Source organism: Opisthocomus hoazin, chromosome 6, assembly GCF_030867145.1.
Source record: "Opisthocomus hoazin isolate bOpiHoa1 chromosome 6, bOpiHoa1.hap1, whole genome shotgun sequence".
NCBI classification, from domain to species: Eukaryota; Metazoa; Chordata; class Aves; order Opisthocomiformes; family Opisthocomidae; genus Opisthocomus; species Opisthocomus hoazin.
Window position 1 is genome coordinate 53,634,854 of NC_134419.1, and position 70,771 is coordinate 53,705,624.

General features: G+C 51.7%; 1 protein-coding gene across 2 annotated transcripts; it reads left to right on the top strand.

Annotated features, from left to right (window-relative positions):
• Positions 1-351: 351 nt before the first annotated feature.
• Positions 352-13,188, top strand: LOC142361623 (phosphorylated adapter RNA export protein). Of its 2 annotated transcripts, none has more exons than XM_075423141.1 (5): positions 352-508; positions 2,376-2,995; positions 5,770-5,890; positions 7,804-7,887; positions 9,604-13,188. In XM_075423141.1, the coding sequence occupies exons 1-5, from the start codon at positions 404-406 to the stop codon at positions 9,871-9,873; spliced, it is 1,200 nt and encodes a 399-aa protein (XP_075279256.1). In that variant the 5' UTR covers positions 352-403; the 3' UTR covers positions 9,874-13,188. The 2 variants fall into 2 exon arrangements, with proteins under 2 accessions (XP_075279256.1, XP_075279257.1); XM_075423142.1 differs by lacking the exon at positions 9,604-13,188 and adding an exon at positions 8,574-9,543.
• The last annotated feature ends 57,583 nt before the right edge of the window (positions 13,189-70,771 follow it).

Below are 70,771 nucleotides of genomic sequence, written 5' to 3' on the forward strand. Positions count from 1 at the left end.
GCAGCCGCACGCCGCGGTCGCTGCCCAGGGCACTGCGCGGCCCCGCGGCCCCCGAGGCGACGACTGCGCTCGGCCCTGCCAGCCACCCCGGCCACACAGCAAAGCCGACGGAGACGGATTTTATCTCAGCTCCGTCCCTCGGGCAGCACAGGCCATCTTCAGCACGGCAGCCACAAGACAATGCGCAGGGAGGGCGGAACACTGCCGCCAGGCCGCCGCCCGCCCCGCCGCCGCAAGATGGCGGCTGCGCGCCGCGCACTTCCCCTTCGCTCCCGCTCGCCAGCGCTCCCGGCACGCACCGCGCGCGCCGTCGCAGTCACCCGCTCTCCCTATTGGCTGGCGGGGGGCGGCGGCGCGCGGCAGCTGCGTCCGTCCGCCCGCCGCCCCCCGCGGCGTCGGCGAGATGGCGCTGGAGGCGCGGGGGATGGAGGGCGACGTGGAGGACGGCGAGCTCTCCGGCTCGGACTCCGACATGCCCGGCGCCGGCTCCCCCGGCGGCCCGCGGCAGGTGAGGGAGGGGAGGTGGCAGGCGGCGAGGCCGGGCTCCAGCCGCAGCCGCGCACCGAGAGGGCCGCGGGGGCCCCGTCGCCGCCCGCAGGGCCCCGCTGGCGGCCGGAGGGCCCGGTGGGGAGCGATGGCGGCCGAGTCGGGGCGGTGCGCGGCGCCTGCGGGAGCGGGTCCCGGCGAGGGCCGGGCGGCCGGGCCGGGGGGCCCTTCCCCGGCGGTGGCTCCGTGCCCCGGGCCCGGCTTGTTCCTCCGGTGCGCGTTCGCCTGGCAAGGCCGCGGGCGGGGCGGGGCGGGGGAGGCTTTTGTTGCCGCCGGGCCCTGGGCTTGGTGCGCGGATGGGAGCGCTCGCCGGTGCCGCGCGCGGCCGTGGGAGGGAGCCCTTGTGGGAGCGAGGGAAGGCGGCAGGTGGCGACGGCCGCTTCCCCGCTGCTTCCAGCGGCTCGGGGCCCGCGCGCTGCCGTGGAGGGGTGGTTCGGTTCCCGCTGGCGTGCGGGGCGCGGTGTGCGAGGCCTTTGCGGCGCGGGGTGGGTAGGAAAAGGTTTCGAAATGAGGTGGTTCAGTGTATGGCGCTGTAGGTGTGAGGATTTGTGGGGTTTTTTAGTTATTTTGATTTATCTGCAATATAGTTCTGGGATGTGTAGGACAAAATAAATTACGGCAGACATGGGAGGTTTTTTTCGTAATTCATGGAGTTGTTAATGTTTAGCATTATGGAGTACATTTTAAATTAAAAATTTGTACTTCATAATGCAGTAAAATAAGTTGAAGATTTCCGTTTTCTGTTTGCTAATAGGAGGAAGAAAAAATGGTGCCATAACCATTGGTGGTGAAAGCAGTGAGGTTAAAGAAAGGATTCTTATTTCACTTGAAACTGAAGGAAGAGATCTTATTTTTAAAGGTCACAGGATAACACAACGTAACGATAGCAAATTAGTGGGGGAAAAGCTGGAATTATGAGTATAGAAAATGCTTACCGCAGATCAGCACAGACAGCATGGCCAAAAGTTTCCAGCAATTGGGAGGGAGAATTCTGGGTTAGGTTACCCGTGGTGCTTTTGTAGATTATGTACAACTGAGCAGGTTTGGCTTTCATGTTTTAGTTTATCTGTCAGGTGCATGGGAAACAGTATTTCTTGAATATTTTTATATCAGTGGGACTTTTTTTTGTAAGACATGTTGAAGCCTTTAGGGTTTTTGTCCTAATTAATGAGAAGCCATAGTAAGTCTGTGATGTCTTCTGGGTTTAAAGCTGCTCATGCGCTGTCCCGATTGAACCAGAATCACAATACACTGTTAGCTTTTCAAAGTTTGAGCTGCATCCAAGTTTTGTGCCTTTGGTTTTTGGGGTTTTTCATCATTTTTTTTTCTCAGTTGAGTCTCTGGGAACACTACTGTGGTTGCAAACCACTAGTCTTGACCCCTTTTAGACTCTGGAGAGAATATTAGTTTCTGTGCTGTTAGAAAAACCTCCTGGTAAGTTGCCATGGTGTTTTGTTTTTTTTTAATCTTTCTTAGAACTGCTGTGCATGTTGTGTCTTTGTCCGATTTGGGAATTTTAATAGCTTTTCTGGTCTGGTAATAATGGTAATTTCATTCAGCAAAGGTTGTGTTAAGTATATTAGGGACTCATGTCACTATGTGTTTTCTATAGCAGCCGTGCTGCCTTTCATGTACAAGCATTCAAAATACAGAAGTTGCATAGCATGCTCCTGTCAACTGCAGTCCAAAAGATGCTCGTGGAGGACTGCCCAAACTGTCACATGAGTCCAAATTAAGTTTACTAGCTAATCAAATCTCTGGCTTAACTTCATAGCTCTTTTAGTTTACAGGAGTGATTAAATTAATGGACATTTATTTCTTCATTTCAGAAATCACATGATGGCAATGATTCCGGCAGACCATTCCAGAGCAGCATTTCATCGTGTGCACCGAGTGTTACTTACCGGACAACCAAAAGTGTGGATTCAAGTGATGAAAGCTTTTCTGAATCTGATGATGACAGCTGTTTGTGGGAACGAAAACGGCAGAAATGTTTCAACTTTCCTCCTGCTAAATCTGAGCCTTTTCAGCTTAGCCAGAACCACCAAAACCAAAATGCTCTAGGTGGCAAGAAGGTCAACAACATTTGGGGTGTGGTGCTCCAGGAGCAGAATCAGGATGCAGTGGCTACTGAACTTGGGATTCTAGGTATGGATGGTAGTATTGACAGAAGCAGGCAGTCTGAGACTTACAATTATTTGTTGGCTAAAAAGCTGATGAAGGAAGCTCAGCAAAAGGAGGCAGAGACTTTAGATAAAGAACTGGATGAATACATGCATGATGACAAGAAAACATTGCCAGTGGAAGAGGAAAATGGGCAAGGTTTTCTCAAACGGAAGCGGCCTGTGAAAGATAGACTGGGTGAAAGACAAGAAATGAAATATAAAGGAAGGTATGACATAACAGAAGAAGATTCAGAGGAAAAAGTGGCAGATGAGATTGCTTATCGGTAAGTTTAATAACGCCGTATCTTCACTTCCTTAAGTATTGGTAAACTGCTGATGGAGTAGTAGTTTTCCCCCTCTTGGGGGCAAAAAGCTTTCTTTTTTCTAAATATGTAAGATGTCTTACCAGATTACAAAAAGTGTGAGTGCCTTGTGTGTATTTCCAAAATCCTGGGATTAAAATGCAGCATAGGTCTGGTACCTTGTAGAAGCATCCAATAGTACTGTTCTATTTTTTTTTTTTTTTTTTTAAGATCCACCAAATAGTTTGTTATTTGAGAACAGTGGCAAGGAAAAACATTGTTTCTCATGATACAGATTTAGTAGTGACATTTTTAGGAAATACCCCATGAGTAAAGATGTGTGTTTGGAGTTGGACACCAGTGAACACCTGCAGTGGTCACCATGAAAATCTGGCTAAATTATAAACATTTGGAACTGTAGATGACTGGGACTGTGTACTGTTTTGGAGAACACAGCTTCTGAAATACATGTTCTTTACGTGGAACGTGCTTGTCTGAACAAAATGTTTTGCTGTTGTAGTAATGAAGGGCTGCACCAGGATTAGACACCAGAACTGAAATCAAGCTGTGCCTCTTCTCTGTTGTGAAACTGAGCTGCAGTTCTGTGCTAGTTCATGGAAGCCAGTGTTGGGGTTACCAAGCTCCAGCTGTATGCACACTTGCCACAATCCAATTCTTTTTCACAGTCCTGCTATTTAATTGTTGTACACTGAGCTGAGTCAGGAAACTTAACTGTCCAAAAGCCTGTTGCTTTTTTGAAAGAGTTAGTTTGGAGACAGATTTGTTTCCTTAACCAATTTGCTGTACAGTTTCCTTTGAGCTGGCACTGGCAGCACTGGTGGTGTGAGAGAGGGCACATGACTGCAGTTGTTCTTCGTTAGATTGACTTAAACTGCCACACAATCCTTTTTCAGTGGTTCAAGGGAAGAAAATGATGTTAAACAGGGGAAAAGCAGTTACAAGATTTACTGACCATAAGTTTGATGTTTAGGTGAAACCTGGGTTTATTGATCATTGTTGATTTCTTACATGTGATACGTAGTATTGCCAGATGTTGAAATACAGCAATTAGACCATTACTGAATTATTGATGCTGTTACCAGTTCTCAGTAGCTTCTGTTTTATGAATTTGATGAGTTTGAGTATGTCTCTTGTAATAAACTCTTCTTTGTTGCATTGAGCTTCATCAAAATAGGGCAGAAGCCTCTTTTTTTTCTAATTGTTTATAGCAGCAGTGGCACTGAATAGCATCAGTAGGATTGTGTTTATACACACCACGGCACTGTTGCTTGATCTGTGCTGTACCATCTGTGCCTGGATTCCTAACCTTTTGTTGTGGTGGCCCGCACAGTGAACTGAAATCAAAGGGGTTTTCTGACTATCTTTTGCAATTTTTTGCCCTTTATCTTGTTTTCCAGTTGCAGTGCACAGCTGCTTGTTTAAAGCATGCATACAGAAGGGTTGCGCAGGGCCAGAATGAGCACTGGGTGGGGATTTCACTGTTTAAGCTGCTGCTGCTACTAACAGAAGGTCTATTTCACCAGCTCTCTAAGAACTCCTGGTTATCTTAAAGTTCTCTGCATCTCTGAGAAACGCTTCCATCTCTTCCAATAATTCATAATTTAGAACTCAATCCTATAAATATTTAAGAAAGCATTTACGTGCTGGTGCCTGATCATTCATTGAACTCGGTGAGATTAAACACAAAGTGTAAAGTTAAGTGGGTTGGGTAATCCTTTTTGTGATTAGGACAATTGTCACTGAAATGTGAGTTTTAACATTTAATTTCAGGTAGCTTCAATCATACGGTTGAAGCTAGGCTGGCTGTTCACATCTGTGGTCAGTTACCATCTGTTATGCAGTCATTGTAATGTTTGCAACTTTATAGCATAGTAATGTCAGTTGAAGCAATTAGGCTAGACAGTCTTCAAGAAATTTAGGTGGTGGTGGTGGTCTGTTGGTCCCTGAAGTGTAAAACCACTGAGCTGTAGTGCTTGGGACTGTGCTTGGTGAGGAGCTTTGCCACTAATAAAATGAGACTTTAGCATATGAGCTCTTGCTCTGGACAAGTGGTATTGGTTTGTGGGGTAATGATGTTTTCCAGTGGGAGTGCATACTTTGGCACAGTGAATTGATGCTATGTGAGCCTCTCCCTTCATGCAGACTGACAATGAAAACTTTTGTATGAGGACATTGTTGCTAACAAAAGAACACAATTTAACTCAGTAATATTGCAATTTTTTGTTCTTGTTTACATTTTGTAGGTTGTCATAGATTAGTCAACAGAATGGTTTAATTTTTATTATGTATGTTTGTCTGAATGGCACATGATACAGGAGAACTTTAACAACTAGCTACAGACAACAGCAAGTGTATATTTAACTATAAAAGGTGCTGTACTGTTAACTGTTAAATGCATAGCAGACTTATACTTCAATTTCAGAGATTTATACAGGTCTTTAGAGTTTCTTATTTGGTTTAATCTTTCACACATCAATAGAAAATAATAATCACTCAATGCATTTTAATTGAAACACATTTGTAAAATGCATGCTTTAGAAAAAATTGCCTCAGAAGCTCAGTATTTTGAAAGCTGGTTCAAGGAGCCATTGAAACACATTTAAATGTATAGACTCTTTCGTTTTAGCACAGTTTTATCTCCCACAGAATGAATTACTCATTATGGAAGTTCCATGGTCAGTTTTACTCAAGAAATTATGCTGACAATAAATGTATCTTTTTTTTTTTCCTCTCAGGCTTTGTGAGCCAAAGAAGGATTTAATTGCCCGAGTAGTGAAAATAATTGGGAAGAGAAAAGCTATTGAGCTGCTTATGGAAACAGCTGAAGTGGAACAAAATGGTGGACTGTTCATAGTGGTAAGAAAAATGTGATATTGTGGGTTTGTGGGGACACACACCCCCGTGACTTTTTACTTGTAGAATATTTATGTAGTACAATTGCGCAGCTTTCACATTGTACAGTGTTCTCCCAGAGCCTCATGGCCTTTCCTCCCCATGAAACTTGCTTAATAAATACTAATGTAACCTTCCAGTGGGATTTGAGTAAACAGAGATGAATGTGCCTGGAAATTGCCGAACTGCTTGTATTGAGATTAGTATCTGTTTTGCAGTGATAACATTGTATCTGTTACTCTGCCCCCCCTTGGGGTCTTTTGCTGACAGACTTAAGAGTAAAGGATTCTGAAGCTTGAATAAAAGCTTGTGATGTTAGGATCTAGGTGAAGCCTCTGGCACATTGCTTCAGTAAGTCAGGTGGATGTTTGACAGCACTGACAAGTCTACTGGGTTAATCAGCGTGCCATCAGAGGTCTGCATTCCCAGTGAGCATTTCTAATTTCACATTTGAAGAGTAACTTTCAAAAGGGAATCTGTTAGCTTGATTAGAGAACCATTGGCTTGTGTTATCAGTAGATCAAAACTCAGTACTGATTTATGTTACAAATCATGGTAAAAATCCTATACTTAATGGTTAGGTTATCAATTTCTCGATATGTTTTGTGGTTATTAAATGAACCTCAGTGCAAAAGTTCAGAAACAAAAAAAGTGGGAGGAAACTAAGAAATACTTTCAGGCATTTGTTCAGAATTTACATCTGTTAAGTTCTGTCACTGGAAGTAGAGAGGAGGAAAAAAGGAGGGGGGGGAAGGCTGTCAAAAAAAAAAAAAAACAGCATAAAAAAACCACCACCTCCCCTCCTCAAAAAAAAAAACCACATCATCTTTCTGGCTAGCAGCTTGTATTAGAAGCAGTCTACTGTCTTGAATGATTGAAGTACTTGTTAACAAGTGTTTACCAAGGAGATGAAAGGACACAGCTCCTGGTGGCACAGATATCTTTGGCTGCAGATCAAAGTATGCTGTTTGAAAGGCAGGTCAGATTGTTTTTCTTGATTGGGACTGTGCACTGACAGAATTATGAAAGTATGTATGTGGTGTCTGTGGTTTCAAGAACATACTTAAAAATTGACCTTTTCTGTTCTTGAAACTATTGGGTTGTGTTTTACTTTGTTATTTAGCAGAGGATTATCACATTTAATACAGTATTAGAGCACTGGAGCAACAGTTCAACTGTATATACTATGAATGGTAATTGAGTAGTAGTATGATAATTAGTGCTTATAATTTGCAGAGGTTTCACAACTGAGTTCATTTGTGCTTCAGTATGGCACGTGGCACCACTGCTGTTACACTGAAAACTGTTGAAGCATGGAACTAACATGTTGTGGGGAGAAACTTTAAAGTACATGTTGTTTTTCATATGCCTCACGCAGAAATGCAGAATCCTGCAGTTAGGCAGATAAGTTGTAGAATTGCTGAGCATGATTGAAAAAAACCAATATCTACGTGATTTTATGAAATAAATTTTTGACATTTTACTGGGTTTAAGAGTTAGGAATGTTATGAATATTTAACATGGTATATACATTATTGCAGATAGTTGTGAGGGTAGTTACAATACTATTCACATTTTGTTTCTTCACTACCAAAATCAGATTTACTGTATAGTTGAACAGTTTGGTGTTATGTTCTGTGGCAAATTTTTTGTAACCTCATAGTTTACTTGTCCAAAAGTAGCAAGCTGTTTTTTGACCTGCTTATCTGTAGTTCAATCACAAATAAAACACAGGGTTATTTTTATGTAATACCTAACACAGCAGAACTTAATTTTTTTTATTCCATCTCAGTACAAAGCTTTGTCTTAGATGCAATTTTAATATCAACACTTACGTATTAAGCTTGCTATTAGTAATTTACTCTTTCCCTGTTAAGAATGGCACTAGGAGAAGAACACCAGGGGGCGTTTATTTAAACCTGCTGAAGAACACTCCTAGCATCAAAGAAGAACAAATCAAGGTAAAATTGTCAAGACTGCAAATGATTGTCCAAAGTAAATTCTGTTTTTTTTCTACTAGAAATGTTATGATTGAATCTTTCATAACTTCTAGTGAGTTTAACTCCATATTCCAAAGAAACCAGCTTTTCACACTCAAAGTACAAGCAAAAAAAAACCCAAAAAACAAAAAAACAACAACAACAAAATTGATGACTTGCCATTCACACTAGGCAGAAAGAACACCTTTTACGTATTGCCAGTCACAGAATCCTGTTGAGGATGATGAGACTATAGAGTCTGAAGAGATAAACATTGGATTTTTCTTAATTTATGTATACGTTAACAGCAATGTTATGTACAGTTGTATTTCTCCCTTTGGAGCTCTGCGTAGTTGTGCGTGGATTGAATGGTGTTCTCTTAATAGAATATATTTATCCCAAATAGCTACAGCTGTAGCTTTGGGCAGTATTTCCTATTAAGTCAGCTACTGGTCTGTCCCTAGTCTGAATTGCTCAGTGGCCTCATCTGTGGTGCCCACCAATTTAGTTTTGTCACCTTGTAAATATCACTGCCTTTCCTATTAACATAGGAAATAGGCTGAGATGGTATCTTCTTCATTCAATTAGAACAACTTTGTTATTTTTATGATATTTGCCACTTTAATAAAGTTTTTGTTAAAAGAAAGACTCATTTATTTTCCTTGTAGGTGGCTCCAGCTCACTCTGTAAACCATCATAGCATCTTGTACTGGAAATTGAGAAACAAATCAACATAAATTGTGATTGTCTGTTTTATGTATTTTAAAAAAAACCTTTCATAGCTTACACTGGTCACAAGAAGTTGTAAGTTTCATTACTTTACCCCATTACAACAACAACAACAAAAAATGCGCTTCTACCTGTCTTCCAAAAAATTACTCCTCTGCCACTGTTCCATACCCTTGTAATTGCGTGTCTCGTGCTTCTTTTGCTGCTACTGGCAAGTGTGTAGTGAGGCAGCAGTTCTCACTCAACAAACTTGATCGGTGGTACGAGACATCATTTGCCATACAAACCTGTGGGAAAGTGTGTGCAATCCTGTCATCATGGAGGTTGACATGTACACAGCTCTCAGATTTGCATATCCTTAGCACTTGACTTGCAGCTTTTGGGGAGGAAAAAAGCATTGTTTTCTGTATGCAATTTATGTTTTTTAAAAAATAAGCAGGGAAAGAAAGGCATGTAGCAGCATTTAGCTCTGCTACATGATACTCTCCCTTGAAATATGGAGGAAACTTGTAACAGTCATATTTTGTAGAAGATAAGATATTAATGGGGTTCACAAACATTTGACAGTAAAGATCATGAGACATGGACTCAAATTTCAGTTGTGGAGAAATGTCGAGTTGTCATAGAACATTTGGTCATATTTTCTCTATAGGTCTCTCTGTATGGCAGCACGACCCTCTGGTCTACCACCCATTCCTCCTAGTTTTGTGTCATCGGCAAACTTGAAATGAAAACTTAGTGATACTTCTTTACATACACTTTGAGATTGCTGAGAAATTATGTAATAAAATTGTTTATGGGACATTTTCCTTGAGTGCAGTCTGTCCTTACACTTCTGTGATCAATAATACGTATATTAATTAAATATTATTGAACGGTATTTGTAACAGAAAATTTTTTTACTTCTTTGTTTTCTTTGGGAAACACTAGTAAAATGAATATGCCAAATTTTTTTTGTGTTCTTTCAAGGAAATATTCTATCTGGAAAACCAAAAGGAGTACGAAAACAAAAAAGCTGCTAAGAAGAGGAGAATACAAGTTCTAGGAAAGAAGATGAAAAAAGCTATTAAAGGGCTTAACCTGCAAGAATATGATGATGCATCTCGTGAGACTTTTGCTAGTGATACAAATGAGGCTCTGGCTTCCCTGGATGATCTGCAGGAGGGGCATCATGAAGCAAAGATGGAACCTGAAGATACTATTGAAATTGATAATGCACATGATTTGGAGATCTTGTAGTTGCTAATGTTCTTCATAACAAAGTCTCTAAACATATTTAATGAGCCTTTCTTATAATCCCATGGCTTCTCGTTTTCATAAGCTGCAGAAACATGGGAAATACTTGATGCTGAAGAACATGACATAATTCTTGACTAAATTTAACAGCATGAAAGATGTTAATTGTCCTGTTATTTGTTTGCCGAGTCCTCAAAAACAGTTAGGATTTTTCTAGATAAGAGCTCTGTGTCACTGTGTTTGTTCCTTGACTTTTTTTAGCTACTTGTTAGGTTTAGGAATTAAGGCTATGTTTTAGCCAAATACATCATATTTAATTTGGTGAAGCTAACAAAATCATCAAGTGAGCGATGCTCCTCATTACAGTAGAAGAGGAAAAACAGTATAAAGTTAGTCTTGATATGAAAGATCATGTCATACTATGGTAGCGTGTTGACAAGGCTAGCAGTGTTTATAGGATTAAGACCTCTAAAACCAGATTGGTGTTTGAAATAGACTTAATAGTCGATGACATTTGAATAACAAATTTGTAAATAAGCACTGTTGAGCAATGTACATTTTAAATTTCTGCAGCAGTTTAATCCTTTGTATTATATTAGTGGCTTGAGTTTCCTGCCTGTTCTGTCTAGACTTTCCATCATTAGACACACACACAACTTAACACAGATCTTTTTGTTTCAAAACAAATAGAATGAATGCTTTCTGAGTAGTGAGATTTTACTAATCTGTGTTCCCCTCAAGGGTCTGTACACTCTACATGCAGATACAAACCCTTTACCCTGCAGTTCTTGTTTCCATGCTTCTCCTCACGTGTGCGGTAGGGTAAAGTAATGTGCGATTTGCAGAAGTTCTGAAGTTTTTATATGCTGACTCTTAAGAAAACAATAGTATGGAAAAGGTGATTTTTTTTTTTTTTTTTTACTTGATGCAGAAGACTTGTGTAGTTTTTAAGGTCAATTGAAGACAACTTTTATGTTGAATGTTTTTTTTGCTGTAAATGAAGAACATGTACAACACTGATATGTATGATGTCTAAAATACTTTCACTAAGAAGTTAGATTTCCTGTGACTAGACACTATTTTCACTTTCAAATCCAACAACAAACTTCTGCATGTAAATTTTGTGCCTGGAGTCCTTGGATTTCAGAAGCAAAGCTTATCACTAAAACACATAAAGAAGTTACAATATTGAGCAATTCAGTACTGTCAAAAGCTGGTGTTTAAAGGAGTATAATACTTGAAGAAAGAGCACATTCCATTATATTCTTTAGTAAATTGAATTAGAGTTTTGACTTTTCTGCGTTTTTCTGTTCATGTGCCAGAGCTCCCTATTCTTAAGAAGTTTTTCATCAAATGTGAAGCATACCTTTGCTGGTAGTAGTTGCTCTTGCTAAAATAACAAAAGGTTCTGATTTGTTCATTAACTTTCCTAAGAAACCTGTGATGGTTGGAGTACTAAACTGATAACTCCTGTAAAGGAAACAGAATTTTGTACTACTTAATTATTTTGGAGCTGTAGTATTCGATCCTCCTTTTGGGAACTGCTTGGGAATGTCTTAATTTTTTGGATAGAATCAGCAAATTTTAGTGGTGGTTTGAGTAGATTTTTTTTTTATTGTTACATAATTTGCTGCTAATAAGCACTGTGTATTTTTTAAATGTTAATATTTTTATTATTGATTTCGCAGTTAAAGGGTACTGAAACAGTGTGTAAAGTCTTCTCTAACAACAGATGATATCATGCTCATTCCTTCCTTCCAGTATCTTAACTGGCCTTTGCTTATCTTCTTTTTTTCCGTCTTTTCTATTTTCTTTGGCTTTCATTAGAGTCTTTTCAAAAGGAATCCTGTTCAAAATGATGAGCAACTAGTCTTCACAGTCAAACACCAGTGATTTCTTTTTCTTTACCTTTGGTATCAAAAAGATGGCATTAAGCAGCGCTGTTTTTTGTGTAGCAGTGTCGTGGCTGCAGTTGACCTTTGGTTTGTTAGTGGAGTCGTGGGGGCTGATCTTCCCCTCTCTGCAGCCTGGCACAACCTGTCCTGGCCCTCTTCTGTGGCTTGCGTTAGGCTGTGCTGGTGCATGGTGGTGGCAGCCTGGCAGTGGCCACCTTGTGAGTCAGCTTGTGGGAGTTTGGGGCCAGTGTCAGCAAACCCTGGGTTGAGCATGGGCAGTGCTGGAGCTGAGGAGCTCAGGGTTTTGGAGTCTGGTGCTGCAGTTGACGCAGTTTCCAAAGGGGCTGGTGCACATGTGCAAGGGTGAGGAAGAAAAGGCTGTGACGTTCCTGCGTATGGCTATAGATCTGGCTCTTTTTTCTGTATGTGACAGCAGTTGCTGGAAGCTGTTGTGGGAGATACAGTGGCAGTCATTTTCATCTTCATCAAACAGCTTTTCATTCCTCCCTCTTAATTTTCTTCCCCCAAAGCTAATGCAAGGGTAGGAAGCATGGGTAAGGCTAGAGGTTCTCTCCCTCAACTCCTGCATACTCAGCTTGTTTCATCTGTCCTGAGTTGATACTTGCAGAGACAGCAGCTCTGTGGTGCTTGTTGGTTGACTGCGGTGTGTTGAACGAACGGGATTGCGTGGACTGTGTTTTGTCTGGGAACAACTATGCCTGACTGTTTAGACTTTAGTACTTGATGTTTTAAAGAAAAAAATGCAAATGTAAAGGTTGGGGTTTGTGTTCTTAAGTTTCTTTCAGGGGCAGATGTGATTGAGGCATCATCTTTACTGCAAATGTAGACTGCGTACTGCCAGGACAAATATCACGCTCCATCCCCGTAAAGCCATAGCAGCGTAATAAACCATCTCTGTCATGCCTGAAGCAGACACTGAAAATGAAGCAAACATGCTCTGGTTTGAAAACACAAGTATAGTTTCGATGTTACAGATTCTTCCCCTTCCAAGTAAATAATCTCATTAAAATTTTTCTATGTCCTCCAGGATTATTCACTGCTATTTGCCAAAATTCTCAAGCGAGCATGGAATGACCCAGTGCTTATTCTGTCGCCTTGGAAAGAAGACGCAAAGAATAAATTGAATTTCAAGGTAGTGATAGTGAGATCAGAATGTGTTTTTGTAATGAATGCAGCTTAATAATTGTACCATATTCCCCAAGGTGCTGCTGGGTATCTGCAGCAACTCGTATCAAATCCAATGCCAAACACCAAACCAAGATGGCAGTGCTTTGCTATTCTCTTTGTACCACCACCATCGAGCTAGCAGGGCGTCTTATACTGAAGCTTATTACTGTCTAAAACATGTCTAAATCCTTTATTCTGTTTTTCTTTGATCGCAATTAAAAAAAAAAAGGTGTAACTGTGACTCCTTTGGTATGGTATGAGAAACAGCCAGAGGCAGATGGTTGGCACATGTGGGGTTATTCATTCTACAGGTAGGTTTGTTAAGGACTCTGTGGTTTCTGAATGATCTATGAGGAGCCAAAGAGGGAGAGGAAGGGGAAAACAGCAATAACGAGGTATAGAGGTGATGGGAAGAGTGAATGACAAGGAGATGACTACATTAATTATGACAATCGCTGTTACAGAGAGGTTGACTTCCTTGGACTTTGTCAGAATAAAGGTGTGGAGGGATAGACTGGTAATAAAAGTATGAGCTTTTCAAAATAATTTTTTTCATTCTGTCATAAGACTTTGCTATGAGAACCTTGATTACTTATCCCCTTAACTTATGCCATACTCTGCTGCTGTAGTTTTGACGCAGAAAAGTCTGCCAGAGGCACTTTTTTAAAGCTCAGTTTTATTTCAGTGCATGGAGGAAAATGGTGTTCATGGACTTACATGGTACCTCACTCCTGTTCCTAATTCTTACTGCTGGTCAGCAGCACGTCAGAGGTACAAGTCTATTTGTGAACGACAGTGGTACTTCAGTGATTCTGGCAGTATCCAGTTTGAGAGCCTTTGTATCATAGTTTGTTTGCAGGATTCAAGAACCTGGCAGAGACAATGACTGCAATTTCCTAGAACCACCTCTTGGATTCAGCAGGCAGCTGGAGAGCGTCTTGCACAGTGGCAACCTTTGCAGCAACTCTGGCCTCTTGATAATTTCGACCTCCTGCATCCTATCTCATTTGTGACCTGCCAGGCCCTAGGAAATTCTTGCAGAACAATGCTTCCCAGTATTTAGACAGGACATATTCAAATCTTGCTCATCTCCTTATCTGCAGTACTGATACGTGCCACTTTTTCAGAGCTGTGGAAAGAGGAAGGAACACTGAGCTGTGATTGATAGATTTAATATGGCCCAGCCAAATACATTTCTAGAATCACAAACATCCAGGCCTAAATAGTGATGCAAATGAGAAATAGCTATCTGAATTTATAACAGGAGACTCTACACCCAAGTTAGGTATTCTAGATAGTACCTTTTAGGTCAGGTTGTGGGGTTTTCTTTGCTTGACCAGAGAGATTAACTTCTCAGTTACTAAAAAGAAAAAGCAACGTTTTTGTATTGCTAAATAAATGCAGAAAAATCTTTCTTACCTTGAAAATTTTTCCCTGGAAAGATCCCTTCCCCCCCCCCCCCACCCCCACCCCCCCCCGCCTTGAAAGCTCATTTGTTATTCAGTATATCAGTATTCTTGTTTAAAACATCATCACTTTGAAGGGTATTCTCATTTTTCCCCAGAAGTTGCACTTTTTTAATTTGCCCCCTGAATTTTTCATTTGTTCTATCAGATTTTTTTCAAATGATAGTACAGCTGTTTACAGTAGTTATTTTATATTTGTTGTATAGTTACCACGGACTGAGTTTTGCACTGACAGCCTTCGACTGCTGGAATGTCTTCATTCATCCTGCAGAGCTTGCTGAAATATACACTGGGGCTCTGAAAAACAGTTTGTTCTTGAAGCACCAGGAAAGACTTTGCATGGAGATAAAAGAAAAAGCCTCCAAGACAGAATAAATGCCTTGGGAAATGTTAATTGCTGATATCCTCATACATTCCTGTGTTTCCAGATACTGGGCAACTGATTCTTGTGTGCAGAAAACTCATGACCTATAAACAAGCTGGAACGATGTAGTATGAAATGTTTAAACGGCATACAAAATTGCACCAAATTGTTGTGTGGACTGTTTTCTTGATTGAGAAAAGTCAAAAATCCTGCCTTAGTGGTGACCTGCTGTTCTTGATAAAGAACGAGAACCCAAAATATTTTGGACTCAGGGTTTTGGTGGAAAAGAAGAATGTCCATGTAGATGTACAGGAGATAGGTAGCAGCCCAATCCTCTGTTGTCTCCTTCTTGTAAAGTCCTGATGGCTTCTTTGTATTCCTCCTACGTCTGCTCAAAGTGACCCTATTAATTGTTTTCTTGTCCTTCTGGCGATGATTATTGTGACCCATGTTATTTTTTTTTAAATTTTATTTATTTAACCAGAATGTCTATTTCTTTGCCTACCTGAAACATAAAATGCTCTTAACTCCTCTATAGCAGGGATCAATTATTCCCAAACCTACTACAGTGAACTAAGATTTTCCGAAGGAAGAATTATTTCTGATCTACAGCTCCCGAAGCCTTTTGAAAGAAAAGGAGACAAATGCAGAAAGATTTTCACGGGCCATCCAAGAAAATGTGCTGAAGATCTAAGTGAAGAATAAGCTGAAGTAAATGAAGGTATAAAATAAATAAACTCCAGAAATTACAGCAGTTGTTTCCAGCCATCTAAATGCTATCCCTGTAGAGCTGTCAGCCCAAACCAGAGGCATACATCTAAGAAGAGGTGTCATTCAATTTCGCCTTGCGATTCTATCACCAAGCCTTCATTGTGTAAATACCAAAGTGTCAAGCTGGCGGGTGGCAAGTGGGAAATCTAAAAAAAAAGGAAAAAAAAAATCTTTAATTTTGCAATGGTTTGAGTTACTTTATAAGTTTTCCAGAAAGTGTTTTTATTATCCTACCTGTGACTTTTACCTTACATGATACAAGTTTGTCTGTTGTAATGCTTGTCTACAGAGTTTATTATTGCCTTTTAAAATATGATACACTAAAGCTTTATTTTACTCTCTTGAAAAATGTGTTTTATTCAAAGTTACTGTGCCTTTATATTCTGTTTTGTAGCTGACTAACTCTATTAAATCCAGTGGATAGAAGCTGGCTTCAAAGCTGCAGGTGCTTATTAATAGAAATACAAAATCGCCATGGAAACAAATGAGAAGGGCTTTGATGATTTCTACATAGTTACTGTCCATTTAGCTTTGTCTACAGAGAAATACCGATCTCCAAATAATGTTATTTTTCCTTAAATGGTCTCAAATCCGAAGAAGTTGCATTGATATTTACTTAGGCAAATACATAGAATGTATCTCTCACTTTGTTGTTTCTCCGTGCAGAACTTCTGTCACAGTGGATAAAAATCTATGATACATTCTTCTTTTCTACAGAAGGCAATAAAAATGAGCTAATGCATCATTGCTAGTAATACTAAGTGAGCCTGTTTCACTGCTGTGAAAACAAGTAACATGTTCTATTGTTCTGTTTTTATTTGGTTTTGATTTTTAATGCGATTCCTCTAAGCTATTTTCTGCAAACTGTTTTAATTTCTTACATTATCCATATTTTCCCCAGTGACAAGCATTCAAGATCACTATGCGAGAACATCTACAGTACCTCTCGAAGTACTGGTGATTCAGTAAAGCCATATGTTGATTTTAACAAAATCTTTGGAGGTATTTTGAATGTTTTATGTGATCGGTTTTTCATTTTGTAATGAATTTTTTGATTGTATAATGCTCTATTTTATTTTTTTCAGTTTGGGATGACTGTCTAAAGAAATCAGAATAAGTACATGTGGAAGGTGAATAGTAATGTCACATTCCTATTTTATAAGCATTAATTATAAATATTCTTTTATTAAAAAAACTTATAACTGAGAGTAAGAGAATGCTGAGCAGACTTGTGTGAAATTTCCAACACAAATTGTCTGACAGTATCCAGTACTACAATTTAACATCTCAGTCGCTTTCCTCTGAGGTTTACAAGTTGAAGATGTTCTCGGGTTCCTTTGGTTTCTAATGCAGTTGCAGGCTTGTATGCTCCCAGTTCAGCCAAAAGAGTATAGAGCAAATGAATACCTGTGCACTGCAGCTGTAAAGCTGTAATCATCTTGGCTCTTTTCAGAGTGCAAGTGCTGAGGGAGCTGGCAGATGTCATTGCTGAACCTCTCTCCATTGTCTTTGAAAGGTCGTGGAGGACAGGAGAGGTGCCTGAGGACTGGAGAAAAGCCAATATCACTCCAATCTTCAAAAAGGGCAAGAAGGAGTACCCAGGGAACTATAGGCTTGTCAACTTCACCTCCATCCCTAGAAAGATGATGGAGCAGCTCATTCTGGAGGTCATCATTAAGCAAGTGGAGGAAAAGAAGGTTATCAGGAGTAGTCACCGTGGATTCACCAAGGGTAGATCATGCTTGACCGATTTGATAGTTTTCTACGATGGCATCACTGACTGGGTAGATGAGGGGAGAGCCGTGGATGTTGTCTACCTTGACTTCAGCAAGGCTTTTGACACTGTTTCCTATAACATCTTCCTAGGGAAGCTCAGGAAGTGTGGGCTGGAAGTGTGGATGAGTGGTCAGTGAGGTGGATTGAGAACTGGCTGAAAGGCAGAGCTCAGAGTGTCGTCATCAGCGGAGTAGAATCTAGTTGGAGGCCAGTAACTAGTGGTGTCCCCCAGGGGTCAGTACTGGGCCCAGTCTTATTCAATTTATTCATCAATGACCTGGATGAAGAGTTAGAATGTACCCTCAGCAAGTTTGCTGATGACACAAAACTGGGAGGAGTGGTGGGTACACCAGAAGGCTGTGCTGCCATTCAGCGAGACCTGAACAGGCTGGAAAGTTTGGCACAGAGGAACCTGATGAACTTCAGCTGAACTTGGCATGGGATGCAGAGAATAACCAGAAGGGCTTCTACAGATACGTCAACCAGAAAAGGAAGGTTAAAAAAAACGTACCCCCACGATGAACAAGAATGGTGACCCTGTATCAACGGACAAGGAGAAGACTGAGGTACTCAACAACTTTTTTTGCCTCAGTCTTCACTGACAGCCTCCCTGCTTGCCTGTCCCGAGTCCATGGACTGCAAGATGGGGACTGGAGGGGCAAAGCCCCTCCCACTCTAAGGAAAGGTCAGGTTCGTGACTACCTGAGGAACCTGAACAGACATAAGTCTATGGGACCTGATGAGATGCATCCAAGAGTCCTGAGGAAATTGGCTGATGTAGTTGCCAAGCCACTCTCCATCATATTTGCAAGGTGATGACAATCACGTGAAGCCCCTGGTGACTGGAGGAAGGGCAACATCGTGCCCTTTTTTGAAAAGGGTAGAAAGGAGGACCCTGGGAACTACTGACCTGTTGGCCTCACCTCTGTGCCTGCGAAGATCATGGAACAGATCCTCCTAGCAGCTATACTAAGGCACGTGGGGTCAGGGAGGTGATTTGAGACAGCCAGCATGGCTTCACCAAGGGCAAGTCCTGCCTGACCAGCATAGTGGTCGGTCTTTCTATGGTGGAGCGACTGCATCAGCAAACAAGAGGATGTCATCCACCTAGATTTCCGTAAAGCCTTCGACATGGTCCCCCACAACATCCTTCTGTCTGACGGGTAGATGATTCAGGTGAATAAGGAGTTGGTTGGAAGGTCGCAGCCAGAGGGTAGTGGTCAATGGCTCGATGTCCAAATGCACAGTGGTGACAAGTGGTGTTCCTCAGGGTTCTGCACGGGGACCGGCACAGTTCAATATTTCCATCAATGACTTAGCGAGATCGAGTTCTCACTGAGCAAGGTTGCAGACAACACCAAGCTGAGTGGTGCAGCTGACACGGCACAAGGACAGGATGCTGTCCAGACGGACCTGGACAAGCTGGAGAAGTGGGCCTGTGTGAACCTCATCAGGTTCAAGAAGGCCAAATGCAAGGTCCTGCACCTGGGCCAGGGCAACTCCCCGCTACCAACACGGGCTGGGGAATGAAGGGATTGAGAGCAGCCCTGTGGAGAAGGACTTGGGGGTCCTGATGAATGAAAAGCTGGACATGACCTGGCAATGTGCGCTGGCAGCCCAGAAGGCTAACCGTATCCTGGGCTGCATCAAAAAAGGGTGGCCAGCAGGTGGAGGGATGTGATTCTGTCCCTCCGCCCTGGTGAGACCTCACCTGGAATCCTGCATCCAGCTCTGGAACCCCAGCACAAGAAGGACATGGAGCTGTTGGAGCAGGTCCATAGGAGAGCCGCAAAGACGATCCGAGGGCTGCAGCACCTCTCCTGTGAGGACAGGCTGAGAGAGTTGGGGCTGTTCAGCCTGGAGAAGAGAAGGCTGCGGGGAGACCTGATTGCAGCCTTTTGTTACCTGAAGGGGGCCTATAGGAAAGATGTGGAGAATGTTTACAGCAGGGCTCGTAGTGATAGGACAAGGAGCAATGGTTTTAAACTAAGCGAGGGTAGATTTAGACTAGATATAAGGAAGAAATGTTTTATGAGAAGGGTGGTGAAACACTGGAACAGGTTTCCCAGACAGGTAGTGGACGCCCCATCCCTGGAAACATTCAAGGTTGGGTTGGATGGGGCTCTGAGCAAGCTTGTCTAGCTGAAGATGTCCCTGCTCATTGCAGGAGTTTGGACTTGATGAGCTTTAAAGGTTCCTTCCAACGCAAAAGGTTCTACGATTGTGTGATATCTAAGAACTCCTTGTCGCTGTCCAAGAAATTGCTAAGAGTGAAATCACTAGGCTCTTCCAGCAACCCCTTCAAAAAGTTAGAAATAGAATACAATAGAATAATTCCAGCTGGAAAGGAAGCTAAAACAATCATCTAATCCGGCTGCCTGACCGCTGCAGGGCTGACCAAAGGTTAAAGCCTATTGCTAAGGTCAATGGAGAACGCAGCACCAGGAAGAGGGCGAGGAAGCAGCACTGGTGACATCGTTAATAACAGCGAGACGCTTTCTGTAGTTTTCCTCCATTGATTTTCTTTGCTATATCTAGACTAGAGAGAGCCTGGAGATGGACTTGCGGGCCGGCACGCGCCCCAGCTGCTGGCCCCGCTCTGGTTTTGGCAGCCCCTGGGCCTGGCTCTATTGGTGCCGGTGGGGTGGCCTCTTGTGGGGCTGGGAGGAGTCCTGGAAGCTGCTGCTGGCCCTCCTCTTCGGGGCTCGCCATGGCCCCGCAGGGCAGCAGTCCCTGCCCTGGCTGGGAGAGGAGGGCCCTGCCACGGCCTCCCCCGGCCCCTGGTGCGGCCCCTCCTGCTCCCCGTGAGTGGGAACAGGGGCGTTCGGGGGGCTGCTGGGACCCCCGCCAAGAGCAGCGGTGGAGGTGCTGGGGCGCTCCTCTGCGTGGGCTGCTGCTGGGCTGTCGGAGGGGGCCAGGCCGGGGGCAGGAGACCCGCTTCGGGAGGCAGCAGGACGAGGGGCCGCCACGGGGCTGCCCTCCCGCCCCTCGGCAGCGTGGCCATCCTCCAGGCCCAGCAGACGGTGGGCCTCCTGGCTGCAGTGCTGCACGGCGACATCGAGGAGCTGTTGGACGAACGCCGTCGCATGATGCTGCAGGCAGACCTCCAGCACCTGGACCAGGAGCTCTTCATCCAGCCCGAAGCAGCCCAGCATAGATGTGACGAGGCCTTCCACGGTGTCTACCCGCCAATGACGGTTGCCAAAGATCACTCGCAGCTCCTGACGCACCCAGGGCAGGAGGAGCTCGAGGAGAACTGGGTGGTCCCGGAAAAGGGCTGCCCAGGTGCGTGGCTCGAGACCGCCCTGAGGAGCCCTGCGCAGCCGGTGCTCTGCAGCATCTGGTTCAGTTGCTGCAGGACTGTGGGCGGATAGATGGCCGCGAGCTCCTCCTGCCTGGTGGACGACGAGGACGGATGCCGCAGGTGGTGTGATCACGTGCTCCTCAAAGTCGTCGTCCGCCCGCACCGAGTGCACGATGGATTGCACTCTCCTCTTGCAGAGGGGGCACTCGAGCTTTCTCTCAGCCCACTGCAGGATGCACCGGTAACAGAAGCAGTGGAGGCACGGCATCACATAGGCGGCATTGTCCCAGCTATCCAGGCACACTGGGCAGCGGTCCTCCACCTCCGTGGCCACGCTGTCCACCCGCTGCGGTGGGCTGGGGGGAGCTGGAGATGACCAAATGCTCCCTCCCATGGGCGACGGGTGCTGGAACAGCCGGTGTCGCGCTGGAAGAGAGGCCACGGTCACTGGCTGGCCTGGGGAGGGGTGGAAGAAATGCCCAGGTCCTTCAAGAAGGAAACCCTCCCAGCTGCCCAGGGTGAGGTTTCTCCCCCAGCTCACCTCTGCTGCTGCGAGTGCGGCTCCTGGGTGCCCCGGCTGCCTGAAGCTGGCAGGGCCGGGGATAATCCTTGAGGGGCTCTGGGGTCAGGCGTGGACAGCTGAGCAGGACAGCTCTCCGAGCAGGACACCAGCACCAAAGGCTTTGCTCAACACTCCAGCCTCATGAACTGCTCAGCTGGAGTGCAGGCACGAGTCAGCCAGGTGGGGCTCGGTGCCCGGATACAAGCAGCGAGGGGCTCCTGGTCGCAATCCATTGCTAGGTGACATCACAGCCCATCCCTTGGTGACAACAGAACCTGTCACTTGGGGTCTCGAAGACATCAGAACCCATCACTCGAGGACATTCCAACAGGCCACCCTGGCCCACGACGCTCGCCCCGGCATCACCGCAGCCCCAGCACATGCATCGGGGGTTACCACAATGCCACAAGCCGCTCCGTCCCCTCACCTCTTGCCCTGGGCTCGGCATTGGTGTTTCCTGCCAGGCACCGAGGCTTCAGCCATATCTTCTCAGGGCCCTGTCAGGTCGCTCTGGCCAGGGCAGACATCTCCAGGCACCTATGGCACGAGGGTTCATTGGGTAACAGCTCGTGCCTCCCTGGGGGGCTGCAGGACAAAGTCCCGCGGGTCTCCCCACAGCCCAGCACTGCTGGCCAGCCCTCGGGGCTCCCCTGATTTGTCCCATGGGGAGTCACAAGCAGCACTTGTCTTGGTCTCTTGCATTTTCTCGCATCTCTCTCCCCTAGCCAGAGGGCACAAGGGTGATCCCCTCTGCTCAGCACCCACCAGGCCTCCTCCGGGCACTACGACCCATTTGGGGTCCCGCAGACAGGCTGACAAACCAGAGGGGCTCAGGGGAGGCAAGGAGGCTCTGTGGGGTTGGGGCTGGTTCAGCACGGAGCAGTGGAGGGGTCGGGGCACCTCACAGCACAGCCCGGTGCCTGTGGGGGAGGTGTCAAGGGGATGGGGACAGGCTCTTCCCAGCACTGCCCGGAGGGAGGGTGACAGACGGTGGCATCTCCTGAAACAAGAGAGGTTCAGGCTGGAGACAGGGCATCAAAACCAAAATCCCTGTGAGGATCATGAAGCACTGGAGAGGGTTGCCCAGAGAGGTTGTGGGATTCCTGAGCCTGATCCCAGCCTTCAAGACCCGAGTGGCCACAACCCAGAGCGCAACTGTCACAAGCCCACGAAGGGATGCTCGCTGAATTCCCGGAAGAGAACGCTTTGCCAGTGGGAAATGTAATAAAGGTTTCCAAAGGTGCAACATCTTCCAGAAGCTGCAATATCAGAAGACCACTTTCTGGTTTGCTTTGGTTCAGCAGCTTTCACAAACATTGATTTACAATAGAATGGAATAGAATGGAATAGAATGGAATAGAATAGAATAGAATAGAATAGAATAGAATAGAATAGAATAGAGTAGAATAGAATAGAATAGAATAGAATAGAATAGAATAGAATAGAATAGAATAGAATGGAATAGTTCCAGTTGGAATGGACCTAGAATGGTCATCTAATCTGGCTGCCTAACTGTTCCAGGGCCGACCAAATGTTAAAGCCTGTTATTTCATTGCATATTGGGCATTGTCCAAATGCCTCTGAAACACTGACAGACATGGGGCATGGACCACCTTTCTCAGGAGCCTGTTCCAGTGTTTGACCACCCTCGTGGTAAAGACATGCTTGCTAGTATCAAATTTGAACCTCCCCTGGTGCAGCTTTGAACCATTCCCAAGCATCCTGTCACTGGATCCATGGGAGAAGATATCAGCGCCTCCCTCTCCACTTCCCCTCCTCAGGAAGCTGGAGGGAGCAGTGAGGTGGCCCCTCAGCCTCCTTTTCTCCAAACTGGCAATACCCAGAGTCTTTAACTGCTCCTCGCAGGACATGCCTTCCAGCCCTTCCACCGGCTTTGTTGCCATCCTCTGGATGCATTCACGTACCTTAACAACATTTTAAACCTGTAGGGCCCAGAACTGCACACAGAATGGCACACAACACTTCTTTGACCTTTCTGGAGCTTTTGGGAGCTGCTAATTTTGTCTAGGGAATCTTACGCCTCCAGCTGCCGACTGGAATTAAGAATACACGTAAACCATCTCTGTAAAATTATTTGATGTGATAAATAGATTTTAAATATTTTATTGTTATTAGAAAATGAGTTTGAATGGGCAAAAGCAGAAATTTTTTTTGTGAAGATGTAATTACATGCAATTTGAAAACTGCCGTATATTCACCATGGTTCAGAAACTCCTGAAAATGGGTGAAAGTAGATGCACGTGCCGTGACCTTTCAGATCGAGATGAAGTGGTTAGACATTAACAGTTCAGTACGCAGGTGGTAGAAAGCCCTGACTGACAGACCTGTTGGTCACCAACCCAAGTGAGCTAATCGGTGACGTGAAGATTGAGCACTGCAGCCCAGGCCGCCTCCATGCACTGATGGAGTTTGCAGTCCTGAGGGGTGTGGGTCAAGTGAAGAGTAAAGTCACAACCTGAATTTTAGGAAAGCAAAATTCCAGCTTTTCAGGGAGTTAATCAACAGAACTCCCAGGGAAAGGAGGGCAGAACAGAGCTGGTAGATCTTTAAGGGCACTTTCCATAGAGCGCAGGAGCTGTGAGTCCCCAGGTGAAAGAAGACAGGCAAGGAAGGGAAGAGACCGGCATGCCTGAGCTGAGACCATCTGGTCAAACTAAAGGGCAAGAGGGACCTGCACAGGCAGTGGAAACAGGGACAGGTATCTTGGGAAGAGTATAGGGATGCTGCCTGGTTGTGCAGGGATGGGGTCAGGAGGGCCACGGTGTGGCTGGAGCTGAACTTGGCATGGGATGCAGAGAATAACCAGAAGGGCTTCTACAGATACGTCAACCAGAAAAGGAAGGTTAAAAAAAGCGTACCCTCACGATGAACAAGAATGGTGACCCAGTATCAACGGACAAGGAGAAGACTGAGGTACTCAACAACTTTTTTTGCCTCAGTCTTCACTGACAGCCTCCCTGCTTGCCTGTCCCGAGTCCATGGACTGCAAGATGGGGACTGGAGGGGCAAAGCCCCTCCCACTCTAAGGAAAGGTCAGGTTCGTGACTACCTGAGGAACCTGAACAGACATAAGTCTATGGGACCTGATGAGATGCATCCAAGAGTCCTGAGGAAATTGGCTGATGTAGTTGCCAAGCCACTTCTCCGTCATATTTGCAAGGTGATGACAATCACGTGAGGCCCCTGGTGACTGGAGGAAGGGCAACATCGTGCCCTTTTTTGAAAAGGGTAGAAAGGAGGACCCCGGGAACTACTGACCTGTTGGCCTCACCTCTGTGCCTGCGAAGATCATGGAACAGATCCTCCTAGCAGCTATACTAAGGCACGTGGGGTCAGGGAGGTGATTTGAGACAGCCAGCATGGCTTCACCAAGGGCAAGTCCTGCCTGACCAGCATAGTGGTCGGTCTTTCTATGGTGGAGCGACTGCATCAGCAAACAAGAGGATGTCATCCACCTAGATTTCCGTAAAGCCTTCGACATGGTCCCCCACAACATCCTTCTGTCTGACGGGTAGATGATTCAGGTGAATAAGGAGTTGGTTGGAAGGTCGCAGCCAGAGGGTAGTGGTCAATGGCTCGATGTCCAAATGCACAGTGGTGACAAGTGGTGTTCCTCAGGGTTCTGCACGGGGACCGGCGCAGTTCAATATTTCCATCAATGACTTAGCGAGATCGAGTTCTCACTGAGCAAGGTTGCAGACAACACCAAGCTGAGTGGTGCAGCTGACACGGCACAAGGACAGGATGCTGTCCAGACGGACCTGGACAAGCTGGAGAAGTGGGCCTGTGTGAACCTCATCAGGTTCAAGAAGGCCAAATGCAAGGTCCTGCACCTGGGCCAGGGCAACTCCCCGCTACCAACACGGGCTGGGGAATGAAGGGATTGAGAGCAGCCCTGTGGAGAAGGACTTGGGGGTCCTGATGGATGAAAAGCTGGACATGACCTGGCAATGTGCGCTGGCAGCCCAGAAGGCTAACCGTATCCTGGGCTGCATCAAAAAAGGGTGGCCAGCAGGTGGAGGGATGTGATTCTGTCCCTCCGCCCTGGTGAGACCTCACCTGGAATCCTGCATCCAGCTCTGGAGCCCCAGCACAAGAAGGACATGGAGCTGTTGGAGCAGGTCCATAGGAGAGCCGCAAAGACGATCCGAGGGCTGCAGCACCTCTCCTGTGAGGACAGGCTGAGAGAGTTGGGGCTGTTCAGCCTGGAGAAGAGAAGGCTGCGGGGAGACCTGATTGCAGCCTTTTGTTACCTGAAGGGGGCCTATAGGAAAGATGTGGAGAAAGTTTACAGCAGGGCTCGTAGTGATAGGACAAGGAGCAATGGTTTTAAACTAAGCAAGGGTAGATTTAGACTAGATATAAGGAAGAAATGTTTTATGAGAAGGGTGGTGAAACACTGGAACAGGTTTCCCAGACAGGTAGTGGACGCCCCATCCCTGGAAACATTCAAGGTTGAGTTGGATGGGGCTCTGAGCAAGCTTGTCTAGCTGAAGATGTCCCTGCTCATTGCAGGAGTTTGGACTTGATGAGCTTTAAAGGTTCCTTCCAACGCAAAAGGTTCTACGGTTGTGTGATATCTAAGAACTCCTTGTCGCTGTCCAAGAAATTGCTAAGAGAGAAATCACTAGGCTCTTCCAGCAACCCCTTCAAAAAGTTAGAAATAGAATACAATAGAATAATTCCAGCTGGAAAGGAAGCTAAAACAATCATCTAATCCGGCTGCCTGACCGTTGCAGGGCTGACCAAAGGTTAAAGCCTATTGCTAAGGTCAATGGAGAACGCAGCACCAGGAAGAGGGCGAGGAAGCAGCACTGGTGACATCGTTAATAACAGCGAGACGCTTTCTGTAGTTTTCCTCCATTGATTTTCTTTGCTATATCTAGACTAGGGAGAGCCTGGAGATGGACTTGCGGGCCAGCACGCGCCCCAGCTGCTGGCCCCGCTCTGGTTTTGGCAGCCCCTGGGCCTTGCTCTGTTGGTGCCAGTGGGGTGGCCTCTTGTGGGGCTGGGAGGAGTCCTGGAAGCTGCTGCTGGCCCTCCTCTTCGGGGCTCGCCATGGCCCCGCAGGGCAGCAGTCCCTGCCCTGGCTGGGAGAGGAGGGCCCTGCCACGGCCTCCCCCGGCCCCTGGTGCGGCCCCTCCTGCTCCCCGTGAGTGGGAACAGGGGCGTTCGGGGGGCTGCTGGGACCCCCGCCAAGAGCAGCGGTGGAAGTGCTGGGGCGCTCCTCTGCGTGGGCTGCTGCTGGGCTGTCGGAGGGGGCCGGGCCGGGGGCAGGAGACCCGCTTCGGGAGGCAGCAGGACGAGGGGCCGCCGCGGGGCTGCCCTCCCGCCCCTCGGCAGCGTGGCCATCCTCCAGGCCCAGCAGACAGTGGGCCTCCTGGCTGCAGCGCTGCACGGCGACATCGAGGAGCTGTTGGACGAACGCCGTCGCACGATGCTGCAGGCGGACCTCCAGCACCTGGACCAGGAGCTCTTCATCCAGCCCGAAGCAGCCCAGCATAGATGTGACGAGGCCTTCCACGGTGTCTACCCGCAAATGACGGTTGCCAAAGATCACTCGCAGCTCCTGACGCACCCAGGGCAGGAGGAGCTCGAGGAGAACTGGGTGGTCCCGGAAAAGGGCTGCCCAGGTGCGTGGCTCGAGACCGCCCTGAGGAGCCCTGCGCAGCCGGTGCTCTGCAGCATCTGGTTCAGTTGCTGCAGGACTGTGGGTGGATGGATGGCTGCGAGCTCCTCCTGCCTGGTGGACGACGAGGACGGATGCCGCAGGTGGTGTGATCACGTGCTCCTCAAAGTCGTCGTCCGCCCGCACCGAGTGCACGATGGATTGCACTCTCCTCTTGCAGAGGGGGCACTCGAGCTTTCTCTCAGCCCACTGCAGGATGCACCGGTAACAGAAGCAGTGGAGGCACGGCATCACATAGGCGGCATTGTCCCAGCTATCCAGGCACACTGGGCAGCGGTCCTCCACCTCCGTGGCCACGCTGTCCACCCGCTGCGGTGGGCTGGGGGGAGCTGGAGATGACCAAATGCTCCCTCCCATGGGCGACGGGTGCTGGAACAGCCGGTGTCGCGCTGGAAGAGAGGCCACGGTCACTGGCTGGCCTGGGGAGGGGTGGAAGAAATGCCCAGGTCCTTCAAGAAGGAAACCCTCCCAGCTGCCCAGGGTGAGGTTTCTCCCCCAGCTCACCTCTGCTGCTGCGAGTGCGGCTCCTGGGTGCCCCGGCTGCCTGAAGCTGGCAGGGCCGGGGATAATCCTTGAGGGGCTCTGGGGTCAGGCGTGGACAGCTGAGCAGGACAGCTCTCCGAGCAGGACACCAGCACCAAAGGCTTTGCTCAACACTCCAGCCTCACGAACTGCTCAGCTGGAGTGCAGGCACGAGTCAGCCAGGTGGGGCTCGGTGCCCGGATACAAGCAGCGAGGGGCTCCTGGTCGCAATCCATTGCTAGGTGACATCACAGCCCATCCCTTGGTGACAACAGAACCTGTCACTTGGGGTCTCGAAGACATCAGAACCCGTCACTCGAGGACATTCCAACAGGCCACCCTGGCCCACGACGCTCGCCCCGGCATCACCGCAGCCCCAGCACATGCATCGGGGGTTACCACAATGCCACAAGCCGCTCCGTCCCCTCACCTCTTGCCCTGGGCTCGGCATTGGTGTTTCCTGCCAGGCACCGAGGCTTCAGCCATATCTTCTCAGGGCCCTGTCAGGTCGCTCTGGCCAGGGCAGACATCTCCAGGCACCTATGGCACGAGGGTTCATTGGGTAACAGCTCGTGCCTCCCTGGGGGGCTGCAGGACAAAGTCCCGCGGGTCTCCCCACAGCCCAGCACTGCTGGCCAGCCCTCGGGGCTCCCCTGATTTGTCCCATGGGGAGTCACAAGCAGCACTTGTCTTGGTCTCTTGCATTTTCTCGCATCTCTCTCCCCTAGCCAGAGGGCACAAGGGTGATCCCCTCTGCTCAGCACCCACCAGGCCTCCTCCGGGCACTACGACCCATTTGGGGTCCCGCAGACAGGCTGACAAACCAGAGGGGCTCAGGGGAGGCAAGGAGGCTCTGTGGGGTTGGGGCTGGTTCAGCACGGAGCAGTGGAGGGGTCGGGGCACCTCACAGCACAGCCCGGTGCCTGTGGGGGAGGTGTCAAGGGGATGGGGACAGGCTCTTCCCAGCACTGCCCGGAGGGAGGGTGACAGACGGTGGCATCTCCTGAAACAAGAGAGGTTCAGGCTGGAGACAGGGCATCAAAACCAAAATCCCTGTGAGGATCATGAAGCACTGGAGAGGGTTGCCCAGAGAGGTTGTGGGATTCCTGAGCCTGATCCCAGCCTTCAAGACCCGAGTGGCCACAACCCAGAGCGCAACTGTCACAAGCCCACGAAGGGATGCTCGCTGAATTCCCGGAAGAGAACGCTTTGCCAGTGGGAAATGTAATAAAGGTTTCCAAAGGTGCAACATCTTCCAGAAGCTGCAATATCAGAAGACCACTTTCTGGTTTGCTTTGGTTCAGCAGCTTTCACAAACATTGATTTACAATAGAATGGAATAGAATGGAATAGAATGGAATAGAATAGAATAGAATAGAATAGAATAGAATAGAATAGAACAGAATGGAATAGTTCCAGTTGGAATGGACCTACAACGGTCATCTAATCTGGCTGCCTAACTGTTCCAGGGCCGACCAAATGTTAAAGCCTGTTATTTCATTGCATATTGGGCATTGTCCAAATGCCTCTGAAACACTGACAGACATGGGGCATGGACCACCTTTCTCAGGAGCCTGTTCCAGTGTTTGACCACCCTCGTGGTAAAGACATGCTTGCTAGTATCAAATTTGAACCTCCCCTGGTGCAGCTTTGAACCATTCCCAAGCATCCTGTCACTGGATCCATGGGAGAAGATATCAGCGCCTCCCTCTCCACTTCCCCTCCTCAGGAAGCTGGAGGGAGCAGTGAGGTGGCCCCTCAGCCTCCTTTTCTCCAAACTGGCAACACGCAGAGTCCTTAACTGCTCCTCGCAGGACATGCCTTCCAGCCCTTCCACCGGCTTTGTTGCCATCCTCTGGATGCATTCACGTACCTTAACAACATTTTAAACCTGTAGGGCCCAGAACTGCACACAGAATGGCACACAACACTTCTTTGACCTTTCTGGAGCCTTTGGGAGCTGCTAATTTTGTCTAGGGAATCTTACGCCTCCAGCTGCCGACTGGAATTAAGAATACACGTAAACCATCTCTGTAAAATTATTTGATGTGATAAATAGATTTTAAATATTTTATTGTTATTAGAAAATGAGTTTGAATGGGCAAAAGCAGAAATTTTTTTTGTGAAGATGTAATTACATGCAATTTGAAAACTGCCGTATATTCACCATGGTTCAGAAACTCCTGAAAATGGGTGAAAGTAGATGCACGTGCCGTGACCTTTCAGATCGAGATGAAGTGGTTAGACATTAACAGTTCAGTACGCAGGTGGTAGAAAGGCCTGACTGACAGACCTGTTGGTCACCAACCCAAGTGAGCTAATCGGTGACGTGAAGATTGAGCACTGCAGCCCAGGCCGCCTCCATGCACTGATGGAGTTTGCAGTCCTGAGGGGTGTGGGTCAAGTGAAGAGTAAAGTCACAACCTGAATTTTAGGAAAGCAAAATTCCAGCTTTTCAAGGAGTTAATCAACACAACTCCCAGGGACAGGAGGGCAGAACAGAGCTGGCAGATCTTTAAGGGCACTTTCCATAGAGCGCAGGAGCTGTGAGTCCCCAGGTGAAAGAAGACAGGCAAGCAAGGGAAGAGACCGGCATGCCTGAGCCGAGACCATCTGGTCAAACTAAAGGGCAAGAGGGACCTGCACAGGCAGTGGAAACAGGGACAGGTATCTTGGGAAGAGTATAGGGATGCTGCCCGGTTGTGCAGGGATGGGGTCAGGAGGGCCACGGTGTGGCTGGAGCTGAACTTGGCATGGGATGCAGAGAATAACCAGAAGGGCTGCTACAGATACGTCAACCAGAAAAGGAAGGTTAAAAAAAACGTACCCCCACGATGAACAAGAATGGTGACCCAGTATCAACGGACAAGGAGAAGACTGAGGTACTCAACAACTTTTTTTGCCTCAGTCTTCACTGACAGCCTCTCTGCTTGCCTGTCCCGAGTCCATGGACTGCAAGATGGGGACTGGAGGGGCAAAGCCCCTCCCACTCTAAGGAAAGGTCAGGTTCGTGACTACCTGAGGAACCTGAACAGACATAAGTCTATGGGACCTGATGAGATGCATCCAAGAGTCCTGAGGAAATTGGCTGATGTAGTTGCCAAGCCACTCTCCATCATATTTGCAAGGTGATGACAATCACGTGAAGCCCCTGGTGACTGGAGGAAGGGCAACATCGTGCCCTTTTTTGAAAAGGGTAGAAAGGAGGACCCTGGGAACTACTGACCTGTTGGCCTCACCTCTGTGCCTGCGAAGATCATGGAACAGATCCTCCTAGCAGCTATACTAAGGCACGTGGGGTCGGGGAGGTGATTTGAGACAGCCAGCATGGCTTCACCAAGGGCAGCATAGTGGTCGGTCTTTCTATGGTGGAGCGACTGCATCAGCAAACAAGAGGATGTCATCCACCTAGATTTCCGTAAAGCCTTCGACATGGTCCCCCACAACATCCTTCTGTCTGACGGGTAGATGATTCAGGTGAATAAGGAGTTGGTTGGAAGGTCGCAGCCAGAGGGTAGTGGTCAATGGCTCGATGTCCAAATGCACAGTGGTGACAAGTGGTGTTCCTCAGGGTTCTGCACGGGGACCGGCGCAGTTCAATATTTCCATCAATGACTTAGCGAGATCGAGTTCTCACTGAGCAAGGTTGCAGACAACACCAAGCTGAGTGGTGCAGCTGACACGGCACAAGGACAGGATGCTGTCCAGACGGACCTGGACAAGCTGGAGAAGTGGGCCTGTGTGAACCTCATCAGGTTCAAGAAGGCCAAATGCAAGGTCCTGCACCTGGGCCAGGGCAACTCCCCGCTACCAACACGGGCTGGGGAATGAAGGGATTGAGAGCAGCCCTGTGGAGAAGGACTTGGGGGTCCTGATGGATGAAAAGCTGGACATGACCTGGCAATGTGCGCTGGCAGCCCAGAAGGCTAACCGTATCCTGGGCTGCATCAAAAAAGGGTGGCCAGCAGGTGGAGGGATGTGATTCTGTCCCTCCGCCCTGGTGAGACCTCACCTGGAATCCTGCATCCAGCTCTGGAGCCCCAGCACAAGAAGTACGTGGAGCTGTTGGAGCAGGTCCATAGGAGAGCCGCAAAGACGATCCGAGGGCTGCAGCACCTCTCCTGTGAGGACAGGCTGAGAGAGTTGGGGCTGTTCAGCCTGGAGAAGAGAAGGCTGCGGGGAGACCTGATTGCAGCCTTTTGTTACCTGAAGGGGGCCTATAGGAAAGATGTGGAGAATGTTTACAGCAGGGCTCGTAGTGATAGGACAAGGAGCAATGGTTTTAAACTAAGCGAGGGTAGATTTAGACTAGATATAAGGAAGAAATGTTTTATGAGAAGGGTGGTGAAACACTGGAACAGGTTTCCCAGACAGGTAGTGGACGCCCCATCCCTGGAAACATTCAAGGTTGAGTTGGATGGGGCTCTGAGCAAGCTTGTCTAGCTGAAGATGTCCCTGCTCATTGCAGGAGTTTGGACTTGATGAGCTTTAAAGGTTCCTTCCAACGCAAAAGGTTCTACGATTGTGTGATATCTAAGAACTCCTTGTCGCTGTCCAAGAAATTGCTAAGAGTGAAATCACTAGGCTCTTCCAGCAACCCCTTCAAAAAGTTAGAAATAGAATACAATAGAATAATTCCAGCTGGAAAGGAAGCTAAAACAATCATCTAATCCGGCTGCCTGACCGTTGCAGGGCTGACCAAAGGTTAAAGCCTATTGCTAAGGTCAATGGAGAACGCAGCACCAGGAAGAGGGCGAGGAAGCAGCACTGGTGACATCGTTAATAACAGCGAGACGCTTTCTGTAGTTTTCCTCCATTGATTTTCTTTGCTATATCTAGACTAGGGAGAGCCTGGAGATGGACTTGCGGGCCAGCACGCGCCCCAGCTGCTGGCCCCGCTCTGGTTTTGGCAGCCCCTGGGCCTGGCTCTGTTGGTGCCAGTGGGGTGGCCTCTTGTGGGGCTGGGAGGAGTCCTGGAAGCTGCTGCTGGCCCTCCTCTTCGGGGCTCGCCATGGCCCCGCAGGGCAGCAGTCCCTGCCCTGGCTGGGAGAGGAGGGCCCTGCCACGGCCTCCCCCGGCCCCTGGTGCGGCCCCTCCTGCTCCCCGTGAGTGGGAACAGGGGCGTTCGGGGGGCTGCTGGGACCCCCGCCAAGAGCAGCGGTGGAAGTGCTGGGGCGCTCCTCTGCGTGGGCTGCTGCTGGGCTGTCGGAGGGGGCCGGGCCGGGGGCAGGAGACCCGCTTCGGGAGGCAGCAGGACGAGGGGCCGCCGCGGGGCTGCCCTCCCGCCCCTCGGCAGCGTGGCCATCCTCCAGGCCCAGCAGACAGTGGGCCTCCTGGCTGCAGCGCTGCACGGCGACATCGAGGAGCTGTTGGACGAACGCCGTCGCACGATGCTGCAGGCGGACCTCCAGCACCTGGACCAGGAGCTCTTCATCCAGCCCAAAGCAGCCCAGCATAGATGTGACGAGGCCTTCCACGGTGTCTACCCGCAAATGACGGTTGCCAAAGATCACTCGCAGCTCCTGACGCACCCAGGGCAGGAGGAGCTCGAGGAGAACTGGGTGGTCCCGGAAAAGGGCTGCCCAGGTGCGTGGCTCGAGACCGCCCTGAGGAGCCCTGCGCAGCCGGTGCTCTGCAGCATCTGGTTCAGTTGCTGCAGGACTGTGGGTGGATGGATGGCTGCGAGCTCCTCCTGCCTGGTGGACGACGAGGATGGATGCCGCAGGTGGTGTGATCACGTGCTCCTCAAAGTCGTCGTCCGCCCGCACCGAGTGCACGATGGATTGCACTCTCCTCTTGCAGAGGGGGCACTTGAGCTTTTTCTCAGCCCACTGCAGGATGCACCGGTAACAGAAGCAGTGGAGGCACGGCATCACATAGGCGGCATTGTCCCAGCTATCCAGGCACACTGGGCAGCAGTCCTCCACCTCTGTGGCCGCGCTCTCCACCCGCTGCGGTGGGCTGGGGGGAGCTGGAGATGACCAAATGCTCCCTCCCATGGGCGACGGGTGCTGGAACAGCCAGTGTCACGCTGGAAGAGAGGCCACGGTCACTGGCTGGCCTGGGGAGGGGTGGAAGAAATGCCCAGGTCCTTCAAGAAGGAAACCCTCCCAGCTGCCCAGGGTGAGGTTTCTCCCCCAGCTCACCTCTGCTGCTGCGAGTGCGGCTCCTGGGTGCCCCGGCTGCCTGAAGCTGGCAGGGCCGGGGATAATCCTTGAGGGGCTCTGGGGTCAGGCGTGGAGAGCTGAGCAGGACAGCTCTCCGAGCAGGACACCAGCACCAAAGGCTTTGCTCAACACTCCAGCCTCACGAACTGCTCAGCTGGAGTGCAGGCACGAGTCAGCCAGGTGGGGCTCGGTGCCCGGATACAAGCAGCGAGGGGCTCCTGGTCGCAATCCATTGCTAGGTGACATCACAGCCCATCCCTTGGTGACAACAGAACCTGTCACTTGGGGTCTCGAAGACATCAGAACCCATCACTCGAGGACATTCCAACAGGCCACCCTGGCCCACGACGCTCGCCCCGGCATCACCGCAGCCCCAGCACATGCATCGGGGGTTACCACAATGCCACAAGCCGCTCCATCCCCTCACCTCTTGCCCTGGGCTCGGCATTGGTGTTTCCTGCCAGGCACCGAGGCTTCAGCCATATCTTCTCAGGGCCCTGTCAGGTCGCTCTGGCCAGGGCAGACATCTCCAGGCACATATGGCACGAGGGTTCATTGGGTAACAGCTCGTGCCTCCCTGGGGGGCTGCAGGACAAAGTCCCGCGGGTCTCCCCACAGCCCAGCACTGCTGGTCAGCCCTCGGGGCTCCCCTGATTTGTCCCATGGGGAGTCACAAGCAGCACTTGTCTTGGTCTCTTGCATTTTCTCGCATCTCTCTCCCCTAGCCAGAGGGCACAAGGGTGATCCCCTCTGCTCAGCACCCACCAGGCCTCCTCCGGGCACTACGACCCATTTGGGGTCCCGCAGACAGGCTGACAAACCAGAGGGGCTCAGGGGAGGCAAGGAGGCTCTGTGGGGTTGGGGCTGGTTCAGCACGGAGCAGTGGAGGGGTCGGGGCACCTCACAGCACAGCCCGGTGCCTGTGGGGGAGGTGTCAAGGGGATGGGGACAGGCTCTTCCCAGCACTGCCCGGAGGGAGGGTGACAGACGGTGGCATCTCCTGAAACAAGAGAGGTTCAGGCTGGAGACAGGGCATCAAAACCAAAATCCCTGTGAGGATCATGAAGCACTGGAGAGGGTTGCCCAGAGAGGTTGTGGGATTCCTGAGCCTGATCCCAGCCTTCAAGACCCGAGTGGCCACAACCCAGAGCGCAACTGTCACAAGCCCACGAAGGGATGCTCGCTGAATTCCCGGAAGAGAACGCTTTGCCAGTGGGAAATGTAATAAAGGTTTCCAAAGGTGCAACATCTTCCAGAAGCTGCAATATCAGAAGACCACTTTCTGGTTTGCTTTGGTTCAGCAGCTTTCACAAACATTGATTTACAATAGAACGGAATAGAATAGAATAGAATAGAATAGAATAGAATAGAATAGAATAGAATAGAGTAGAATAGAATAGAATAGAATAGAATAGAATAGAATAGAATAGAATAGAATGGAATAGTTCCAGTTGGAATGGACCTACAACGGTCATCTAATCTGGCTGCCTAACTGTTCCAGGGCCGACCAAATGTTAAAGCCTGTTATTTCATTGCATATTGGGCATTGTCCAAATGCCTCTGAAACACTGACAGACATGGGGCATGGACCACCTTTCTCAGGAGCCTGTTCCAGTGTTTGACCACCCTCGTGGTAAAGACATGCTTGCTAGTATCAAATTTGAACCTCCCCTGGTGCAGCTTTGAACCATTCCCAAGCATCCTGTCACTGGATCCATGGGAGAAGATATCAGCGCCTCCCTCTCCACTTCCCCTCCTCAGGAAGCTGGAGGGAGCAGTGAGGTGGCCCCTCAGCCTCCTTTTCTCCAAACTGGCAACACCCAGAGTCTTTAACTGCTCCTCGCAGGACATGCCTTCCAGCCCTTCCACCGGCTTTGTTGCCATCCTCTGGATGCATTCACGTACCTTAACAACATTTTAAACCTGTAGGGCCCAGAACTGCACACAGAATGGCACACAACACTTCTTTGACCTTTCTGGAGCTTTTGGGAGCTGCTAATTTTGTCTAGGGAATCTTACGCCTCCAGCTGCCGACTGGAATTAAGAATACACGTAAACCATCTCTGTAAAATTATTTGATGTGATAAATAGATTTTAAATATTTTATTGTTATTAGAAAATGAGTTTGAATGGGCAAAAGCAGAAATTTTTTTTGTGAAGATGTAATTACATGCAATTTGAAAACTGCCGTATATTCACCATGGTTCAGAAACTCCTGAAAATGGGTGAAAGTAGATGCACGTGCCGTGACCTTTCAGATCGAGATGAAGTGGTTAGACATTAACAGTTCAGTACGCAGGTGGTAGAAAGGCCTGACTGACAGACCTGTTGGTCACCAACCCAAGTGAGCTAATCGGTGACGTGAAGATTGAGCACTGCAGCCCAGGCCGCCTCCATGCACTGATGGAGTTTGCAGTCCTGAGGGGTGTGGGTCAAGTGAAGAGTAAAGTCACAACCTGAATTTTAGGAAAGCAAAATTCCAGCTTTTCAAGGAGTTAATCAACACAACTCCCAGGGACAGGAGGGCAGAACAGAGCTGGCAGATCTTTAAGGGCACTTTCCATAGAGCGCAGGAGCTGTGAGACCCCAGGTGAAAGAAGACAGGCAAGGAAGGGAAGAGACCGGCATGCCTGAGCCGAGACCATCTGGTCAAACTAAAGGGCAAGAGGGACCTGCACAGGCAGTGGAAACAGGGACAGGTATCTTGGGAAGAGTATAGGGATGCTGCCCGGTTGTGCAGGGATGGGGTCAGGAGGGCCACGGTGTGGCTGGAGCTGAACTTGGCATGGGATGCAGAGAATAACCAGAAGGGCTTCTACAGATACGTCAACCAGAAAAGGAAGGTTAAAAAAAGCGTACCCCCACGACGAACAAGAATGGTGACCCAGTATCAACGGACAAGGAGAAGACTGAGGTACTCAACAACTTTTTTTGCCTCAGTCTTCACCGACAGCCTCCCTGCTTGCCTGTCCCGAGTCCATGGACTGCAAGATGGGGACTGGAGGGGCAAAGCCCCTCCCACTCTAAGGAAAGGTCAGGTTCGTGACTACCTGAGGAACCTGAACAGACATAAGTCTATGGGACCTGATGAGATGCATCCAAGAGTCCTGAGGAAATTGGCTGATGTAGTTGCCAAGCCACTCTCCATCATATTTGCAAGGTGATGACAATCACGTGAAGCCCCTGGTGACTGGAGGAAGGGCAACATCGTGCCCTTTTTTGAAAAGGGTAGAAAGGAGGACCCTGGGAACTACTGACCTGTTGGCCTCACCTCTGTGCCTGCGAAGATCATGGAACAGATCCTCCTAGCAGCTATACTAAGGCACGTGGGGTCGGGGAGGTGATTTGAGACAGCCAGCATGGCTTCACCAAGGGCAAGTCCTGCCTGACCAGCATAGTGGTCGGTCTTTCTATGGTGGAGCGACTGCATCAGCAAACAAGAGGATGTCATCCACCTAGATTTCCGTAAAGCCTTCGACATGGTCCCCCACAACATCCTTCTGTCTGACGGGTAGATGATTCAGGTGAATAAGGAGTTGGTTGGAAGGTCGCAGCCAGAGGGTAGTGGTCAATGGCTCGATGTCCAAATGCACAGTGGTGACAAGTGGTGTTCCTCAGGGTTCTGCACGGGGACCGGCGCAGTTCAATATTTCCATCAATGACTTAGCGAGATCGAGTTCTCACTGAGCAAGGTTGCAGACAACACCAAGCTGAGTGGTGCAGCTGACACGGCACAAGGACAGGATGCTGTCCAGACGGACCTGGACAAGCTGGAGAAGTGGGCCTGTGTGAACCTCATCAGGTTCAAGAAGGCCAAATGCAAGGTCCTGCACCTGGGCCAGGGCAACTCCCCGCTACCAACACGGGCTGGGGAATGAAGGGATTGAGAGCAGCCCTGTGGAGAAGGACTTGGGGGTCCTGATGGATGAAAAGCTGGACATGACCTGGCAATGTGCGCTGGCAGCCCAGAAGGCTAACCGTATCCTGGGCTGCATCAAAAAAGGGTGGCCAGCAGGTGGAGGGATGTGATTCTGTCCCTCCGCCCTGGTGAGACCTCACCTGGAATCCTGCATCCAGCTCTGGAGCCCCAGCACAAGAAGGACGTGGAGCTGTTGGAGCAGGTGCATAGGAGAGCCGCAAAGACGATCCGAGGGCTGCAGCACCTCTCCTGTGAGGACAGGCTGAGAGAGTTGGGGCTGTTCAGCCTGGAGAAGAGAAGGCTGCGGGGAGACCTGATTGCAGCCTTTTGTTACCTGAAGGGGGCTTATAGGAAAGATGTGGAGAAAGTTTACAGCAGGGCTCGTAGTGATAGGACAAGGAGCAATGGTTTTAAACTAAGCGAGGGTAGATTTAGACTAGATATAAGGAAGAAATGTTTTATGAGAAGGGTGGTGAAACACTGGAACAGGTTTCCCAGACAGGTAGTGGACGCCCCATCCCTGGAAACATTCAAGGTTGAGTTGGATGGGGCTCTGAGCAAGCTTGTCTAGCTGAAGATGTCCCTGCTCATTGCAGGAGTTTGGACTTGATGAGCTTTAAAGGTTCCTTCCAACGCAAAAGGTTCCACGATTGTGTGATATCTAAGAACTCCTTGTCGCTGTCCAAGAAATTGCTAAGAGTGAAATCACTAGGCTCTTCCAGCAACCCCTTCAAAAAGTTAGAAATAGAATACAATAGAATAATTCCAGCTGGAAAGGAAGCTAAAACAATCATCTAATCCGGCTGCCTGACTGTTGCAGGGCTGACCAAAGGTTAAAGCCTATTGCTAAGGTCAATGGAGAACGCAGCACCAGGAAGAGGGTGAGGAAGCAGCACTGGTGACATCGTTAATAACAGCGAGACGCTTTCTGTAGTTTTCCTCCATTGATTTTCTTTGCTATATCTAGACTAGGGAGAGCCTGGAGATGGACTTGCGGGCCGGCATGCGCCCCAGCTGCTGTCCCGGCTCTGGTTTTGGCAGCCCCTGGGCCTGGCTCTATTGGTGCCAGTGGGGTGGCCTCTTGTGGGGTTGGGAGGAGTCCTGGAAGCTGCTGCTGGCCCTCCTCTTCGGGGCTCGCCATGGCCCCGCAGGGCAGCAGTCCCTGCCCTGGCTGGGAGAGGAGGGCCCTGCCACGGCCTCCCCCGGCCCCTGGTGCGGCCCCTCCTGCTCCCCGTGAGTGGGAACAGGGGCGTTCGGGGGGCTGCTGGGACCCCCGCCAAGAGCAGCGGTGGAAGTGCTGGGGCGCTCCTCTGCGTGGGCTGCTGCTGGGCTGTCGGAGGGGGCCGGGCCGGGGACAGGAGACCCACTTCGGGAGGCAGCAGGACGAGGGGCCGCCGCGGGGCTGCCCTCCCGCCCCTCGGCAGCGTGGCCATCCTCCAGGCCCAGCAGACGGTGGGCCTCCCGGCTGCAGCGCTGCACGGCGACATCGAGGAGCTGCTGGATGAACGCCGTCGCACGATGCTGCAGGCAGACCTCCAGCACCTGGACCAGGAGCTCTTCATCCAGCCCGAAGCAGCCCAGCATAGATGTGACGAGGCCTTCCACGGTGTCTACCCGCAAATGACGGTTGCCAAAGATCACTCGCAGCTCCTGACGCACCCAGGGCAGGAGGAGCTCGAGGAGAACTGGGTGGTCCCGGAAAAGGGCTGCCCAGGTGCGTGGCTCGAGACCGCCCTGAGGAGCCCTGCGCAGCCGGTGCTCTGCAGCATCTGGTTCAGTTGCTGCAGGACTGTGGGTGAATGGATGGCTGCGAGCTCCTCCTGCCTGGTGGACGACGAGGATGGATGCCGCAGGTGGTGTGATCACGTGCTCCTCAAAGTTGTCGTCCGCCCGCACTGAGTGCACGATGGATTGCACTCTCCTCTTGCAGAGGGGGCACTCGAGTTTTTTCTCAGCCCACTGCAGGATGCACCGGTAACAGAAGCAGTGGAGGCACGGCATCACATAGGCGGCATTGTCCCAGCTATCCAGGCACACTGGGCAGCGGTCCTCCACCTCCGTGGCCACGCTGTCCACCCGCTGCGGTGGGCTGGGGGGAGCTGGAGATGACCAAATGCTCCCTCCCGTGGGCGACGGGTGCTGGAACAGCCGGTGTCACGCTGGAAGAGAGGCCACGGTCACTGGCTGGCCTGGGGAGGGGTGGAAGAAATGCCCAGGTCCCTCAAGAAGGAAACCCTCCCAGCTGCCCAGGGTGAGGTTTCTCCCCCAGCTCACCTCTGCTGCTGCGAGTGCGGCTCCTGGGTGCCCCGGCTGCCTGAAGCTGGCAGGGCCGGGGATAATCCTTGAGGGGCTCTGGGGTCAGGCGTGGAGAGCTGAGCAGGACAGCTCTCCGAGCAGGACACCAGCACCAAAGGCTTTGCTCAACACTCCAGCCTCACGAACTGCTCAGCTGGAGTGCAGGCACGAGTCAGCCAGGTGGGGCTCGGTGCCCAGATACAAGCAGCGAGGGGCTCCTGGTCGCAATCCATTGCTAGGTGACATCACAGCCCATCCCTTGGTGACAACAGAACCTGTCACTTGGGGTCTCGAAGACATCAGAACCCATCACTCGAGGACATTCCAACAGGCCACCCTGGCCCACGACGCTCGCCCCGGCATCACCGCAGCCCCAGCACATGCATCGGGGGTTACCACAATGCCACAAGCCGCTCCGTCCCCTCACCTCTTGCCCTGGGCTCGGCATTGGTGTTTCCTGCCAGGCACCGAGGCTTCAGCCATATCTTCTCAGGGCCCTGTCAGGTCGCTCTGGCCAGGGCAGACGTCTCCAGGCACCTATGGCACGAGGGTTCATTGGGTAACAGCTCGTGCCTCCCTGGGGGGCTGCAGGACAAAGTCCCGCGGGTCTCCCCACAGCCCAGCACTGCTGGCCAGCCCTCGGGGCTCCCCTGATTTGTCCCATGGGGAGTCACAAGCAGCACTTGTCTTGGTCTCTTGCATTTTCTCGCATCTCTCTCCCCTAGCCAGAGGGCACAAGGGTGATCCCCTCTGCTCAGCACCCACCAGGCCTCCTCCGGGCACTACGACCCATTTGGGGTCCCGCAGACAGGCTGACAAACCAGAGGGGCTCAGGGGAGGCAAGGAGGCTCTGTGGGGTTGGGGCTGGTTCAGCACGGAGCAGTGGAGGGGTCGGGGCACCTCACAGCACAGCCCGGTGCCTGTGGGGGAGGTGTCAAGGGGATGGGGACAGGCTCTTCCCAGCACTGCCCGGAGGGAGGGTGACAGACGGTGGCATCTCCTGAAACAAGAGAGGTTCAGGCTGGAGACAGGGCATCAAAACCAAAATCCCTGTGAGGATCATGAAGCACTGGAGAGGGTTGCCCAGAGAGGTTGTGGGATTCCTGAGCCTGATCCCAGCCTTCAAGACCCGAGTGGCCACAATCCAGAGCGCAACTGTCACAAGCCCACGAAGGGATGCTCGCTGAATTCCCGGAAGAGAACGCTTTGCCAGTGGGAAATGTAATAAAGGTTTCCAAAGGTGCAACATCTTCCAGAAGCTGCAATATCAGAAGACCACTTTCTGGTTTGCTTTGGTTCAGCAGCTTTCACAAACATTGATTTACAATAGAATGGAATAGAATGGAATAGAATAGAATAGAATAGAATAGAATAGAATAGAATAGAATAGAATAAAATAGAATAGAACAGAATGGAATAGTTCCAGTTGGAATGGACCTAAAACGGTCATCTAATCTGGCTGCCTAACTGTTCCAGGGCCGACCAAATGTTAAAGCCTGTTATTTCATTGCATATTGGGCATTGTCCAAATGCCTCTGAAACACTGACAGACATGGGGCATTGTCCTGGGTTTGGCCAGAACAGGGTTAATTTTCAGCGGAATCCAGGAAGGGGCACAGCCGGGGGGTGGGGGCTGACCCCACCTGGCCAAACAGAGCCCGGTATTCCATACCATGTGACGTCACGCTGGGTTCCGGTGGGGGGGGGGGGCGGAGCGGCGGGAAGGCTCTCGCGGCTTGGGGCGGGCGCAGCGCCGGTCCGGTTTCGGGAGAGCGGCTGTTGTACGGTTCGTGGTTGTGTTTTCTCCTTATTTGTATCGTTGTTGTTCCTGTTTTCCCTCTGTTTGCTGTTCTGTTAAACTGCCCTTATCCCGACCCACCAGTTTCTGCCTCTTTCTTTCCATTCTCCTCCGCACGCCGGCGGGGGGAGGGGCGGCCGCGTGGCGCTTTTGTTGCCGGCGGCAGCCGAAACCAAAACATTAAATTGGCGCCGAAGCGTGGGGTAGGGATAACGGCAGGGCTGAGCAGCGGGTGTTAAAACTGCTTTCTTAGATTTGCTTAAATTTTGTTATACGCATTTACTGTGTTAGTTAAAGTCGCCGGCAAAAATGTTTCTGACTTTGATCAAATATCTCTGCTACGTAAATCCTTACTTCCTGTATGTGTTTGTGGCCGTGCTGTTTGTTACCTCGGGAAAAAAGATCAGGATGATGATTTTGCTGTACTGTACGATATCGACTTATGATATGATAACATCACTGTGCATGAAATTAGTCTTGTATTTGCATGCGGCACTGCGGTCATTTCCGTACCTCGGATCCTATGTCTTAGATTTTGTTAATAATCAAACCCAGTCTGTGGGGAAAGCCGAAGGGGATACCTTCCCCCACTCTTTCGCCCCCCCTCTCTCCCTCAGGCTGGTCCTAACTGCTTTTGAGAATTTCGAGTACCCGTGGGATGCTCAGGGCAGCACTCTCCTTTTGTTATGCCTCCTGAATGGGTTGCAGGTTTTGTTTAGGGTTAAGCAAGTCGTTAAGAACATCGTGCAGAGACCTGCCCCGGGGCTGGATAGCTGTGAGTGGCTGGGTGTGTGGGACAGCATGGGCAGATGTCTAGAGCAGTGGGCACCTGCGGTGTGTTTTAAACTCACCCCTGAACAAATACAGAATCCGGACAATCAGGTAAAATATCTGAAGAAAGTGTGCTGCCACCCTGGGAATTCCAGAGAGACACAGATCACCACAATGTGCTGGGGTCTGGCCCATGCCTACCGAGCCCTGTTCAACACTGTTCAGTGCCTTAAAGGGGAAAGGGGGGGAAGCGAAGCGGCAGGCGCTGCAACTGGCGCTGCCCCCCCAGCCGGCCCTGCAGCCCCTCCAGCCCAGCAGGCAGTCACAGCCCGCCAGACTAGCACCGCCGCTGCCACAGCTGCAGTGTCTGCCTCGGTTTCCCTGGCAGGCACAGCAGCTGCTCCAGCCCCAGCTCCAGCTGCAGGCAGCGTGGCTGAGCCCAGTGACCAACCTGTGCCCGTAGCAGTCGCCCCTGTAAAACTAAAGAAAGACGCAAAGAGAGCAGATCGCTCCGGGAGGGATGACGATGAGCCAGGGTCATCACGGGAGATAGAGACAGAGATCATCACCCAGTCCCTGTCCCTGAGCGAGCTGCAAGACATGCGGAAAGATTTCAGCCGCCACCCAGGCGAGCACATTGCCACCTGGCTGCTGCGGTGCTGGGATAACAGGGCCAGCAGCTTGGAGTTAGAGGGCAAGGAAGCCAAGCAGCTGGGATCCCTGGCCAGGGATGGGGGCATTGACAAGGCCATTGGGAAAAAAGAACAAATCCTCAGCCTCTGGAGGAGACTTCTGTCAGGCGTGAGGGAGAGGTACCCCTTCAGTGACGATTTTGTATGCTATCCTGGCAAGTGGACCAATATGGAAAGGGGTATTCAGTACTTGAGAGAATTAGCTGTGCGGGAGCTGGTTTACTGTGACACAGACGATGAGCAGGTACCCACAGACCCAGATGAACTCCAGTGCTCACAATCCATGTGGAGGAAGTTTGTGCGGAGTGCACCCTCCTCGCATGCCAACTCACTGGCAGTTGTAAACTGGAAAGGTAAAGACACACCAACAGTGGACGAAGTGGCTGTCAGACTCCGGCAATATGAGGAAAGTCTCTCTTCCTCCCTTGTCTCAGCTGTAAATAAATTGTCCCAGAAGGTCCAGCGACTCGAACAGAGTATGTCCTACTCCCCACCTGTACGGGCCAGTGTCTCAGCTATTAGGGGCAAGCGTTTCTCTGCTCAGGAGAGGGAATACAGAGGCTATACACCCCGGGGCACCCTGTGGTTCTACTTGCGTGACCACGGAGAGGACATGAGGAAGTGGGATGGAAAACCCACCTCAAGTCTAGAGGCCCGAGTACGTGAGTTGCGAGGTAAAACAATCACCAAAGGGGATTCTGTTAGGAAAAGTGCCGCTCCAGTTTCCAAAAGCCAGCTCTCCAGACCAGGTAGACAGTTTGACCTTGATTCCGATCCTCTGGAGGGGACCTCCAAGTCATTTTTACAGCAGGTGAGCAGCAATTTCTCTGACGAGGATTAGAGGGGCCCTGCCTCCAGCCAGGTGGAGGAAAGGGACAACCGTGTCTATTGGACGGTGTGGATTCGGTGGCCTGGCACGTCAGATCCACAAGAGTATAAAGCTCTAGTGGACACTGGTGCACAGTGTACTTTAATGCCATCAGAGTTCAAAGGGTCAGAGCCCATTTGCATTTCGGGAGTGACAGGGGGGTCCCAAGAGCTGAGTCTACTGGAGGCTGAAGTGAGCCTCACTGGGCAGGACTGGCAGAAGCACCCCATTGTAACTGGCCCCGAGGCTCCGTGCATCCTTGGGATAGACTATCTTAGGAGAGGGTATTTCAAGGACCCAAAGGGGTATCGGTGGGCTTTTGGCATAGCTGCTGTGGAGACGGAAGAAATTAAACAGCTGTCCATTTTGCCTGGTCTCTCAGAGGATCCTTCCGTTGTGGGGTTGCTGAGGGTTGAAGAACAACAGGTACCCATCGCGACCACAACGGTGCACCGGCGACAGTATCGTACCAACCAAGACTCCCTTCTCCCCATTCATCAGCTGATCCGCCAGCTGGAGAGTGGAGACTGACAATAGACTACCGTGGCCTGAATGAAGTCACACCACCACTGAGTGCTGCCGTGCCAGACATGCTAGAACTTCAATATCAGCTGGAGTCAAAGGCAGCCAAGTGGTACGCTACAATTGACATTGCTAATGCATTCTTCTCCATCCCTTTGGCAGCAGAGTGCAGGCCACAGTTTGCTTTCACCTGGAGGGGCATCCAGTACACCTGGAATCGACTGCCCCAGGGGTGGAAACACAGTCCCACCATTTGCCATGGACTAATCCAGACTGCACTGGAAAAGGGTGAAGCTCCAGAACATCTGCAGTACATCGACGACATCATTATATGGGGCGACACAGCGGAGGAGGTTTTCGAGAAAGGGGAGAAAATAGTTCAGATCCTTCTGAAAGCCGGTTTCGCCATTAAGCGAAGTAAAGTAAAGGGACCTGTGCAAGAGATCCAGTTTTTGGGAATAAAATGGCAGGATGGGCGCCGTCAAATCCCAATGGATGTCATCAACAAAATAGCAGCTATGTCTCCACCAACCAGCAAAAAGGAAGCACAGGCCTTCCTGGGTGTTGTGGGTTTTTGGAGGATGCACATCCCAAATTACAGCCAAATTGTAAGCCCTCTGTACCACGTGACCCGGAAGAAGAATGATTTTGAATGGGGCCCTGAGCAACGACAGGCATTTGAACAAATTAAACGGGAGATAGTTCATGCCGTAGCCCTTGGTCCAGTCCGGTCAGGGCAAGATGTTAAAAACGTGCTCTACACCGCAGCCGGGGAGAATGGCCCAACCTGGAGTCTCTGGCAGAAGGCACCAGGGGAGACTCGAGGTCGACCCCTGGGGTTTTGGAGCCGGGGATACAAAGGATCCGAGGCCCGCTATACTCCCACTGAAAAAGAGATTCTGGCAGCATATGAAGGCGTTCGAGCTGCTTCAGAAGTGGTCGGCACTGAAGCACAGCTCCTCCTAGCACCACGGTTGCCGGTCCTGGGCTGGATGTTCAAAGAGAGGGTCCCCTCTACGCATCATGCCACCGATGCTACGTGGAGTAAGTGGGTCGCTCTGATCATCCAGCGCGCCCGAATGGGAAACCCCAGTCGCCCAGGAATTCTGGAGGTCATCATGGACTGGCCAGAAGGCAAAGATTTTGGAGCATCGCCAGAGGAGGAGGTGACACGTGCTGAAGAGGCCCCACTGTATAACCAGCTGCCAGAAGATAAGAAACAGTATGCCCTGTTCACGGATGGGTCCTGTCGCATTGTGGGGAAGCAGCGGAGGTGGAAGGCTGCTGTATGGAGCCCTACACGACAAGTCGCGGAAACTGCCGAGGGAGAAGGTGAGTCCAGCCAGTTTGCAGAGGTGAAAGCCATCCAGCTGGCTTTAGACATTGCCAGTCGAGAGAAGTGGCCAGTGCTCTATCTTTACACTGACTCTTGGATGGTGGCCAATGCCTTGTGGGGGTGGCTGCAGCAATGGAAGAAGAACAACTGGCAGCGCAGAGGCAAACCTATCTGGGCTGCCCCATTGTGGCAAGATATTGCTGCCCGGCTAGAGCAGTTGGCTGTAAAAGTCCGTCACGTGGACGCCCACGTCCCTAAGAGTCGGGCCACTGAAGAACATCAAAACAACCACCAGGTAGATCAGGCTGCTAAGATTGAAGTGGCTCAGGTGGATCTGGACTGGCAACATAAGGGTGAACTGTTTATAGCTCGGTGGGCCCATGACACCTCGGGCCACCAAGGAAGAGACGCGACATACAGATGGGCTCGTGACTGAGGGGTGGACTTGACCATGGACACTATCGCACAGGTTATCCATGAATGTGAGACATGCGCTGCAATCAAGCAAGCCAAGCGGGTAAAGCCTCAGTGGTATGGAGGACGATGGCTAAAATATAAGTATGGGGAGGCTTGGCAGATTGACTATATCACACTGCCACAGACCCGCCAAGGCAAGCGCTATGTGCTCACAATGGTGGAGGCCACCACCGGATGGCTGGAAACCTACCCTGTGCCCCATGCCACCGCCCGGAATACCATCCTGGGCCTGGAAAAACAAGTCCTGTGGCGACATGGCACTCCCGAAAGAATCGAGTCGGACAACGGGACTCACTTTCGCAACAGCCTCATAGACACCTGGGCCAAAGAACATGGTATCGAGTGGGTGTATCATATCCCCTACCATGCACCAGCCTCGGGAAAGATCGAACGTTACAATGGGCTGCTAAAAACCACTTTGAGGGCAATGGGGGGTGGGACTTTCAAAAATTGGGATACCCATTTAGCAAAGGCCACCTGGTTGGTTAACACCAGAGGGTCCACCAACCGGGCTGGTCCTGCCCAGTCAAAACCTCAGCGCCCAGTAGAAGGGGTAAAGTCCCTGTAGTGCACATGCGGAACATGTTAGGGAAGACAGTTTGGGTTAGTCCTGCCTCGGGCAAAGGCAAGCCCGTCCGGGGGATTGCTTTTGCTCAAGGACCTGGGTGTACCTGGTGGGTAATGCGGAAGGATGGGGAAGTCCGATGTGTACCTCATGGGGATTTAATTTTGGGCGAGAATAGTCCATAAATAAATTGTATAAAGTTAGTTGTTAAATAACCCTGTCACTGTCTGTTATCACTGTTATAATTGTTATATTTTGTACCAGTAGTAGCATAGTAAGAATCGTCCAGATTAAAGAAGGATGGACTTTTTCGATGAAAACCTAGCAGAGCACAGCGATGATGGAACTGGACCTGGTTTTCAACAACTGGCATCCAGCAACTTCATCAAGATCAACATCTCCTGCAGACTGTGGGCACGGGCCGCACCAGATACATCAGCCGTGAGCTCCGGATGCAGCAAGTGACCGCCCATCACCACACATCACCTCCCCTGCCACGGAAGACCATAACGACAGATGGAGCCTGAAGTCATGGATTAAATGAACTCAATGGACACTTTAGAGTGATGATCCATAGACTAAAGGAATGATATCTGGAGACAGGAGAAGTGGTGGTGATCAGCTGGACAATGGGGGACCTGGGCATGACGTAGATGGTATGGAATAAGGGGTGGATAATGTCCTGGGTTTGGCCAGAACAAGGTTAATTTTCAGCGGAATCCAGGAAGGGGCACAGCCGGGGGGTGGGGGCTGACCCCACCTGGCCAAACAGAGCCTGGTATTCCATACCATGTGACGTCACGCTGGGTTCCGGTGGGGGGGGGGGGCGGTGCGGCGGGAAGGCTCTCGCGGCTTGGGGCGGGCGCAGCGCCGGTCCGGTTTCGGGAGAGCGGCTGTTGTACGGTTCGTGGTTGTGTTTTCTCCTTATTTGTATCGTTGTTGTTCCTGTTTTCCCTCTGTTTGCTGTTCTGTTAAACTGCCCTTATCCCGACCCACCAGTTTCTGCCTCTTTCTTTCCATTCTCCTCCGCACGCCGGCAGGGGGAGGGGCGGCCGCGTGGCGCTTTTGTTGCCGGCGGCAGCCGAAACCAAAACAGGCATGGACCACCTTTCTCAGGAGCCTGTTCCAGTGTTTGACCACCCTCGTGGTAAAGACATGCTTGCTAGTATCAAATTTGAACCTCCCCTGGTGCAGCTTTGAACCATTCCCAAGCATCCTGTCACTGGATCCATGGGAGAAGATATCAGCGCCTCCCTCTCCACTTCCCCTCCTCAGGAAGCTGGAGGGAGCAGTGAGGTGGCCCCTCAGCCTCCTTTTCTCCAAACTGGCAACACCCAGAGTCCTTAACTGCTCCTCGCAGGACATGCCTTCCAGCCCTTCCACCGGCTTTGTTGCCATCCTCTGGATGCATTCACATACCTTAACAACATTTTAAACCTGTAGGGCCCAGAACTGCACACAGAATGGCACACAACACTTCTTTGACCTTTCTGGAGCCTTTGGGAGCTGCTAATTTTGTCTAGGGAATCTTACGCCTCCAGCTGCCGACTGGAATTAAGAATACACGTAAACCATCTCTGTAAAATTATTTGATGTGATAAACAGATTTTAAATATTTTATTGTTATTAGAAAATGAGCTTGAATGGGCAAAAGCAGAAATTTTTTTTGTGAAGATGTAATTACATGCAATTTGAAAACTGCCGTATATTCACCATGGTTCAGAAACTCCTGAAAATGGGTGAAAGTAGATGCACGTGCCGTGACCTTTCAGATCGAGATGAAGTGGTTAGACATTAACAGTTCAGTACGCAGGTGGTAGAAAGGCCTGACTGACAGACCTGTTGGTCACCAACCCAAGTGAGCTAATCGGTGACGTGAAGATTGAGCACTGCAGCCCAGGCCGCCTCCATGCACTGATGGAGTTTGCAGTCCTGAGGGGTGTGGGTCAAGTGAAGAGTAAAGTCACAACCTGAATTTTAGGAAAGCAAAATTCCAGCTTTTCAGGGAGTTAATCAACACAACTCCCAGGGACAGGAGGGCAGAACAGAGCTGGCAGATCTTTAAGGGCACTTTCCATAGAGCGCAGGAGCTGTGAGTCCCCAGGTGAAAGAAGACAGGCAAGCAAGGGAAGAGACCGGCATGCCTGAGCCGAGACCATCTGGTCAAACTAAAGGGCAAGAGGGACCTGCACAGGCAGTGGAAACAGGGACAGGTATCTTGGGAAGAGTATAGGGATGCTGCCCGGTTGTGCAGGGATGGGGTCAGGAGGGCCACGGTGTGGCTGGAGCTGAACTTGGCATGGGATGCAGAGAATAACCAGAAGGGCTTCTACAGATACGTCAACCAGAAAAGGAAGGTTAAAAAAAACGTACCCCCACGATGAACAAGAATGGTGACCCTGTATCAACGGACAAGGAGAAGACTGAGGTACTCAACAACTTTTTTTGCCTCAGTCTTCACTGACAGCCTCTCTGCTTGCCTGTCCTGAGTCCATGGACTGCAAGATGGGGACTGGAGGGGCAAAGCCCCTCCCACTCTAAGGAAAGGTCAGGTTCGTGACTACCTGAGGAACCTGAACAGACATAAGTCTATGGGACCTGATGAGATGCATCCAAGAGTCCTGAGGAAATTGGCTGATGTAGTTGCCAAGCCACTCTCCATCATATTTGCAAGGTGATGACAATCACGTGAAGCCCCTGGTGACTGGAGGAAGGGCAACATCGTGCCCTTTTTTGAAAAGGGTAGAAAGGAGGACCCTGGGAACTACTGACCTGTTGGCCTCACCTCTGTGCCTGCGAAGATCATGGAACAGATCCTCCTAGCAGCTATACTAAGGCACGTGGGGTCAGGGAGGTGATTTGAGACAGCCAGCATGGCTTCACCAAGGGCAGCATAGTGGTCGGTCTTTCTATGGTGGAGCGACTGCATCAGCAAACAAGAGGATGTCATCCACCTAGATTTCCGTAAAGCCTTCGACATGGTCCCCCACAACATCCTTCTGTCTGACGGGTAGATGATTCAGGTGAATAAGGAGTTGGTTGGAAGGTCGCAGCCAGAGGGTAGTGGTCAATGGCTCGATGTCCAAATGCACAGTGGTGACAAGTGGTGTTCCTCAGGGTTCTGCACGGGGACCAGCGCAGTTCAATATTTCCATCAATGACTTAGCGAGATCGAGTTCTCACTGAGCAAGGTTGCAGACAACACCAAGCTGAGTGGTGCAGCTGACACGGCACAAGGACAGGATGCTGTCCAGACGGACCTGGACAAGCTGGAGAAGTGGGCCTGTGTGAACCTCATCAGGTTCAAGAAGGCCAAATGCAAGGTCCTGCACCTGGGCCAGGGCAACTCCCCGCTACCAACACGGGCTGGGGAATGAAGGGATTGAGAGCAGCCCTGTGGAGAAGGACTTGGGGGTCCTGACGGATGAAAAGCTGGACATGACCTGGCAATGTGCGCTGGCAGCCCAGAAGGCTAACCGTATCCTGGGCTGCATCAAAAAAGGGTGGCCAGCAGGTGGAGGGATGTGATTCTGTCCCTCCGCCCTGGTGAGACCTCACCTGGAATCCTGCATCCAGCTCTGGAGCCCCAGCACAAGAAGGACGTGGAGCTGTTGGAGCAGGTCCATAGGAGAGCCGCAAAGACGATCCGAGGGCTGCAGCACCTCTCCTGTGAGGACAGGCTGAGAGAGTTGGGGCTGTTCAGCCTGGAGAAGAGAAGGCTGCGGGGAGACCTGATTGCAGCCTTTTGTTACCTGAAGGGGGCCTATAGGAAAGATGTGGAGAAAGTTCACAGCAGGGCTCGTAGTGATAGGACAAGGAGCAATGGTTTTAAACTAAGCGAGGGTAGATTTAGACTAGATATAAGGAAGAAATGTTTTATGAGAAGGGTGGTGAAACACTGGAACAGGTTTCCCAGACAGGTAGTGGACGCCCCATCCCTGGAAACATTCAAGGTTGGGTTGGATGGGGCTCTGAGCAAGCTTGTCTAGCTGAAGATGTCCCTGCTCATTGCAGGAGTTTGGACTTGATGAGCTTTAAAGGTTCCTTCCAACGCAAAAGGTTCTATGATTGTGTGATATCGAAGAACTCCTTGTCGCTGTCCAAGAAATTGCTAAGAGTGAAATCACTAGGCTCTTCCAGCAACCCCTTCAAAAAGTTAGAAATAGAATACAATAGAATAATTCCAGCTGGAAAGGAAGCTAAAACAATCATCTAATCCGGCTGCCTGACCGTTGCAGGGCTGACCAAAGGTTAAAGCCTATTGCTAAGGTCAATGGAGAACGCAGCACCAGGAAGAGGGTGAGGAAGCAGCACTGGTGACATCGTTAATAACAGCGAGACGCTTTCTGTAGTTTTCCTCCATTTATTTTCTTTGCTATATCTAGACTAGGGAGAGCCTGGAGATGGACTTGCGGGCCGGCATGCGCCCCAGCTGCTGTCCCGGCTCTGGTTTTGGCAGCCCCTGGGCCTGGCTCTATTGGTGCCGGTGGGGTGGCCTCTTGTGGGGCTGGGAGGAGTCCTGGAAGCTGCTGCTGGCCCTCCTCTTCGGGGCTCGCCATGGCCCCGCAGGGCAGCAGTCACTGCCCTGGCTGGGAGAGGAGGGCCCTGCCACGGCCTCCCCCGGCCCCTGGTGCGGCCCCTCCTGCTCCCCGTGAGTAGGAACAGGGGCGTTCGGGGGGCTGCTGGGACCCCCGCCAAGAGCAGCGGTGGAAGTGCTGGGGCGCTCCTCTGCGTGGGCTGCTGCTGGGCTGTCGGAGGGGGCCGGGCCGGGGGCAGGAGACCCGCTTCGGGAGGCAGCAGGACGAGGGGCCGCCACGGGGCTGCCCTCCCGCCCCTCGGCAGCGTGGCCATCCTCCAGGCCCAGCAGACGGTGGGCCTCCCGGCTGCAGCGCTGTACGGCGACATCGAGGAGCTGCTGGACGAACGCCGTCGCACGATGCTGCAGGCAGACCTCCAGCACCTGGACCAGGAGCTCTTCATCCAGCCCGAAGCAGCCCAGCATAGATGTGACGAGGCCTTCCACGGTGTCTACCCGCAAATGACGGTTGCCAAAGATCACTCGCAGCTCCTGACGCACCCAGGGCAGGAGGAGCTCGAGGAGAACTGGGTGGTCCCGGAAAAGGGCTGCCCAGGTGCGTGGCTCGAGACCGCCCTGAGGAGCCCTGCGCAGCCGGTGCTCTGCAGCATCTGGTTCAGTTGCTGCAGGACTGTGGGTGGATGGATGGCTGCGAGCTCCTCCTGCCTGGTGGACGACGAGGACGGATGCCGCAGGTGGTGTGATCACGTGCTCCTCAAAGTCGTCGTCCGCCCGCACCGAGTGCACGATGGATTGCACTCTCCTCTTGCAGAGGGGGCACTCGAGCTTTTTCTCAGCCCACTGCAGGATGCACCAGTAACAGAAGCAGTGGAGGCACGGCATCACATAGGCGGCATTGTCCCAGCTATCCAGGCACACTGGGCAGCGGTCCTCCACCTCCGTGGCCACTCTCTCCACCCGCTGCGGTGGGCTGGGGGGAGCTGGAGATGACCAAATGCTCCCTCCCATGGGCGAAGGGTGCTGGAACAGCCGGTGTCGCGCTGGAAGAGAGGCCACGGTCACTGGCTGGCCTGGGGAGGGGTGGAAGAAATGCCCAGGTCCCTCAAGAAGGAAACCCTCCCAGCTGCCCAGGGTGAGGTTTCTCCCCCAGCTCACCTCTGCTGCTGCGAGTGCGGCTCCTGGGTGCCCCGGCTGCCTGAAGCTGGCAGGGCCGGGGATAATCCTTGAGGGGCTCTGGGGTCAGGCGTGGAGAGCTGAGCAGGACAGCTCTCCGAGCAGGACACCAGCACCAAAGGCTTTGCTCAACACTCCAGCCTCACGAACTGCTCAGCTGGAGTGCAGGCACGAGTCAGCCAGGTGGGGCTCGGTGCCCGGATACAAGCAGCGAGGGGCTCCTGGTCGCAATCCATTGCTAGGTGACATCACAGCCCATCCCTTGGTGACAACAGAACCTGTCACTTGGGGTCTCGAAGACATCAGAACCCATCACTCGAGGACATTCCAACAGGCCACCCTGGCCCACAACGCTCGCCCCGGCATCACCGCAGCCCCAGCACATGCATCGGGGGTTACCACAATGCCACAAGCCGCTCCGTCCCCTCACCTCTTGCCCTGGGCTCGGCATTGGTGTTTCCTGCCAGGCACCGAGGCTTCAGCCATATCTTCTCAGGGCCCTGTCAGGTCGCTCTGGCCAGGGCAGACGTCTCCAGGCACCTATGGCACGAGGGTTCATTGGGTAACAGCTCGTGCCTCCCTGGGGGGCTGCAGGACAAAGTCCCGCGGGTCTCCCCACAGCCCAGCACTGCTGGCCAGCCCTCGGGGCTCCCCTGATTTGTCCCATGGGGAGTCACAAGCAGCACTTGTCTTGGTCTCTTGCATTTTCTCGCATCTCTCTCCCCTAGCCAGAGGGCACAAGGGTGATCCCCTCTGCTCAGCACCCACCAGGCCTCCTCCGGGCACTACGACCCATTTGGGGTCCCGCAGACAGGCTGACAAACCAGAGGGGCTCAGGGGAGGCAAGGAGGCTCTGTGGGGTTGGGGCTGGTTCAGCACGGAGCAGTGGAGGGGTCGGGGCACCTCACAGCACAGCCCGGTGCCTGTGGGGGAGGTGTCAAGGGGATGGGGACAGGCTCTTCCCAGCACTGCCCGGAGGGAGGGTGACAGACGGTGGCATCTCCTGAAACAAGAGAGGTTCAGGCTGGAGACAGGGCATCAAAACCAAAATCCCTGTGAGGATCATGAAGCACTGGAGAGGGTTGCCCAGAGAGGTTGTGGGATTCCTGAGCCTGATCCCAGCCTTCAAGACCCGAGTGGCCACAACCCAGAGCGCAACTGTCACAAGCCCACGAAGGGATGCTCGCTGAATTCCCGGAAGAGAACGCTTTGCCAGTGGGAAATGTAATAAAGGTTTCCAAAGGTGCAACATCTTCCAGAAGCTGCAATATCAGAAGACCACTTTCTGGTTTGCTTTGGTTCAGCAGCTTTCACAAACATTGATTTACAATAGAATGGAATAGAATGGAATAGAATAGAATAGAATAGAATAGAACAGAATAGAATAGAATAGAATGGAATAGTTCCAGTTGGAATGGACCTACAACGGTCATCTAATCTGGCTGCCTAACTGTTCCAGGGCCGACCAAATGTTAAAGCCTGTTATTTCATTGCATATTGGGCATTGTCCAAATGCCTCTGAAACACTGACAGACATGGGGCATGGACCACCTTTCTCAGGAGCCTGTTCCAGTGTTTGACCACCCTCGTGGTAAAGACATGCTTGCTAGTATCAAATTTGAACCTCCCCTGGTGCAGCTTTGAACCATTCCCAAGCATCCTGTCACTGGATCCATGGGAGAAGATATCAGCGCCTCCCTCTCCACTTCCCCTCCTCAGGAAGCTGGAGGGAGCAGTGAGGTGGCCCCTCAGCCTCCTTTTCTCCAAACTGGCAACACCCAGAGTCCTTAACTGCTCCTCGCAGGACATGCCTTCCAGCCCTTCCACCGGCTTTGTTGCCATCCTCTGGATGCATTCACGTACCTTAACAACATTTTAAACCTGTAGGGCCCAGAACTGCACACAGAATGGCACACAACACTTCTTTGACCTTTCTGGAGCCTTTGGGAGCTGCTAATTTTGTCTAGGGAATCTTACGCCTCCAGCTGCCGACTGGAATTAAGAATACACGTAAACCATCTCTGTAAAATTATTTGATGTGATAAATAGATTTTAAATATTTTATTGTTATTAGAAAATGATTTTGAATGGGCAAAAGCAGAAATTTTTTTTGTGAAGATGTAATTACATGCAATTTGAAAACTGCCGTATATTCACCATGGTTCAGAAACTCCTGAAAATGGGTGAAAGTAGATGCACGTGCCATGACCTTTCAGATCGAGATGAAGTGGTTAGACATTAACAGTTCAGTACGCAGGTGGTAGAAAGGCCTGACTGACAGACCTGTTGGTCACCAACCCAAGTGAGCTAATCGGTGACGTGAAGATTGAGCACTGCAGCCCAGGCCGCCTCCATGCACTGATGGAGTTTGCAGTCCTGAGGGGTGTGGGTCAAGTGAAGAGTAAAGTCACAACCTGAATTTTAGGAAAGCAAAATTCCAGCTTTTCAGGGAGTTAATCAACACAACTCCCAGGGACAGGAGGGCAGAACAGAGCTGGCAGATCTTTAAGGGCACTTTCCATAGAGCGCAGGAGCTGTGAGTCCGCAGGTGAAAGAAGACAGGCAAGCAAGGGAAGAGACCGGCATGCCTGAGCCGAGACCATCTGGTCAAACTAAAGGGCAAGAGGGACCTGCACAGGCAGTGGAAACAGGGACAGGTATCTTGGGAAGAGTATAGGGATGCTGCCCGGTTGTGCAGGGATGGGGTCAGGAGGGCCACGGTGTGGCTGGAGCTGAACTTGGCATGGGATGCAGAGAATAACCAGAAGGGCTTCTACAGATACGTCAACCAGAAAAGGAAGGTTAAAAAAAACGTACCCCCACGATGAACAAGAATGGTGACCCTGTATCAACGGACAAGGAGAAGACTGAGGTACTCAACAACTTTTTTTGCCTCAGTCTTCACTGACAGCCTCTCTGCTTGCCTGTCCCGAGTCCATGGACTGCAAGATGGGGACTGGAGGGGCAAAGCCCCTCCCAGTCTAAGGAAAGGTCAGGTTCGTGACTACCTGAGGAACCTGAACAGACATAAGTCTATGGGACCTGATGAGATGCATCCAAGAGTCCTGAGGAAATTGGCTGATGTAGTTGCCAAGCCACTCTCCATCATATTTGCAAGGTGATGACAATCACGTGAAGCCCCTGGTGACTGGAGGAAGGGCAACATCGTGCCCTTTTTTGAAAAGGGTAGAAAGGAGGACCCTGGGAACTACTGACCTGTTGGCCTCACCTCTGTGCCTGCGAAGATCATGGAACAGATCCTCCTAGCAGCTATACTAAGGCACGTGGGGTCAGGGAGGTGATTTGAGACAGCCAGCATGGCTTCACCAAGGGCAGCATAGTGGTCGGTCTTTCTATGGTGGAGCGACTGCATCAGCAAACAAGAGGATGTCATCCACCTAGATTTCCGTAAAGCCTTCGACATGGTCCCCCACAACATCCTTCTCTCTGACGGGTAGATGATTCAGGTGAATAAGGAGTTGGTTGGAAGGTCGCAGCCAGAGGGTAGTGGTCAATGGCTCGATGTCCAAATGCACAGTGGTGACAAGTGGTGTTCCTCAGGGTTCTGCACGGGGACCAGCGCAGTTCAATATTTCCATCAATGACTTAGCGAGATCGAGTTCTCACTGAGCAAGGTTGCAGACAACACCAAGCTGAGTGGTGCAGCTGACACGGCACAAGGACAGGATGCTGTCCAGACGGACCTGGACAAGCTGGAGAAGTGGGCCTGTGTGAACCTCATCAGGTTCAAGAAGGCCAAATGCAAGGTCCTGCACCTGGGCCAGGGCAACTCCCCGCTACCAACACGGGCTGGGGAATGAAGGGATTGAGAGCAGCCCTGTGGAGAAGGACTTGGGGGTCCTGACGGATGAAAAGCTGGACATGACCTGGCAATGTGCGCTGGCAGCCCAGAAGGCTAACCGTATCCTGGGCTGCATCAAAAAAGGGTGGCCAGCAGGTGGAGGGATGTGATTCTGTCCCTCCGCCCTGGTGAGACCTCACCTGGAATCCTGCATCCAGCTCTGGAGCCCCAGCACAAGAAGGACGTGGAGCTGTTGGAGCAGGTCCATAGGAGAGCCGCAAAGACGATCCGAGGGCTGCAGCACCTCTCCTGTGAGGACAGGCTGAGAGAGTTGGGGCTGTTCAGCCTGGAGAAGAGAAGGCTGCGGGGAGACCTGATTGCAGCCTTTTGTTACCTGAAGGGGGCCTATAGGAAAGATGTGGAGAAAGTTTACAGCAGGGCTCGTAGTGATAGGACAAGGAGCAATGGTTTTAAACTAAGCGAGGGTAGATTTAGACTAGATATAAGGAAGAAATGTTTTATGAGAAGGGTGGTGAAACACTGGAACAGGTTTCCCAGACAGGTAGTGGACGCCCCATCCCTGGAAACATTCAAGGTTGGGTTGGATGGGGCTCTGAGCAAGCTTGTCTAGCTGAAGATGTCCCTGCTCATTGCAGGAGTTTGGACTTGATGAGCTTTAAAGGTTCCTTCCAACGCAAAAGGTTCTATGATTGTGTGATATCTAAGAACTCCTTGTCGCTGTCCAAGAAATTGCTAAGAGTGAAATCACTAGGCTCTTCCAGCAACCCCTTCAAAAAGTTAGAAATAGAATACAATAGAATAATTCCAGCTGGAAAGGAAGCTAAAACAATCATCTAATCCGGCTGCCTGACCGTTGCAGGGCTGACCAAAGGTTAAAGCCTATTGCTAAGGTCAATGGAGAACGCAGCACCAGGAAGAGGGTGAGGAAGCAGCACTGGTGACATCGTTAATAACAGCGAGACGCTTTCTGTAGTTTTCCTCCATTTATTTTCTTTGCTATATCTAGACTAGGGAGAGCCTGGAGATGGACTTGCGGGCCGGCATGCGCCCCAGCTGCTGTCCCGGCTCTGGTTTTGGCAGCCCCTGGGCCTGGCTCTATTGGTGCCAGTGGGGTGGCCTCTTGTGGGGCTGGGAGGAGTCCTGGAAGCTGCTGCTGGCCCTCCTCTTCGGGGCTCGCCATGGCCCCGCAGGGCAGCAGTCCCTGCCCTGGCTGGGAGAGGAGGGCCCTGCCACGGCCTCCCCCGGCCCCTGGTGCGGCCCCTCCTGCTCCCCGTGAGTAGGAACAGGGGCGTTCGGGGGGCTGCTGGGACCCCCGCCAAGAGCAGCGGTGGAAGTGCTGGGGCGCTCCTCTGCGTGGGCTGCTGCTGGGCTGTCGGAGGGGGCCGGGCCGGGGGCAGGAGACCCGCTTCGGGAGGCAGCAGGACGAGGGGCCGCCACGGGGCTGCCCTCCCGCCCCTCGGCAGCGTGGCCATCCTCCAGGCCCAGCAGACGGTGGGCCTCCCGGCTGCAGCGCTGTACGGCGACATCGAGGAGCTGCTGGACGAACGCCGTCGCACGATGCTGCAGGCAGACCTCCAGCACCTGGACCAGGAGCTCTTCATCCAGCCCGAAGCAGCCCAGCATAGATGTGACGAGGCCTTCCACGGTGTCTACCCGCAAATGACGGTTGCCAAAGATCACTCGCAGCTCCTGACGCACCCAGGGCAGGAGGAGCTCGAGGAGAACTGGGTGGTCCCGGAAAAGGGCTGCCCAGGTGCGTGGCTCGAGACCGCCCTGAGGAGCCCTGCGCAGCCGGTGCTCTGCAGCATCTGGTTCAGTTGCTGCAGGACTGTGGGTGGATGGATGGCTGCGAGCTCCTCCTGCCTGGTGGACGACGAGGACGGATGCCGCAGGTGGTGTGATCACGTGCTCCTCAAAGTCGTCGTCCGCCCGCACCGAGTGCACGATGGATTGCACTCTCCTCTTGCAGAGGGGGCACTCGAGCTTTTTCTCAGCCCACTGCAGGATGCACCAGTAACAGAAGCAGTGGAGGCACGGCATCACATAGGCGGCATTGTCCCAGCTATCCAGGCACACTGGGCAGCGGTCCTCCACCTCCGTGGCCACGCTGTCCACCCGCTGCGGTGGGCTGGGGGGAGCTGGAGATGACCAAATGCTCCCTCCCATGGGCGACGGGTGCTGGAACAGCCGGTGTCGCGCTGGAAGAGAGGCCACGGTCACTGGCTGGCCTGGGGAGGGGTGGAAGAAATGCCCAGGTCCCTCAAGAAGGAAACCCTCCCAGCTGCCCAGGGTGAGGTTTCTCCCCCAGCTCACCTCTGCTGCTGCGAGTGCGGCTCCTGGGTGCCCCGGCTGCCTGAAGCTGGCAGGGCCGGGGATAATCCTTGAGGGGCTCTGGGGTCAGGCGTGGAGAGCTGAGCAGGACAGCTCTCCGAGCAGGACACCAGCACCAAAGGCTTTGCTCAACACTCCAGCCTCACGAACTGCTCAGCTGGAGTGCAGGCACGAGTCAGCCAGGTGGGGCTCGGTGCCCGGATACAAGCAGCGAGGGGCTCCTGGTCGCAATCCATTGCTAGGTGACATCACAGCCCATCCCTTGGTGACAACAGAACCTGTCACTTGGGGTCTCGAAGACATCAGAACCCATCACTCGAGGACATTCCAACAGGCCACCCTGGCCCACGACGCTCGCCCCGGCATCACCGCAGCCCCAGCACATGCATCGGGGGTTACCACAATGCCACAAGCCGCTCCGTCCCCTCACCTCTTGCCCTGGGCTCGGCATTGGTGTTTCCTGCCAGGCACCGAGGCTTCAGCCATATCTTCTCAGGGCCCTGTCAGGTCGCTCTGGCCAGGGCAGACGTCTCCAGGCACCTATGGCACGAGGGTTCATTGGGTAACAGCTCGTGCCTCCCTGGGGGGCTGCAGGACAAAGTCCCGCGGGTCTCCCCACAGCCCAGCACTGCTGGCCAGCCCTCGGGGCTCCCCTGATTTGTCCCATGGGGAGTCACAAGCAGCACTTGTCTTGGTCTCTTGCATTTTCTCGCATCTCTCTCCCCTAGCCAGAGGGCACAAGGGTGATCCCCTCTGCTCAGCACCCACCAGGCCTCCTCCGGGCACTACGACCCATTTGGGGTCCCGCAGACAGGCTGACAAACCAGAGGGGCTCAGGGGAGGCAAGGAGGCTCTGTGGGGTTGGGGCTGGTTCAGCACGGAGCAGTGGAGGGGTCGGGGCACCTCACAGCACAGCCCGGTGCCTGTGGGGGAGGTGTCAAGGGGATGGGGACAGGCTCTTCCCAGCACTGCCCGGAGGGAGGGTGACAGACGGTGGCATCTCCTGAAACAAGAGAGGTTCAGGCTGGAGACAGGGCATCAAAACCAAAATCCCTGTGAGGATCATGAAGCACTGGAGAGGGTTGCCCAGAGAGGTTGTGGGATTCCTGAGCCTGATCCCAGCCTTCAAGACCCGAGTGGCCACAACCCAGAGCGCAACTGTCACAAGCCCACGAAGGGATGCTCGCTGAATTCCCGGAAGAGAACGCTTTGCCAGTGGGAAATGTAATAAAGGTTTCCAAAGGTGCAACATCTTCCAGAAGCTGCAATATCAGAAGACCACTTTCTGGTTTGCTTTGGTTCAGCAGCTTTCACAAACATTGATTTACAATAGAATGGAATAGAATGGAATAGAATAGAATAGAATAGAATAGAACAGAATAGAATAGAATAGAATGGAATAGTTCCAGTTGGAATGGACCTACAACGGTCATCTAATCTGGCTGCCTAACTGTTCCAGGGCCGACCAAATGTTAAAGCCTGTTATTTCATTGCATATTGGGCATTGTCCAAATGCCTCTGAAACACTGACAGACATGGGGCATGGACCACCTTTCTCAGGAGCCTGTTCCAGTGTTTGACCACCCTCGTGGTAAAGACATGCTTGCTAGTATCAAATTTGAACCTCCCCTGGTGCAGCTTTGAACCATTCCCAAGCATCCTGTCACTGGATCCATGGGAGAAGATATCAGCGCCTCCCTCTCCACTTCCCCTCCTCAGGAAGCTGGAGGGAGCAGTGAGGTGGCCCCTCAGCCTCCTTTTCTCCAAACTGGCAACACCCAGAGTCCTTAACTGCTCCTCGCAGGACATGCCTTCCAGCCCTTCCACCGGCTTTGTTGCCATCCTCTGGATGCATTCACGTACCTTAACAACATTTTAAACCTGTAGGGCCCAGAACTGCACACAGAATGGCACACAACACTTCTTTGACCTTTCTGGAGCCTTTGGGAGCTGCTAATTTTGTCTAGGGAATCTTACGCCTCCAGCTGCCGACTGGAATTAAGAATACACGTAAACCATCTCTGTAAAATTATTTGATGTGATAAATAGATTTTAAATATTTTATTGTTATTAGAAAATGATTTTGAATGGGCAAAAGCAGAAATTTTTTTTGTGAAGATGTAATTACATGCAATTTGAAAACTGCCGTATATTCACCATGGTTCAGAAACTCCTGAAAATGGGTGAAAGTAGATGCACGTGCCGTGACCTTTCAGATCGAGATGAAGTGGTTAGACATTAACAGTTCAGTACGCAGGTGGTAGAAAGGCCTGACTGACAGACCTGTTGGTCACCAACCCAAGTGAGCTAATCGGTGACGTGAAGATTGAGCACTGCAGCCCAGGCCGCCTCCATGCACTGATGGAGTTTGCAGTCCTGAGGGGTGTGGGTCAAGTGAAGAGTAAAGTCACAACCTGAATTTTAGGAAAGCAAAATTCCAGCTTTTCAGGGAGTTAATCAACACAACTCCCAGGGACAGGAGGGCAGAACAGAGCTGGCAGATCTTTAAGGGCACTTTCCATAGAGCGCAGGAGCTGTGAGTCCCCAGGTGAAAGAAGACAGGCAAGCAAGGGAAGAGACCGGCATGCCTGAGCCGAGACCATCTGGTCAAACTAAAGGGCAAGAGGGACCTGCACAGGCAGTGGAAACAGGGACAGGTATCTTGGGAAGAGTATAGGGATGCTGCCCGGTTGTGCAGGGATGGGGTCAGGAGGGCCACGGTGTGGCTGGAGCTGAACTTGGCATGGGATGCAGAGAATAACCAGAAGGGCTTCTACAGATACGTCAACCAGAAAAGGAAGGTTAAAAAAAACGTACCCCCACGATGAACAAGAATGGTGACCCTGTATCAACGGACAAGGAGAAGACTGAGGTACTCAACAACTTTTTTTGCCTCAGTCTTCACTGACAGCCTCTCTGCTTGCCTGTCCCGAGTCCATGGACTGCAAGATGGGGACTGGAGGGGCAAAGCCCCTCCCAGTCTAAGGAAAGGTCAGGTTCGTGACTACCTGAGGAACCTGAACAGACATAAGTCTATGGGACCTGATGAGATGCATCCAAGAGTCCTGAGGAAATTGGCTGATGTAGTTGCCAAGCCACTCTCCATCATATTTGCAAGGTGATGACAATCACGTGAAGCCCCTGGTGACTGGAGGAAGGGCAACATCGTGCCCTTTTTTGAAAAGGGTAGAAAGGAGGACCCTGGGAACTACTGACCTGTTGGCCTCACCTCTGTGCCTGCGAAGATCATGGAACAGATCCTCCTAGCAGCTATACTAAGGCACGTGGGGTCAGGGAGGTGATTTGAGACAGCCAGCATGGCTTCACCAAGGGCAGCATAGTGGTCGGTCTTTCTATGGTGGAGCGACTGCATCAGCAAACAAGAGGATGTCATCCACCTAGATTTCCGTAAAGCCTTCGACATGGTCCCCCACAACATCCTTCTCTCTGACGGGTAGATGATTCAGGTGAATAAGGAGTTGGTTGGAAGGTCGCAGCCAGAGGGTAGTGGTCAATGGCTCGATGTCCAAATGCACAGTGGTGACAAGTGGTGTTCCTCAGGGTTCTGCACGGGGACCAGCGCAGTTCAATATTTCCATCAATGACTTAGCGAGATCGAGTTCTCACTGAGCAAGGTTGCAGACAACACCAAGCTGAGTGGTGCAGCTGACACGGCACAAGGACAGGATGCTGTCCAGACGGACCTGGACAAGCTGGAGAAGTGGGCCTGTGTGAACCTCATCAGGTTCAAGAAGGCCAAATGCAAGGTCCTGCACCTGGGCCAGGGCAACTCCCCGCTACCAACACGGGCTGGGGAATGAAGGGATTGAGAGCAGCCCTGTGGAGAAGGACTTGGGGGTCCTGACGGATGAAAAGCTGGACATGACCTGGCAATGTGCGCTGGCAGCCCAGAAGGCTAACCGTATCCTGGGCTGCATCAAAAAAGGGTGGCCAGCAGGTGGAGGGATGTGATTCTGTCCCTCCGCCCTGGTGAGACCTCACCTGGAATCCTGCATCCAGCTCTGGAGCCCCAGCACAAGAAGGACGTGGAGCTGTTGGAGCAGGTCCATAGGAGAGCCGCAAAGACGATCCGAGGGCTGCAGCACCTCTCCTGTGAGGACAGGCTGAGAGAGTTGGGGCTGTTCAGCCTGGAGAAGAGAAGGCTGCGGGGAGACCTGATTGCAGCCTTTTGTTACCTGAAGGGGGCCTATAGGAAAGATGTGGAGAAAGTTTACAGCAGGGCTCGTAGTGATAGGACAAGGAGCAATGGTTTTAAACTAAGCGAGGGTAGATTTAGACTAGATATAAGGAAGAAATGTTTTATGAGAAGGGTGGTGAAACACTGGAACAGGTTTCCCAGACAGGTAGTGGACGCCCCATCCCTGGAAACATTCAAGGTTGGGTTGGATGGGGCTCTGAGCAAGCTTGTCTAGCTGAAGATGTCCCTGCTCATTGCAGGAGTTTGGACTTGATGAGCTTTAAAGGTTCCTTCCAACGCAAAAGGTTCTATGATTGTGTGATATCTAAGAACTCCTTGTCGCTGTCCAAGAAATTGCTAAGAGTGAAATCACTAGGCTCTTCCAGCAACCCCTTCAAAAAGTTAGAAATAGAATACAATAGAATAATTCCAGCTGGAAAGGAAGCTAAAACAATCATCTAATCCGGCTGCCTGACCGTTGCAGGGCTGACCAAAGGTTAAAGCCTATTGCTAAGGTCAATGGAGAACGCAGCACCAGGAAGAGGGTGAGGAAGCAGCACTGGTGACATCGTTAATAACAGCGAGACGCTTTCTGTAGTTTTCCTCCATTTATTTTCTTTGCTATATCTAGACTAGGGAGAGCCTGGAGATGGACTTGCGGGCCGGCATGCGCCCCAGCTGCTGTCCCGGCTCTGGTTTTGGCAGCCCCTGGGCCTGGCTCTATTGGTGCCAGTGGGGTGGCCTCTTGTGGGGCTGGGAGGAGTCCTGGAAGCTGCTGCTGGCCCTCCTCTTCGGGGCTCGCCATGGCCCCGCAGGGCAGCAGTCACTGCCCTGGCTGGGAGAGGAGGGCCCTGCCACGGCCTCCCCCGGCCCCTGGTGCGGCCCCTCCTGCTCCCCGTGAGTAGGAACAGGGGCGTTCGGGGGGCTGCTGGGACCCCCGCCAAGAGCAGCGGTGGAAGTGCTGGGGCGCTCCTCTGCGTGGGCTGCTGCTGGGCTGTCGGAGGGGGCTGGGCCGGGGGCAGGAGACCCGCTTCGGGAGGCAGCAGGACGAGGGGCCGCCACGGGGCTGCCCTCCCGCCCCTCGGCAGCATGGCCATCCTCCAGGCCCAGCAGACGGTGGGCCTCCCGGCTGCAGTGCTGCACGGCGACATCGAGGAGCTGCTGGACGAACGCCGTCGCACGATGCTGCAGGCAGACCTCCAGCACCTGGACCAGGAGCTCTTCATCCAGCCCAAAGCAGCCCAGCATAGATGTGACGAGGCCTTCCACGGTGTCTACCCGCAAATGACGGTTGCCAAAGATCACTCGCAGCTCCTGACGCACCCAGGGCAGGAGGAGCTCGAGGAGAACTGGGTGGTCCCGGAAAAGGGCTGCCCAGGTGCGTGGCTCGAGACCGCCCTGAGGAGCCCTGCGCAGCCGGTGCTCTGCAGCATCTGGTTCAGTTGCTGCAGGACTGTGGGCGGATGGATGGCTGCGAGCTCCTCCTGCCTGGTGGACGACGAGGACGGATGCCGCAGGTGGTGTGATCACGTGCTCCTCAAAGTCGTCGTCCGCCCGCACCGAGTGCACGATGGATTGCACTCTCCTCTTGCAGAGGGGGCACTCGAGCTTTTTCTCAGCCCACTGCAGGATGCACCGGTAACAGAAGCAGTGGAGGCACGGCATCACATAGGCGGCATTGTCCCAGCTATCCAGGCACACTGGGCAGCGGTCCTCCACCTCCGTGGCCACTCTCTCCACCCGCTGCGGTGGGCTGGGGGGAGCTGGAGATGACCAAATGCTCCCTCCCATGGGCGACGGGTGCTGGAACAGCCGGTGTCGCGCTGGAAGAGAGGCCACGGTCACTGGCTGGCCTGGGGAGGGGTGGAAGAAATGCCCAGGTCCCTCAAGAAGGAAACCCTCCCAGCTGCCCAGGGTGAGGTTTCTCCCCCAGCTCACCTCTGCTGCTGCGAGTGCGGCTCCTGGGTGCCCCGGCTGCCTGAAGCTGGCAGGGCCGGGGATAATCCTTGAGGGGCTCTGGGGTCAGGCGTGGAGAGCTGAGCAGGACAGCTCTCCGAGCAGGACACCAGCACCAAAGGCTTTGCTCAACACTCCAGCCTCACGAACTGCTCAGCTGGAGTGCAGGCACGAGTCAGCCAGGTGGGGCTCGGTGCCCGGATACAAGCAGCGAGGGGCTCCTGGTCGCAATCCATTGCTAGGTGACATCACAGCCCATCCCTTGGTGACAACAGAACCTGTCACTTGGGGTCTCGAAGACATCAGAACCCATCACTCGAGGACATTCCAACAGGCCACCCTGGCCCACGACGCTCGCCCCGGCATCACTGCAGCCCCAGCACATGCATCGGGGGTTACCACAATGCCACAAGCCGCTCCGTCCCCTCACCTCTTGCCCTGGGCTCGGCATTGGTGTTTCCTGCCAGGCACCGAGGCTTCAGCCATATCTTCTCAGGGCCCTGTCAGGTCGCTCTGGCCAGGGCAGACGTCTCCAGGCACCTATGGCACGAGGGTTCATTGGGTAACAGCTCGTGCCTCCCTGGGGGGCTGCAGGACAAAGTCCCGCGGGTCTCCCCACAGCCCAGCACTGCTGGCCAGCCCTCGGGGCTCCCCTGATTTGTCCCATGGGGAGTCACAAGCAGCACTTGTCTTGGTCTCTTGCATTTTCTCGCATCTCTCTCCCCTAGCCAGAGGGCACAAGGGTGATCCCCTCTGCTCAGCACCCACCAGGCCTCCTCCGGGCACTACGACCCATTTGGGGTCCCGCAGACAGGCTGACAAACCAGAGGGGCTCAGGGGAGGCAAGGAGGCTCTGTGGGGTTGGGGCTGGTTCAGCACGGAGCAGTGGAGGGGTCGGGGCACCTCACAGCACAGCCCGGTGCCTGTGGGGGAGGTGTCAAGGGGATGGGGACAGGCTCTTCCCAGCACTGCCCGGAGGGAGGGTGACAGACGGTGGCATCTCCTGAAACAAGAGAGGTTCAGGCTGGAGACAGGGCATCAAAACCAAAATCCCTGTGAGGATCATGAAGCACTGGAGAGGGTTGCCCAGAGAGGTTGTGGGATTCCTGAGCCTGATCCCAGCCTTCAAGACCCGAGTGGCCACAACCCAGAGCGCAACTGTCACAAGCCCACGAAGGGATGCTCGCTGAATTCCCGGAAGAGAACGCTTTGCCAGTGGGAAATGTAATAAAGGTTTCCAAAGGTGCAACATCTTCCAGAAGCTGCAATATCAGAAGACCACTTTCTGGTTTGCTTTGGTTCAGCAGCTTTCACAAACATTGATTTACAATAGAATGGAATAGAATGGAATAGAATAGAATAGAATAGAATAGAATAGAATAGAATAGAATAGAATAGACTAGAATAGAATAGAATAGAATAGAATAGAATAGAATGGAATAGTTCCAGTTGGAATGGACCTACAACGGTCATCTAATCTGGCTGCCTAACTGTTCCAGGGCCGACCAAATGTTAAAGCCTGTTATTTCATTGCATATTGGGCATTGTCCAAATGCCTCTGAAACACTGACAGACATGGGGCATGGACCACCTTTCTCAGGAGCCTGTTCCAGTGTTTGACCACCCTCGTGGTAAAGACATGCTTGCTAGTATCAAATTTGAACCTCCCCTGGTGCAGCTTTGAACCATTCCCAAGCATCCTGTCACTGGATCCATGGGAGAAGATATCAGCGCCTCCCTCTCCACTTCCCCTCCTCAGGAAGCTGGAGGGAGCAGTGAGGTGGCCCCTCAGCCTCCTTTTCTCCAAACTGGCAATACCCAGAGTCTTTAACTGCTCCTCGCAGGACATGCCTTCCAGCCCTTCCACCGGCTTTGTTGCCATCCTCTGGATGCATTCACGTACCTTAACAACATTTTAAACCTGTAGGGCCCAGAACTGCACACAGAATGGCACACAACACTTCTTTGACCTTTCTGGAGCCTTTGGGAGCTGCTAATTTTGTCTAGGGAATCTTACGCCTCCAGCTGCCGACTGGAATTAAGAATACACGTAAACCATCTCTGTAAAATTATTTGATGTGATAAATAGATTTTAAATATTTTATTGTTATTAGAAAATGATTTTGAATGGGCAAAAGCAGAAATTTTTTTTGTGAAGATGTAATTACACGCAATTTGAAAACTGCCGTATATTCACCATGGTTCAGAAACTCCTGAAAATGGGTGAAAGTAGATGCACGTGCCGTGACCTTTCAGATCGAGATGAAGTGGTTAGACATTAACAGTTCAGTACGCAGGTGGTAGAAAGGCCTGACTGACAGACCTGTTGGTCACCAACCCAAGTGAGCTAATCGGTGACGTGAAGATTGAGCACTGCAGCCCAGGCCGCCTCCATGCACTGATGGAGTTTGCAGTCCTGAGGGGTGTGGGTCAAGTGAAGAGTAAAGTCACAACCTGAATTTTAGGAAAGCAAAATTCCAGCTTTTCAGGGAGTTAATCAACACAACTCCCAGGGACAGGAGGGCAGAACAGAGCTGGCAGATCTTTAAGGGCACTTTCCATAGAGCGCAGGAGCTGTGAGTCCCCAGGTGAAAGAAGACAGGCAAGCAAGGGAAGAGACCGGCATGCCTGAGCCGAGACCATCTGGTCAAACTAAAGGGCAAGAGGGACCTGCACAGGCAGTGGAAACAGGGACAGGTATCTTGGGAAGAGTATAGGGATGCTGCCCGGTTGTGCAGGGATGGGGTCAGGAGGGCCACGGTGTGGCTGGAGCTGAACTTGGCATGGGATGCAGAGAATAACCAGAAGGGCTTCTACAGATACGTCAACCAGAAAAGGAAGGTTAAAAAAAACGTACCCCCACGATGAACAAGAATGGTGACCCTGTATCAACGGACAAGGAGAAGACTGAGGTACTCAACAACTTTTTTTGCCTCAGTCTTCACTGACAGCCTCTCTGCTTGCCTGTCCCGAGTCCATGGACTGCAAGATGGGGACTGGAGGGGCAAAGCCCCTCCCAGTCTAAGGAAAGGTCAGGTTCGTGACTACCTGAGGAACCTGAACAGACATAAGTCTATGGGACCTGATGAGATACATCCAAGAGTCCTGAGGAAATTGGCTGATGTAGTTGCCAAGCCACTCTCCATCATATTTGCAAGGTGATGACAATCACGTGAAGCCCCTGGTGACTGGAGGAAGGGCAACATCGTGCCCTTTTTTGAAAAGGGTAGAAAGGAGGACCCTGGGAACTACTGACCTGTTGGCCTCACCTCTGTGCCTGCGAAGATCATGGAACAGATCCTCCTAGCAGCTATACTAAGGCACGTGGGGTCAGGGAGGTGATTTGAGACAGCCAGCATGGCTTCACCAAGGGCAGCATAGTGGTCGGTCTTTCTATGGTGGAGCGACTGCATCAGCAAACAAGAGGATGTCATCCACCTAGATTTCCGTAAAGCCTTCGACATGGTCCCCCACAACATCCTTCTCTCTGACGGGTAGATGATTCAGGTGAATAAGGAGTTGGTTGGAAGGTCGCAGCCAGAGGGTAGTGGTCAATGGCTCGATGTCCAAATGCACAGTGGTGACAAGTGGTGTTCCTCAGGGTTCTGCACGGGGACCGGCGCAGTTCAATATTTCCATCAATGACTTAGCGAGATCGAGTTCTCACTGAGCAAGGTTGCAGACAACACCAAGCTGAGTGGTGCAGCTGACACGGCACAAGGACAGGATGCTGTCCAGACGGACCTGGACAAGCTGGAGAAGTGGGCCTGTGTGAACCTCATCAGGTTCAAGAAGGCCAAATGCAAGGTCCTGCACCTGGGCCAGGGCAACTCCCCGCTACCAACACGGGCTGGGGAATGAAGGGATTGAGAGCAGCCCTGTGGAGAAGGACTTGGGGGTCCTGACGGATGAAAAGCTGGACATGACCTGGCAATGTGCGCTGGCAGCCCAGAAGGCTAACCGTATCCTGGGCTGCATCAAAAAAGGGTGGCCAGCAGGTGGAGGGATGTGATTCTGTCCCTCCGCCCTGGTGAGACCTCACCTGGAATCCTGCATCCAGCTCTGGAGCCCCAGCACAAGAAGGACGTGGAGCTGTTGGAGCAGGTCCATAGGAGAGCCGCAAAGACGATCCGAGGGCTGCAGCACCTCTCCTGTGAGGACAGGCTGAGAGAGTTGGGGCTGTTCAGCCTGGAGAAGAGAAGGCTGCGGGGAGACCTGATTGCAGCCTTTTGTTACCTGAAGGGGGCCTATAGGAAAGATGTGGAGAAAGTTTACAGCAGGGCTCGTAGTGATAGGACAAGGAGCAATGGTTTTAAACTAAGCGAGGGTAGATTTAGACTAGATATAAGGAAGAAATGTTTTATGAGAAGGGTGGTGAAACACTGGAACAGGTTTCCCAGACAGGTAGTGGACGCCCCATCCCTGGAAACATTCAAGGTTGGGTTGGATGGGGCTCTGAGCAAGCTTGTCTAGCTGAAGATGTCCCTGCTCATTGCAGGAGTTTGGACTTGATGAGCTTTAAAGGTTCCTTCCAACGCAAAAGGTTCTATGATTGTGTGATATCTAAGAACTCCTTGTCGCTGTCCAAGAAATTGCTAAGAGTGAAATCACTAGGCTCTTCCAGCAACCCCTTCAAAAAGTTAGAAATAGAATACAATAGAATAATTCCAGCTGGAAAGGAAGCTAAAACAATCATCTAATCCGGCTGCCTGACCGTTGCAGGGCTGACCAAAGGTTAAAGCCTATTGCTAAGGTCAATGGAGAACGCAGCACCAGGAAGAGGGTGAGGAAGCAGCACTGGTGACATCGTTAATAACAGCGAGACGCTTTCTGTAGTTTTCCTCCATTTATTTTCTTTGCTATATCTAGACTAGGGAGAGCCTGGAGATGGACTTGCGGGCCGGCATGCGCCCCAGCTGCTGTCCCGGCTCTGGTTTTGGCAGCCCCTGGGCCTGGCTCTATTGGTGCCAGTGGGGTGGCCTCTTGTGGGGCTGGGAGGAGTCCTGGAAGCTGCTGCTGGCCCTCCTCTTCGGGGCTCGCCATGGCCCCGCAGGGCAGCAGTCACTGCCCTGGCTGGGAGAGGAGGGCCCTGCCACGGCCTCCCCCGGCCCCTGGTGCGGCCCCTCCTGCTCCCCGTGAGTGGGAACAGGGGCGTTCGGGGGGCTGCTGGGACCCCCGCCAAGAGCAGCAGTGGAAGTGCTGGGGCGCTCCTCTGCGTGGGCTGCTGCTGGGCTGTCGGAGGGGGCCGGGCCGGGGGCAGGAGACCCGCTTCGGGAGGCAGCAGGACGAGGGGCCGCCACGGGGCTGCCCTCCCGCCCCTCGGCAGCATGGCCGTCCTCCAGGCCCAGCAGACGGTGGGCCTCCCGGCTGCAGCGCTGCACGGCGACATCGAGGAGCTGCTGGACGAACGCCGTCGCACGATGCTGCAGGCAGACCTCCAGCACCTGGACCAGGAGCTCTTCATCCAGCCCAAAGCAGCCCAGCATAGATGTGACGAGGCCTTCCACGGTGTCTACCCGCAAATGACGGTTGCCAAAGATCACTCGCAGCTCCTGACGCACCCAGGGCAGGAGGAGCTCGAGGAGAACTGGGTGGTCCCGGAAAAGGGCTGCCCAGGTGCGTGGCTCGAGACCGCCCTGAGGAGCCCTGCGCAGCCGGTGCTCTGCAGCATCTGGTTCAGTTGCTGCAGGACTGTGGGTGGATGGATGGCTGCGAGCTCCTCCTGCCTGGTGGACGACGAGGACGGATGCCGCAGGTGGTGTGATCACGTGCTCCTCAAAGTCGTCGTCCGCCCGCACCGAGTGCACGATGGATTGCACTCTCCTCTTGCAGAGGGGGCACTCGAGCTTTTTCTCAGCCCACTGCAGGATGCACCGGTAACAGAAGCAGTGGAGGCACGGCATCACATAGGCGGC

Coding starts and splice junctions, on each gene's coding strand:
- LOC142361623 (XM_075423141.1), top strand. CDS start 404: ATGGCGCTGGAGGCGCGGGGGATGGAGGGCGACGTGGAGGACGGCGAG. Junction 509..2,375: donor CCCCCGGCGGCCCGCGGCAG/GTGAGGGAGGGG, acceptor TCTTCATTTCAG/AAATCACATGATGGCAATGA. Junction 5,891..7,803: donor ATGGTGGACTGTTCATAGTG/GTAAGAAAAATG, acceptor TTCCCTGTTAAG/AATGGCACTAGGAGAAGAAC.